At 47.1% G+C, this 51,531-nt stretch overlaps 2 protein-coding genes across 2 annotated transcripts; one reads left to right on the top strand and one right to left on the bottom strand.

Moving 5' to 3' along the window:
* Positions 1 to 2,718: 2,718 nt before the first annotated feature.
* On the bottom strand, positions 2,719 to 38,603 carry LOC311117898 (ubiquitin thioesterase ZRANB1-like; the record flags this gene model as incomplete). Its single annotated transcript, XM_084192800.1, has 5 exons — positions 38,333 to 38,603; positions 36,950 to 37,959; positions 9,473 to 9,660; positions 5,242 to 5,395; positions 2,719 to 2,790 (listed from the first exon to the last, which is right to left on the bottom strand). Coding segments are annotated over exons 2-5 (1,387 nt in total), but the record flags the coding sequence as incomplete, so codon positions are not given.
* A 7,924-nt stretch (positions 38,604 to 46,527) lies between these two features.
* LOC311117899 (4-hydroxyphenylpyruvate dioxygenase-like protein) lies at positions 46,528 to 49,375 on the top strand (the record flags this gene model as incomplete). The annotated part of the gene is made up of 3 exons (XM_084192801.1): positions 46,528 to 47,249; positions 47,679 to 47,845; positions 49,224 to 49,375. Coding segments are annotated over 3 exons (1,041 nt in total), but the record flags the coding sequence as incomplete, so codon positions are not given.
* Positions 49,376 to 51,531: the final 2,156 nt, after the last annotated feature.

The raw sequence follows: 51,531 nt of genomic DNA, 5'->3' as shown, positions 1-51,531 counted from the left end.
AACTAGCTAGCTGGTGAGAGGAGAGGGGGGTGAGGTAACTAGCTAGCTGGTGAGAGGAGAGGAGAGGGCAGTGAGGTAACTAGCTAGCTGGTGAGAGGAGAGGGGGGTGAGGTAACTAACTAGCTGGTGAGAGGAGAGGAGAGGGGGGTGAGGTAACTAGCTAGCTGGTGAGAGGAGAGGGGGGTGAGGTAACTAGCTAACTGGTGAGAGGAGAGGAGAGGGCAGTGAGGTAACTAGCTAGCTGGTGAGAGGAGAGGGGGGTGAGGTAACTAGCTAGCTGGTGAGAGGAGAGGGCAGTGAGGTAACTAGCTAGCTGGTGAGAGGAGAGGGGGGTGAGGTAACTAGCTAGCTGGTGAGAGGAGAGGGCAGTGAGGTAACTAACTAGCTGGTGAGAGGAGAGGGGGGTGAGGTAACTAGCTAGATGGTGAGAGGAGAGGGGGGTGAGGTAACTAGCTAGCTGGTGAGAGGAGAGGGGGGTGAGGTAACTAGCTAGCTGGTGAGAGGAGAGGGGGGTGAGGTAACTAGCTAGCTGGTGAGAGGAGAGGGGGGTGAGGTAACTAGCTAGCTGGTGAGAGGAGAGGGGGGTGAGGTAACTAGCTAGCTGGTGAGGGGGGTGAGGTAACTAGCTAGCTGCTGAGAGGAGAGGGCAGTGAGGTAACTAACTAGCTGGTGAGAGGAGAGGGGGGTGAGGTAACTAGCTAGCTGGTGAGAGGAGAGGGGGGTGAGGTAACTAGCTAGCTGGTGAGAGGAGAGGGGGGTGAGGTAACTAGCTAGCTGGTGAGAGGAGAGGGGGGTGAGGTAACTAGCTAGCTGGTGAGAGGAGAGGGGGTGAGGTAACTAGCTAGCTGGTGAGAGGAGAGGGGGTGAGGTAACTAGCTAGCTGGTGAGAGGAGAGGGGGGTGAGGTAACTAACTAGCTGGTGAGAGGAGAGGGGGGTGGGGTGAGGTAACTAACTAGCTGGTGAGAGGAGAGGGGAGGGGGTGAGGTAACTAGCTAGCTGGTGAGGAGAGGGCAGTGAGGTAACTAGCTAGCTGGTGAGAGGAGAGGAGAGGGGGGTGAGGTAACTAACTAGCTGGTGAGAGGAGAGGGGGTGAGGTAACTAGCTAGCTGGTGAGAGGAGAGGGGGGTGAGGTAACTAACTAGCTGGTGAGAGGAGAGGGGAGGGGGGTGAGGTAACTAACTAGCTGGTGAGAGGAGAGGGGGGTGAGGTAACTAGCTAGCTGCTGAGAGGAGAGGGCAGTGAGGTAACTAGCTAGCTGGTGAGAGGAGAGGGGGGTGAGGTAACTAGCTAGCTGGTGAGAGGAGAGGGGGGTGAGGTAACTAGCTAGCAAGTGAGAGGAGAGGGGGGTGAGGTAACTAACTAGCTGGTGAGAGGAGAGGGGGGTGAGGTAACTAGCTAGCTGGTGAGAGGAGAGGGCAGTGAGGTAACTAACTAGCTGGTGAGAGGAGAGGGGGGTGAGGTAACTAGCTAGCTGGTGAGAGGAGAGGGGGGTGAGGTAACTAACTAGCTGGTGAGAGGAGAGGGGGGTGAGGTAACTAGCTAGCTGGTGAGAGGAGAGGGCAGTGAGGTAACTAACTAGCTGGTGAGAGGAGAGGGGAGGGGGGTGAGGTAACTAACTAGCTGGTGAGAGGAGAGGGGGGTGAGGTAACTAGCTAGCTGGTGAGAGGAGAGGGGGTGAGGTAACTAGCTAGCTGGTGAGAGGAGAGGGGGGTGAGGTAACTAGCTAGCTGGTGAGAGGAGAGGGGGGTGAGGTAACTAACTAGCTGGTGAGAGGAGAGGGGGGTGAGGTAACTAGCTAGCTGGTGAGAGGGGAGGGGGGTGAGGTAACTAGCTAACTGGTGAGAGGAGCAGATTGGGGCTCCTAAAGGAGTGCTCTTCTCTTTTTTACCTGCTCATTTGAAAGACTGACTGATGTAGAATGACCACCCACAACATTCACACCTAACATACACTGAGTGAGCAAAACATTAGGAACACCTGCTCTTTCAATGACAGACTGACCAGGTTATTGATGTCACTTGTTAAATCCACTTCAATCAGTGTAGATGAAGGGGAGGAGACAGGTTAAAGAAGGATTTTTAAGCCCGGACACAATTGAGACATGGATTGTGTATGTGTGCCATTTAGAGGGTGAATGGGCAAGAAAATATTTCTAGTGCCTTTGAACAGGGTATGGTAGTAGGTGCCAGGCGCACCGGTTTGAGTGTGTCAAGAACTGCACCGCTGCTGGGTTTTTCACGCTCAACAGTTTCCCGTGTTTATCAAGAACAGTCCACCACCCAAAGAACATCCAGCCAACTTGACAACTGTGGGAAGCATTGGAGTCAACATGGGCCAGCATCCCTGTGGAACGCTTTCGACACCTTGTAGAATCCATGATCCAATGAATTCAGGCTGTTCTGATGGGGGGGGGAAAAAAGGGGGTGCAACTCAATATTAGGAAGGCGTTCCTAATGTTTTGTCCACTCAGTGTATATATGGCACACAGTTAACTCTCATGGAGCAGATTGTGGCTCCTAAAAGGAGCTCCTCTCCATCACTTTATCTGGTCATCTGAGAGACGGACGCAAAAGGTTCACACACACACACCTCATATCTAACACATATTTGATTCTAATGGTAAATCTACAACATACAGTATGTATCCCGGCATGGGGTTGACGGAGATATTCAGAAATATCCAGGAGATATCAAGAATCCTCTTGAGATCTTTTTACCTTTCTGTACGTCTCGATCTAACACCTCGTCAAACAGCTTCTCCTGGACTGCAGTGGGCAGGTCTTCTATGTCTGCAGGAACACACACGACGAGAGATAGCGAGGAATTACGTGACTTTTTAAAACTGCAAATATATTTAAAAAATCAGCTCGATTTCAAATGCCCCCCTGTTCCCATTTGCCTAGATTGCCTGCCTAACACCACCACCACAAATCAAAACGGTCATGGTGAGAATAGCAGCAGTGAGAAAATACATGCTTGTAATGCCGCTCCATAAAATGGTCTACATTTTACCAACGGTGACTGAACAGTAAAAATGCTCTTCACACACACACCGAAAGTATTCATACCCCTTGACTTATTCCACATTTTGTTGTGTTACAGCCTGAATTCAAAATGGATGAAATAACAAATTAATCACCCATCTACACACACACACAACACCCCATAATGACAAAGTGAAAACGTGTTTTTAGACATTTTTACTAATTTACTGAAAATTAAATACTGAAATATCTCGTTTTCAAAAGTTTTCCCACCACTGAGTCAATACTTTGGTTAAGTACCTTTGGCGGCGATTACAGCTCTGAGTCGTCTTGGGTATGTCAAAATCAGCTTTGCACATCTGGATTTGGGGATTTTCTCCCGTTGTTCCTCGCAGATTTTCTCAAGCTCTGTTAAATTAGCTGGGGAGCGGCGGTGAACAGCAATCTTGAAGTCTTTCCGCAGATTTTCAATGGGATTCAAGTCTGAGCTTTGGCATTCTCGTTCCGAAGTCATTTCAGCGTTGCTTTGGCTGTATGCTTGGGGTCATTGTCCTGTTGGAACGTAAATCTTCGCCCCCCAGTCTAAAGTCATTTGCACTCTGAAGCAGGTTCTCGTCAAGGATTTGCCTGTCTTTGGCTCCATTCATCGTTTCCTCCATCCTTACCAGTCTCCCAGTCCCTGAAAAGCATCCCCATAGCATGATGCTGCCACCACCATGCTTCACGGTAGGGATGGTGTTAGACGGGTGATGAGCTGTGCCTGGTTTTCTCCAGACATAGCGCTTTGCATTCAGGCCAAAAATGTTTCAATTTATCTCATCAGACCACAGAATATTTTGCCTTATGCTCAGAGTCTTTCATGTGCCTTTTTGCAAACTCCAGGCGTGCTGTCATGTGCCTTTTTCTCAGGAGTGGCTTCCGTCTGGCCACTCTCCCATAAAGCCCAGATTGGTGAAGTGCTGTAGAGACTGTTGTCCTTCTGGCAGGTTCTACCATCTCAGCCAAGGAACTCTGTAGTTCTATCAGTGGTCATTGGGTTCTTGGTCACCTCCTTGACCAAGGTCCTTCTTGACCGGTTGCTCAGTTTGGTCGGACTCTAGGCAGAGTCTAGGCAGTTCAATATTCTTTCCATTTCCCAATGATGGAAACTTCCAAGACTCTAGAAATGGTTTTATACCCTTCCCCAGATATATGCCTCATCACAATTCTCAGGGATGTACGGACAGTTCCTTGGACTTCATGGTATAGTTTCTGCTCTGACATGCGCTGTCAACCGTGGGACCTTATATAGACAGGTGTGTTTCTTTCTAAATCATGTCCAAACAATTTAAAATTGGCCACAGTTGGACTCAAAACGAAGTGATGCAGTGACGTCAAGGACGATGAAAGGAAATCGGATGCACCCTGAGCACAATTTGGAGTGTCAGAGAAAAAGGGGTGTGAATACTTATGTAAATGAGATATTTCATTTTCAATCCTTTTGCAAACATTTCTAAAAAACATGTCTTCACTTTGTCATTATGGAGTATTGTGTGTAGACGGTTGAGAGAAAAAAAAAATATTTAATCCATTTTGAATTCAGGCTGGAACAACAAAAATGTGGAATAAATCAAAGGGGGTATGAATACTTTCTGAAAGGACAGTAGCTGCATGGTTAACTGCATACACCGACGAGAACACTGGTGGCCATTATCTGGCTCAATAGTGAATACACCGACTTGACAGAGAGCTCTCACTGTAGTGGCCTGAAGCCAAGCTCCGCCTGCACAGAAATACATTTCAAATCTTCTGCTGAACCCTGCACAATCCTTCATCTCACCCTCGCAGGCTGCTCTGAAACAGAATACCAACCAGGAACTCTACAGTGTGTGTTAGTGTGTGTTTGTGTGTGTGTGTGTGTGTGGTGTGTACAATTAAGTGCACGTCTCTAAAATCTCAATGAAGATATTATGCCGGCGGGAAAAGACTGGATGCAGTCTCTCTCTCCCTCACTACGACGATCTACTGTACCTACAAGGACAGCCTACATTATGTTTATTCATACACTTAAACATACTTCACAAATGTATTTTATATACAGAACAACTAGAAACTGGATCAAACATTTCCGTCCTTTTTGCACATTTTTATCACGATGAACAATCTCCCCTCTGACACTTGGCCTACGGCTTTGTGTTGACCGTCAATTCATCATCGCCGAGGAACGACGGAGGACAAACGGCTCGGTGTGCGGTAGAGACAGGGCAGGTGGGTCACCTGCGGGCAGTGTGAAGGTGACCAGGTCAGAGAGGAAGTAACAGTTGAAGTCTCCTTTGCGTCGGTGCAGAGAGGCAGCGATCTCCCTGCGGATCTGTTCCGTCAGCTCACCACACACCATGGCAGGGATACACTTCGCTGCCTGCTGGGACACCTGCACGGGGGGGACGGAGGGAGGGGAGGAGAGACTCATTATGACAACAAACCGGCCTGCTGGGACACCTGCACGGGGGGGACGGAGGGAGGGGAGGAGAGACTCATTATGACAAGAAACCTTTTTAATTTTCTGGCACACTGCTGCTCCTGGAATAACCTACAGAATTTTGAATTTTGACGGTTTTATCCAGTTAAAGGAATTCAAGTTGAGACTAATAGACTTGCTACAGGAGATACAGTGGGGAGAACAAGTATTTGATACACTGCCGATTTTGCAGGTTTTCCTACTTACAAAGCATGTAGAGGTCTGTCATTTTTTATCATAGGTACAATTCAACTGTGAGAGACGGAATCTATAACAAAAATCCAGAAAATCACATTGAATGATTTTTAAGTAATTAATTAGCATTTTATTGCATGACATAAGTATTTGATGCATCAGAAAAGCAGAACTTAATATTTGGTACAGAAACCTTTGTTTGCAATTACAGAGATCATACGTTTCCTGTAGGTCTTGACCAGGTTTGCACACACTGCAGCAGGGATTTTGGCCCACTCCTCCATACAGACCTTCTCCAGATCCTTCAGGTTTCGGGGCTGTCGCTGGGCAATACGGACTTTCAGCTCCCTCCAAAGATTTTCTATTGGGTTCAGGTCTGGAGACTGGCTAGGCCACTCCAGGACCTTGAGATGCTTCTTACGGAGCCACTCCTTAGTTGCCCTGGCTGTGTGTTTCGGGTCGTTGTCATGCTGGAAGACCCAGCCACGACCCATCTTCAATGCTCTTACTGAGGGAAGGAGGTTGTTGGCCAAGATCTCGCGATACATGGCCCCATCCATCCTCCCCTCAATACGGTGCAGTCGTCCTGTCCCCTTTGCAGAAAAGCATCCCCAAAGAATGATGTTTCCACCTCCATGCTTCACAGTTGGGATGGTGTTCTTGGGGTTGTACTCATCCTTCTTCTTCCTCCAAACACAGCGAGTAGAGTTTAGACCAAAAAGCTATATTTTTGTCTCATCAGACCACATGACCTTCCTCCTCTGGATCATCCAGATGGTCATTGGCAAACTTCAGACGGGCCTGGACATGCGCTGGCTTGAGCAGGGTGACCTTGCGTGCGCTGCAGGATTTTAATCCATGACGGCGTAGTGTGTTACTAATGGTTTTCTTTGAGACTGTGGTCCCAGCTCTCTTCAGGTCATTGACCAGGTCCTGCCGTGTAGTTCTGGGCTGATCCCTCACCTTCCTCATGATCATTGATGCCCCACGAGGTGAGATCTTGCATGGAGCCCCAGACCAAAGGGTGATTGACCGTCATCTTAAACTTCTTTCATTTTCTAATAATTGCGCCAACAGTTGTTGCCTTCTCACCAAGCTGCTTGCCTATTGTCTTGTAGCCCATCCCAGCCTTGTGCAAGTCTACAATTTTATCCCTGATGTCCTTACACAGCTCTCTGGTCTTGGCCATTGTGGAGAGGTTGGAGTCTGTTTGATTGAGTGTGTGGACAGGTGTCTTTTATACAGGTAACGAGTTCAAACAGGTGCAGTTAATACAGGTAATGAGTGGAGAACAGGAGGGCTTCTTAAAAGAAAAACGAATAGGTCTGTGAGAGCCGGAATTCTTACTGGTTGGTAGGTGATCAAATACTTATGTCATGCAATAAAATGCAAATTAATTACTTAAAAATCATACAATGTGATTTTCTGGATTTTTGTTCTAGATTCCGTCTCTCACAGTTGAAGTGTACCTATGATAAAAATGACAGACCTCTACATGCTTTGTAAGTAGGAAAACCTGCAAAATCGGCAGTGTATCAAATACTTGTTCTCCCCACTGTACATTTACATTTTAGTCATTTTAGCAGACGCTCTTATCCAGAGCGACTTACAGTTAGTGAATGCATACAAGTTTTTTTGTTTGTTAGTTTTTTTCTTTAACCAAAGAAAGCCTCATTGTCCAAAAATATTCCACTGCAATTAGATTCATGGTATACACTGTCCTGAACCCGAGATTAAATTCAGTCTGTACATTGTCCTCCAGCACATTAAATAGCCTATGACAGGGGTAATGTGCAGCGTACGTATTATGTTGAGTGTGTAATGACCCGTGTCTATTTTGTATACAGCAGTACTACGTCTAAGACCATTTACCCCTCGGGACATTAAAGTTAATCCTGTCATATCCTATACTTAACCAATAAGGCCCGAGGGGGTGGTGGTATCTGGCCAATGGCTAAGGGCTGTTCTTACACATGACGCAACACGTGTGATGTGAACTGGGCTCCTACAACAGGACAATGACCCAAAGCACAGCTCCAAAACTATGCAATAACTATTTAGGGAAGAAGCAGTCGGGCTGGTATTCTGTCTATAATGGAGTGGCCAGCACAGTCACCGGATCTCAACCCTATTGAGCTGTTGTGGGAGCAGCTTGACCGTATGGTACGTAAGAAGTGCCAATCAAGCCAATCCAACTTGTGCGAGGTGCTTCAGGAAGCATGGAGTGAAATCTCTTCAGATTACCTCAACAAATTGACAACTAGAATGCCAAAAGGTCTGCAAGGCTGTAATTGCTCCAAATGGAGGATTCTTTGACGAAAGCAAAGTTTGAAGGACACAATTATTATTTCAATTAAAAATCCTTATTTCTAACCTTGTCGATGACTACATTTCCTATTCATTTTGCTATATTTCCTACTCAGACTCATTTCATGTATGTTTTCATGGAAAACAAGGACATTTCTAAAGTGACCCCAAACTTTTGAACGGTAGTGTATGTCATTTTATGAAGCATGTCTTACTTTGTTTCAAAGTAGCCTAGTCAAAATACGACCATAGAAATGTTGAGGCAATTATTTAATAAACATTTACATTTACATTTTAGTCATTTAGCAGACGCTCTTATCCAGAGCGACTTACAGGAGCAATTAGGGTTAAGTGCCTTGCTCAAGGGCACAACGACAGATTTTTCACCTAGTCGAATATGCCATTGAAACCAGCATTTCTCATGTTCTATTGGTTTTCAAATCAACGTTGTTTTATGGTCCAGCAGCCAAAGGCATAATCCTAGTCCCATTAGTGACCCATGCTAGTTAACGCACCTTTAGATCTCCCCTTTCTTAACTTCGAACAGATATTTTCATCTCCGTCACGTGAAACCGCTCACGCATTGAGAACAATGTTCCCGCTAATTGCATTTTGGAACATTCGCGCATAGCCTACAGCCATGTGCGTATTGTTGAGCTTATGATTTGAAAAAATAAAAAATAAAACTTTTGCAACATTTTAAGCTAAAACGGTCTGATACGTTGCGTCAGCCTCATTGCTTTAAAAAAATATATGTGCGGTGGTTGTATGAATTTTGGATGTGGTCCCAGAACTGTCCCAGTGTCTGTTTTGAACCGTATATATTTTATGTCGTCCCAGGGACGACAGGCCACCATTAAATTTCGAGCCCTGGAGGGAATTCTTTTATAAAAAGACATAAAAAGTATTTGGTTGTAATTGTAATGTTGCAGTATTTCATAGGCTACCAAATCCTCCAGGTGTATTTTGAGACAGGCTTGATTATGCATCAGAAGCCAATAGGCAGAGTGTAGGCAACATTCTGGTGGTGATAAAGACAGGAACACATTTCCATTTGGTAAAATAGTTCCTTGCATCATTACAATGATGGAAACATGATGTTAAGAGACATTTATCTTCAACAAACTGACTTGAGCATTTGGAGTAAAAGATTCTGTCCTACTTGCAAAATAAAAATGAATGTCAAGCCTTGTTATATGGGCACTGCTGTGCATTTAAGATTTTACACCTTTTAATCTCCTGTCAGTAGCACTGTGGTGAAAACTGAAAGCGTTCCCTTCAACCCTCTTCCTGGAAAACATAAGGATGGATTTCAAGATGTCTGATTTGTGACGAACGAGTACAGTCTGATTTTTTTTGTCTCCCTGACTTGTAATCACATTACGTTTGAGCCATTAGGACAATTGGTACTGTTCTAAATAGCTAGTCGGTCCATGTGGGGAAAATGATCAGGGTCTGGTCTATTATGTATTTAAAACGTAGCTTTACCTCAGTGAGGAGGCCAGCCAGCATGTCCTGTCTTTGGAAGCGGATGGCCAGGTGGACCAGGGTCAAGCCGTCGCCGAAGGCAGAGGGACGGTTCAGGAGACGGACCTCGTCCGACGTCATCTGACGGGCGATGTCACCGCCGGAGGACTTGTAGGCCTCGACCGCAGCCACGTTCCCCTCCACCACACCTGCAGCACAGACGCGCTACATTTAGGCTACATTTGAATCATTAAGCAGACGCCTAGGCTACGTTTAGACAGGCAGCCCAATTGTGATATTTTCAGCTCTGAAAAGAGCCGATGTGATTGGTCAAAAGAAGAAGATGAGAATTGGGCTGCCTGTCTGAACGCAGCCAGAGAGAAAGTCGTTGTTGGTGATGACCGGAACAAGTCATATTACATTCAAACACAGAGAAACTGATTGTACAGCCAGGGGTAGGCTACATAAGACAACAAATAGCACTACAGTATACACATCATCATCTATGAGGGAGCAGAAGCAGGGAGGAATTAAGTCGTAGTGTTGTGTTGGGGGACGTACTGCCACTGAGACTGTCAAGACGTACTGCCACTGAGACCGTCAAGACGTACTGCCACCGAGACCGTCAAGACGTACTACCACTGAGACGTCAAGACGTACTGCCACTGAGACCGTCAAGACGTACTGCCACTGAGACCGTCAAGACGTACTACCACTGAGACCGTCAAGACGTACTGCCACTGAGACCGTCAAGACGTACTGCCACTGAGACTGTCAAGACGTACTGCCACTGAGACCGTCAAGACGTACTACCACTGAGACGTCAAGACGTACTGCCACTGAGACAGTCAAGACGTACTGCCACTGAGACTGTCAAGACGTACTACCACTGAGACGTCAAGACGTACTGCCACTGAGACAGTCAAGACGTACTGCCACTGAGACAGTCAAGACGTACTGCCACTGAGACCGTCAAGACGTACTGCCACTGAGACCGTCAAGACGTATTGCCACCGAGACCGTCAAGACGTACTACCACTGAGACAGGGGACAGTCAGGATGGTCATTGTTAACAGATATAGTGTAGGGCTGTAGAGCTGGCAGGGGACAGTCAGGTTGGTCATTGGTAACAGATATACTGTAAGGCTAGGCCTGTACTCTTGCTTTGTGTAGGCCTTTAGCCTAGATAACGTCCATCAAATGTACTTTTACGTATATCCTACCTGTGAAGCAAGTTTGTATCAACAACATTCATATCATGAATGTAGCCCCGTGTAGCTCAGTTGGTAGAGCATGGCGCTAGCAACGCCAGGGTTCATTTCCCACGGGGGGGCCAGTATGAAAAGAAAATAAATTATGCACTCACTAACTGTAAGTCGCTCTGGATAAGAGCGTCTGCTAAAATGATTAAAAATGTAAAATATCATTGCAGACAGATATAGGAGCTTTCCCATCTGAAATATTATGTCCCCAGGTGCTGCTTCTGCAACAGTATCTGAATGGATTAAAGCTGGGATCGGCTACAGAGAGATGTCCCCATACCGATAGCTGGTTATGAAATGCTAGATGTAATTGACAGGCTGTCGTGCACATTAAAAAGACCAACATCACTAATCCATCACATAGTGAATGGGCTCCATACTGTTCCTAGTCACTGCCAATGAATCCACAGCCCCAATAGGGATGTGGTCAAAAGTAGTGCACTATACAGGGAGCCATTTGTGAGGCATACTTTATCTCATTTGGGTAAGGCAGAGGGACTCAAGAGAAATACACTAAATGGGTAAGGCAGAGGGACTCAAGAGAAATACACTAAATGGGTAAGGCAGAGGGACTCAAGAGAAATACACTAAATGGGTAAGGCAGAGGGACTCAAGAGAAACACACTAAATGTCTTCTGTTGTATATGCTTCTGAAAAGGACTTGGATGAATCCTATAGATACACATGGAGAGGCGTGGCTTAATGTGACCACGCCCCCCGAGTAGGGTACCCTCAGCCCACAGATTTCCATCATCATCATCATTGCGGTGTAAAGCCTGAAAAACCACGCGGTTCGTCTAACCTGGTCCTTGGGCAGTTGATGAAACTTGATTTGGTGGTCTATTTCTCCTACTAATGTTCAAGCAAAAACGGTACGCAACAGCTTTTCGGCATCTTAGCTATAAAAGCAGGGTTAGTTAGCTAACAATAGCTAGCTGAAAAAAGTCCATTGGTATCGACTGACTGATAATCATGACGTACATTCCGTGCGACAGTCTCCGTTCATGCTAACATTTTTACGTTTAGAATCAAAAGTGTTTTTTAGGTATGACGTAGGTTGTTGATTAAGACGACGTGGAAGTATGTTAAAAAACGACCAAACCAAGCAAAATGTTTCTAGAATGATATAAAGAATAACACAGCGGTTGTCTGGTTATGAGTAGAGTAGGCAGTTGAACATGGGAGTAAAGGGAGTCTGGTTATGAGTAGAGTAGGCAGTTTAACGTGGGAGTAAAGGGAGTCTGGTTATGAGTAGAGTAGGCAGTTGAACATGGGAGTAAAGGGAGTCGGGTTATGAGTAGAGTAGGCAGTTGAACATGGGAGTAAAGGGAGTCTGGTTATGAGTAGAGGAGGCAGTTTAACATGGGAGTAAAGGGAGTCTGGTTATGAGTAGAGGAGGCAGTTTAACATGGGAGTAAAGGGAGTCTGGTTATGAGTAGAGTAGGCAGTTGAACATGGGAGTAAAGGGAGTCGGGTTATGAGTAGAGGAGGCAGTTTAACATGGGAGTAAAGGGAGTCTGGTTATGAGTAGAGTAGGCAGTTGAACATGGGAGTAAAGGGAGTCGGGTTATGAGTAGAGTAGGCAGTTTAACATGGGAGTAAAGGGAGTCTGGTTATGAGTAGAGGAGGCAGTTGAACATGGGAGTAAAGGGAGTCCACCACGTCTGTACCCTACTCGGGGGTGTGGTCACGTTAAGCCACGCCTCGCCATGTACAGTGCCTTGCAAAAGTATTCTTCCCCCTTGGCGTTTTGTCCTATTTTGTTGCATTACAACCTGTAATTTAAATGGATTCTTATTTGGATTTCATGTAATGGACATACACAAAATAGTCCAAATTGGTGAAGTGAAAAAAAATAACTTGTTTCAAAAAATTCTAAATAATTAATAACGGAAAAGTGGTGCGTGCATATGTATTCACCCCCTTTGCTATGAAGCCCCTAAATAAGATATGGTGCAACCAATTACCTTCAGAAGTCACATAATTAGTTAAATGAAGTCCACCTGTGTGCAATCTAAGTGTCACATGATCTGTCACATGATCTCAGTATATATACACACACCTGTTCTGAAAGGCCCCAGAGTCTGCAACACCACTAAACAAGGGGCACCACCAAGCAAGCGGCACCATGAAGACCAAGGAGCTCTCCAAACAGGTCAGGGACAAAGTTGTGGAGAAGTACAGATCAGGGTTGGGTTATAAAAAAAATATCAGAAACTTTGAACATCCCACGGAGCACCATTAAATCCATTATTTAAAAAATGGAAAGAATATGGCACCACAACAAACCTGCCAAGAGAGGGCCGCCCACCAAAACTCACGGACCAGGCAAGGAGGGCATTAATCAGAGAGGCAACAAAGAGACCAAAGATAACCCTGAAGGGTCTGCAAAGCTCCACAGCGGAGGCTGGAGTATCTGTCCATAGGACCACTTTAAGCCGCACACTCCACAGAGCTGGGCTTTACGGAAGAGTGGCCAGAAAAAAGCCATTGCTTAAAGAAATAAATAAGCAAACACGTTTGGTATTCGCCAAGTGGGAGATTCCCCAAACATATGGAAGAAGGTACTCTGGTCAGATGAGACTAAAATTGAGCTTTTTGGCCATCAAGGAAAACGCTTTGTCTGGCGCAAACCCAACACCTCTCATCATCCCGAGAACACCATCCCCACAGTGAGGCATGGTGGTGGCAGCATCATGCTGTGGGGATGTTTTTCCATCGGCAGGGACTGGGAAACTGGTCAAAATTGAAGGAATGATGGATGGCGCTAAATACAGGGAAATTCTTGAGGGAAACCTGTTTCAGTCTTCCAGAGATTTGAGACTGGGACAGAGGTTCACCTTCCAGCAGGACAATGATCCTAAGCATACCGCTAAAGCAACACTTGAGTGGTTTAAGGGGAAACATTTAAATGTATTGGAATGGCCTAGTCAAAGCCCAGACCTCAATCCAATTGAGAATCTGTGGTATGACTTAAAGATTGCTGTACACCAGCGGAACCCATCCAACTTGAAGGAGCTGGAGCAGTTTTGCCTTGAAGAATGGGCAGAAATCCCAGTGGCAAGATGTGCCAAGCTTATAGAGACATACCCCAAGAGACTTGCAGCTGTAATTGCTGCAAAAGGTGGCTCTACAAAGTATTGACTTTGGGGGGGTGAATCGTTATGCACGCTCAAGTTCTGTTTATTTTGTCTTATTTCTTGTTTGTTTCACAATAAAAAAATATTTTGCATCTTCAAAGTGGTAGGCATGTTGTGTAAATCAAATGATACAAACCCCCAAAATTCCAGGTTGTAAGGCAACAAAATAGGAAAAATTCCATGGGGGGTGAATACTTCCGCAAGCCAGATTTATTATCTTTCAGTATAATCAATCAATCAATCAATTTTATTTTATATAGCCCTTCGTACATCAGCTAATATCTCGAAGTGCTGTACAGAAACCCAGCCTAAAACCCCAAACAGCTAGTAATGCAGGTGTAGAAGCACGGTGGCTAGGAAAAACTCCCTAGAAAGGCCAAAACCTAGGAAGAAACCTAGAGAGGAACCAGGCTATGAGGGGTGGCCAGTCCTCTTCTGGCTGTGCCGGGTGGAGGTTATAACAGAACCATGCCAAGATGTTCAAAAATGTTCATAAGTGACAAGCATGGTCAAATAATAATCAGGAATAAATCTCAGTTGGCTTTTCATAGCCGATCATTAAGAGTTGAAAACAGCAGGTCTGGGACAGGTAGGGGTTCCATAACCGCAGGCAGAACAGTTGAAACTGGAATAGCAGCAAGGCCAGGCGGACTGGGGACAGCAAGGAGTCACCACGGCCGGTAGTCCCGACGTATGGTCCTAGGGCTCAGGTCTCTCAGTTGGCTTTTCATAGCCGATCATTAAGAGTTGAAAACAGCAGGTCTGGGACAGGTAGGGGTTTCGTAACCGCAGGCAGAACAGTTGAAACTGGAATAGCAGCAAGGCCAGGCGGACTGGGGACAGCAAGGTGTCAGCATGCCCGGTAGTCCTGACGTATGGTCCTAGGGCTCAGGTTCTCAGAGAGAAAGAGAGAACGAGAGAATTAGAGAGAGCATACTTAAATTCACACAGGACACTGGATAAGACAGGAGAAGTACTCCAGGTATAACCAACTAACCCCAGCCCCCCGACACATAAATTACTCTGATCAGACATGGTATTGAATGTATAATAAATCTATACATTCAATACCATGTCGAATCCTATTCCTGCCCTCTCTATTCAATTGAAGAACAGGCTAATAGTATTCTCAGAACACTGCATTGCATAACATTTTCCAACTTCACTCAATCCAACACACCAAAGTGTAAATGTAATGATTTGACACGGACTCATTGTTTTCAACAGGAAGACATGAACATGTAAATGTGCACTGGTGTTGGCTTAATGAAACTGAACAATATTACACAAACACTGTCTGCTTCCTTCTGCTATGGAAAACGAAATGAGATCATCTGATCAGAGTTTCCTTCAGAATAACCAGTACTTAAACTAAAACCAAATGAGATCATCTGATCTGAGTTTCCTTCATAATTTCAACAACCAGTACTGAAACTGTACATCAATGATGTGTGGGAACGGCTGTTGCCAAAGGAGACCAAGGCCTGAGATGTGAGGAAGTGTTCTCAGACTCTGCCTTCTCAGAATGGACTCATATAGATAGATTCATATTAATTTCAGGTTCTGTGTTCTAACATTGGTCAGGAAGTCAGATAATGAACTGTAAGGTGATGTCTGGTGTGTGGTAGGCCTCGTATAGCCTAATCTAATAACCCAGTCAATATCACATTCATTGGTCAACATGCATGTCCCATATGGAGGACTAAAAGTGCCACAATTAAATAAATAAATACACCATTAAATAATTACTTAAATGTGTCATTAATTAATTCAAATTAGAATTAAATACATAAATGTGTAATTAAATGTATCATTAATTAATTCAAATACCGATTCATTTTATGTAAAATACATATATAATTATTTCACTATTTACATTTACATTTCATGATCCTGCATTGCAGTGATTCATGAATTACTTAAAACTGTCAAACTGACCCATCAAAGTCAGTGGGCGGGGCTAACGCGAATCTAGTCTGATCCATTGCTTTGGTCTGAAGTAGAGTAGGCCAACCTGGATAGAGACAATGGAGGATCTCCGTGAACTTTCCAGGGAGTTGGTTAGAGACATTTTAAACTTAGCAGAGGATGTAGAAGCAGGACCTGCTGACATTATCCGGAATTGATTTGTCTTGGCTTGATGCAGAGGGTAACCAATCAGGCGTTAGGTTCCGCCTACCAACTTTTGATGGGTCAGTTTGACAGTTTTAAGTAATTCAGGAAGCACTCCAACGCAGGACCATGAAATGTAAATGTAAATAGTGAAATTATTATATATGTATTTTACATAAAATGAATCGGTATTTGAATTAATTAATGACACATTTAATAACACATTTATGTATTTAATTCTAATTTGAATTAATTAATGACACATTTAAGTAATTATTTAATGGTGTATTTATTTATTTAATTGTGGCACTTTTAGTCCTCCATAGTCCCAAGGCAATGTTATTTGTGTCTCAACAAACTCCCTAGCCAGACTTGTGACATTATTGTATCTCAACAACAAACTCCCTGGCCAGACATTATGTAGGCAATAGGTAGTGAAGTCATGATGTAGGTTAGTAGGCGTTATGACGTCATTATGCAGGTTAGTAGGTGTTATGACGTCATTATGCAAGTTAGTAGGTGTTATGACATCATTATGTAGGTTAGTAGGTGTTATGACGTCATTATGCAAGTTAGTAGGCGTTATGACGTCATTATGCAGGTTAGTAGGTGTTATGACATCATTATGTAGGTTAGTAGGTGTTATGACGTCATTATGCAAGTTAGTAGGTGTTATGACGTCATTATGCAGGTTAGTAGGTGTTATGACGTCATTATGCAGGTTAGTAGGTGTTATGACATCATTATGTAGGTTAGTAGGTGTTATGACGTCATTATGCAAGTTAGTAGGTGTTATGACGTCATTTTGCAAGTTAGTAGGTGTTATGACGTCATTATGCAGGTTAGTAGGCGTTATGACGTCATTATGCAGGTTAGTAGGCGTTATGACATCATTATGCAAGTTAGTAGGTGTTATGACGTCATTATGCAGGTTAGTAGGTGTTATGACGTCATTATGCAGGTTAGTAGGCGTTATGACATCATTATGCAGGTTAGTAGGCGTTATGACGTCATTATGCAGGTTAGTAGGCGTTATGACATCATTATGCAGGTTAGTAGGTGTTATGACGTCATTATGCAGGTTAGTATGAACTCCTGAGTGGCGCAGTGGTCTAAGGCACTGCATCGCAGTGCTAACTGTGTCACTAGAGATCCTGGTTCGAATCCAGGCTCTGTCGCAGCCGGCCGCGACCGGGAGACTCAGGGGCGGCGCACAATTGGCCCGGCGTCGTCCAGGGTAGGGGAGGGAATGGCCGGCCGGGATGTAGCTCAGTTGATAGAGCATGGCGTTTGCAACGCCAGGGTTGTGGGTTCGATTCCCACGGGGGGCCAGTATAAAAAAATATGTATTCACTAACTGTAAGTCGCTCTGGATAAGAGCGTCTGCTAAATGACTAAAATGTAAAATGTAATGACGTCATTATGTAGGTTAGTAGGTGTTATGACGTCATTATGCAGGTTAGTAGGCGTTATGACATCATTATGTATGTTAGTAGGCGTTATGACGTCATTATGTATGTTAGTAGGTGTTATGACATCATTATGTAAATTAGGTGTTATGACATCATTATGTAAGTTAGTAGGCATTATGACATCATTATGTAAATTAGGTGTTATGACATCATTATGTAAGTTAGTAGGCATTATGACATCATTATGTAAATTAGGTGTTATGACATCATTATGTAGGTTAGTAGATGTTATGACGTCATTATGTATGTTAGTAGGTGTTATGACATCATTATGTAAATTAGGTGTTATGACATCATTATGTAAGTTAGTAGGCATTATGACATCATTATGTAAATTAGGTGTTATGACATCATTATGTAGGTTAGTAGATGTTATGACGTCATTATGCAGGTTAGTAGGCGTTATGACATCATTATGTAGGTTAGTAGGCGTTATGACGTCATTATGTAGGTTAGTAGGCGTTATGACATCATTATGCAAGTTAGTAGGTGTTATGACGTCATTATGCAGGTTAGTAGGTGTTATGACGTCATTATGCAGGTTAGTAGGTGTTATGACGTCATTATGCAGGTTAGTAGGTGTTATGACGTCATTATGCAGGTTAGTAGGCGTTATGACGTCATTATGTATGTTAGTAGGCATTATGACGTCATTATGCAGGTTAGTAGGCGTTATGACATCATTATGTAGGTTAGTAGATGTTATGACGTCATTATGCAGGTTAGTAGGTGTTATGACGTCATTATGCAGGTTAGTAGGCGTTATGACATCATTATGTATGTTAGTAGGCGTTATGACGTCATTATGTATGTTAGTAGGCATTATGACGTCATTATGTAAGTTAGTAGGCATTATGACATCATTATGTAAGTTAGGTGTTATGACATCATTATGTAGGTTAGTAGGTGTTATGACATCATTATGTAGGTTAGTAGGTGTTATGACATCATTATGTAGGTTAGTAGGCATTATGACATCATTATGTAAGTTAGGTGTTATGACATCATTATGTAGGTTAGTAGGTGTTATGATAGGGCAGCCAAATGACCGCGGTGACCGTAGTAGCTGTTCGAATAGCAAAAAAAAATGTTTTTGTTTTCTTTGAAGCACATTTTCTCCAATCCTCCGCTCCTGACTGCCTGTGCTGCCATAGAAATATAATGAATAGAACGGGCATCCTCATTCAGGAGCAAAGCAGGACGTAAAATGTGCCATGTGCTGTGATTTGTTGATTCAACTCAACTGACAATACTAAAAAATACATTCCATTGCATGAGCAACATCACTTAACATCATTTGAATGAACTTTCTACATTACCACGTAGTGTTTTTTTGTAGGCTTACCCTGGCGTGATGTTTCGATAAACCATGTAAATCTCTCTCGGACAAGGTGACTTTTATCAATATATTCGGCTCCATTAACTCTCAATCAAAAATACTAATTAGCATTAAAGTCATGCACATCATGCAGGTTCACAGAATTTGCCCATTTAAATACCAGGCAGTCATTGCGAGTGTACCCACGAGTTTAGCAGTCAAATTACCACGGTTACGAGGTTCCCAAGCCTGTTCTATTCTTTCTATTTGTGTGTGCTGCTCCTGCATTGTGGAGGGCATAGAACCCCACGGTGGAGGTGTCATAATGCCCAGAAAACCTAGCGGTCAAACAGGGAAATGGTGCCAATCGTTTTTCCACATTCACTAAAACCAAATGAGATCATCAGATCTGAGTTTCCTTCATAATTTCAACAACCAGTACTGAAACTGTACATCAAAAGATGTGTGCGAACGGCTGTTGCCAAAGGAGACCAAGGCCTGAGATGTGAGGAAGTGTTCTCAGACTCTGCCTACTCAGAATGGACCGCTTGGCTGGGTCACTTCCTACACTTCCCCGTTGGGGATTTTTAGAAACACTTAAAATAAAGGGCTGTTTTTCGTGTAGGTTTACCCTGGAGTGACGTTTTGCTAACCATGTAAAACTCTCTCAGACACGGTGACATGGCTCTACTTACGCTCATATTCAAAAAAATGCTAATTAGCATCAAAGTAGACATTATGCAAGACTACAAATCCCTGCAAATCATCTCTAGCTGAAACCTTTCCTAAAAACAGGTTGTGTCAATTTAAAACTTGCACAGGACAGTTTAAAAGAAATGCAGCCAATTTATTCATTATAACATTTAGCTAACATTAGATAGCTAATCCAGAGATTCTTACCTTCGCCTCATCCAGATCACCATGCTATTTGTAGTTCTTTATGAAATAATCCAAGCTTGATGATTAGTTGGTTATTTGAAATCAGCCGTGTTGCTAGGGCAAAATCTAAATGTGCACCGAGGGGGGGGGGGGGGGCCAGGACCTAGTTTGGGAAACCCTGGTATAGGCAACCGAAGACTTGTTTGCTTGTTTCAGCAAGGAGCCACAAAGTTTCATCCTATTGTTAAGAGTCCATGTTACGGCCGAAACGCAACTGACTGGACATCCCATCTGCAGTCAGCTGTTCCTTACACCATTTATATATATATACACTAACAGTCAAAATATTGGACACACCTACTTATTCAAGGGTTTTTCTTTAATTTATTTTCTACATAGTTGAATAATAGCGAAGACATCAAAACCATGAAATAACACATATGGAATCATGTAGTAACCAAAAAAAAAAGTGTTAAACAAATCAAAATATATTTTATATTTGAGATTCTTCAAATAGCCACCCTTTTACCTTGATGACAGCTTTGCACTCTTGGCAGTCTCTCAACCAGCTTCATGAAGTAGTCACCAGGAATGCATTTCAGTTAACAGGTGTGCCTTGTTAAAAGTTAATTTGTGGAATTTATTTCCTTCTTAATGCGTTTGAGCCAATCAGCTGTATTGTGACTAGGTAGGGGGGGTATTCAGAAGATAGCCCTATTTGGTAAAAGACCAAGTCCCTATTATGGCAAGAACAGCTCAAATAAGCAAAGCGAAACGACAGTCCATCTATACTTTAAAGACATGAAGGTCAGTCAATACGGAAAATCTCACGAACTTTTAAAGTTTCTTAAAGTGTGGTCACAAAAACCATCAAGCGCTATGATGAAACTGGCTCTCATGAGGACCGCCACAGGAATGGAAGACCCAGAGTTACCTCTGCTGCAGAGGATAAGTTAATTAGAGTTGTTCAGAGGGGACTGTGTGAATCAGGCCTTCATGGTCGAATTGCCGCAAAGAAACCACTACTAAAGGACACCAATAAGACTCACTTGGGCCAAGAAACACGAGCAATGGACATTAGACCGGTGGAAATGTGTCCTTTGGCCTGGAGTCCAAATGTGAGACTTTTGGTTCCAACCGCCGTGTCTTTGTGAGACGCAGTGTGGGTGAATGGATGATCTCCGCATGTGTAGTTCCCACCGTATAGCATGGAGGAGGTGGTGTGATGGTGTGGGGGTGCTTTGCTGGTGACACTGTCTGTGATTTATTTAGAATTCAAGGCACACTTAACCGGCATAACTACCACAGCATTCTGCAGCGAAACGCCATCCCATCTGGTTTGGACTTAGTGGGACTATCATTTGTTTTCCAACACACCTCCAGGCTGTGTAAGGGCTATTTGACAGAGAAGGAGAGTGATGGAGTGCTGCATCAGATGACCTGGCCTCCACAATCCCCCGACCTCAACCATATTAAGATGGTTTGGGATGAGTTGGACTGCAGAGTAAAGGATAAACAGCCAACAAGAGCTCAGCATATGTGGGAACTCCTTCAAGACTGTTGGAAAAGCATTCCAGGTGAAGCTGGTTGAGAGAATGCCAAGAGCGTGATTTGTTTAACACTTTTTTGGTTACTACATGATTCCATGTGTGTTATTTCATAGTTTTGATTCAACAATGTAGAAAATAGTAAAAATAAAGAAAAACCCTTGAATGAGTAGGTGTTATAAAACTTTTGACCGGTAGAGAGCAAGAGCATGCATATATATATATACACATACAGTGGGGAGAACAAGTATTTGATACACTGTCGATTTTGCAGGTTTTCCTACTTACAAAGCATGTAGAGGTCTGTAATTTTTATCATAGGTACACTTCAACTGTGAGAGAAGGAATCTAAAACAAAAATCCAGAAAATCACATTGTATGATTTTTAAGTAATTAATTTGCATTTTATTGCATGACATAAGTATTTGATACATCAGAAAAGCAGAACTTAATATTTGGTACAGAAACCTTTGTTTGCAATTACAGAGATCATACGTTTCCTGTAGGTCTTGACCAGGTTTGCACACACTGCAGCAGGGATTTTGGCCCACTCCTTCATACAGACCTTCTCCAGATCCTTCAGGTTTCGGGGCTGTCGCTGGGCAATACGGACTTTCAGCTCCCTCCAAAGATTTTCTATTGGGTTCAGGTCTGGAGACTGGCTAGGCCACTCCAGGACCTTGAGATGCTTCTTACGGAGCCACTCCTTAGTTGCCCTGGCTGTGTGTTTCGGGTCGTTGTCATGCTGGAAGACCCAGCCACAACCCATCTTCAATGCTCTTACTGAGGGAAGGAGGTTGTTGGCCAAGATCTCGCGATACATGGCCCCATCCATCCTCCCCTCAATACGGTGCAGTCGTCCTGTCCCCTTTGCAGAAAAGCATCCCCAAAGAATGATGTTTCCACCTCCATGCTTCATGGTTGGGATGGTGTTCTTGGGGTTGTACTCATCCTTCTTCTTCCTCCAAACACAGCGAGTGGAGTTTAGACCAAAAAGCTCTATTTTTGTCTCATCAGACCACATGACCTTCTCCCATTCCTCCTCTGGATCATCCATATGGTCATTGGCAAACTTCAGACGAGCCTGGACATGCGCTGGCTTGAGCAGGGGGACCTTGCGTGCACTGCAGGATTTTAATCCATGACGGCATAGTGTGTTACTAATGGTTTTCTTTGAGAGACTGTGGTCCCAGCTCTCTGACCAGGTCCTGCCGTGTAGTTCTGGGCTGATCCCTCACCTTCCTCATGATCATTGATGCCCCACGAGGTGAGATCTTGCATGGAGCCCCAGACCCAGGGTGATTGACCGTCATCTTGAACTTCTTCCATTTTCTAATAATTGCACCAACAGTTGTTGCCTTCTCACCAAGCTGCTTGCCTATTGTCCTGTAGCCCATCCCAGCCTTGTGCAGGTCTACAATTTTATCCCTGATGTCCTTACACAGCTCTCTGGTCTTGGCCATTGTGGAGAGGTTGGAGTCTGTTTGATTGAGTGTGTGGACAGGTGTCTTTTATACAGGTAACGAGTTCAAACAGGTGCAGTTAATACAGGTAATGAGTGGAGAACAGGAGGGCTTCTTAAAGAAAAACTAACAGGTCTGTGAGAGCCGGAATTCTTACTGGTTGGTAGGTGATCAAATACTTATGTCATGCAATAAAATGCAAATTAATTACTTAAATGTGATTTTCTGGATTTTTGTTTTAGATTCCGTCTCTCACAGTTGAAGTGTACCTATGAGAACAATTACTGACCTCTACATGCTTTGTAAGTAGGAAAACCTGAAAAATTGTGTGTGTGTGTGTGTGTATATATATATATACACACACACACACACAGCCTTCGGAAAGTATTCAAACCCCTTGACATTTTTCACATTTTGTTACGTTATAGCCTTATTCTAAAATGGATCAAATAAAATAAAAATCCTCATCAAGCTACACCCAATACCCCATAATGACAAAGCAAAAACAGGTTTAGAAACGTTAGCAAATGTATTAAAAATAAAGAACAAAAATACCTTTACATAAGTATTCAGACCCTTTGCTATGAGACTCAAAATTGAGATCAGAATGCATCCTGTTTCCATTGATCATCCTTGAGATGTTTCTACAACTTGATTGGTGTCCACCTGTGATAAATTCAAATTGATTGGACATGATTTGGTCCCACAGTTGAAAGTGCAGATTGTGTCGAGGCACAGATCTGGGGAAGGGTACCAAAAAATGTCTGCAGCATTGAAGGTCCCAAAGAACACAGTGGCCTCCATGATTCTTAAATGGAAGAAGTTTGGAACCACAAAGACTCTTCCTAGAGCTGGCCGCCCGGCCAAACTGAGCAATTGGGCAGAAGGGCCTTGGTCAGGGAGGTGACCAAGAACCCAATGGTCAATTTGACAGAGCTCAAGAGTTCCTCTGTGGAGATGGGAGAACCTTCCAGAAGGACAACCATCTCTACAGCACTCCACCAATCAGGCCTTGATGGTAGAGTTGCCAGACGGAAGCCACTCTTCAGTAAAAAGGCACATGACAGCCCGCTTGGAGTTTGCCAAAAGGCACCTAAAGACTCTCAGACCATGAGAAACAAGATTGTCCGGTCTGATGAAACCAAAATTGAACTCTTAGGACTGAATGCCAAGCGTCACGTCTGGAGGAACCCTGGCACCATCCCTACGGTGAAGCATGCTGGTGGCAGCATCATGCTGTGGGGATGTTTTTCAGCGGCAGGGACTGCGAGACTAGTCAGGATCGAGGCAAAGATGAATGGAGCAAAGTACAGAGAGATCCTTGATGAAAACCTGCTCCAGAGTGCTCAGGACCTGACTAGGGGCGAAGGTTCACCTTCCAACAGGACAACGACCCTAAGCACACAGCCAAGACAACACAGGAGTGGATTCAGGACAAGTCTCTGAATGTCCTTGAGTGGCCCAGCCAGAGCCCGGACTTGAACCCGATCGAACATCTCTGGAGAGACCTGAAAATAGCTGTGCAGTGACACTCCCCATCCAACCTGACAGAGCTTGAGAGGATCTGCAGAGAAGAATGGGAGAAACTCCCCAAATACAGGTGTGCCAAGCTTGTAGTCATACCCAAGATGACTCAAGGTTGTAATCGCTGCGAAAGGTGCTTCAACAAAGTACTGAGTAAAGGGTCTGAATACTTATATAAATTTGATATTTCAGTTTTTTATTTTTAATACATTTGCAAAAAAAATCTAAAAACCTGTTTTTGCTCTGTCATTATGGGGTATTGTGTGTAGATTGATGAGGGAAAAAATATTTCATCAATTTTAGAATAAGGCTGTAACGCAACAAAATGTGGAAAAAGTCAAGGGGTCTGAATACTTTGTTTGTATATATATATATATATATATATATATATATATATATATATATATATATATATATATATATATATATAGAGAGAGAGTCAAAGGTTTGGACACACCTACTCATTCCAGGGTTTTTTTATTGTAGAATAATAGTGAAGACATCCAAACTATGAAATAACACATATGGTTGGTTGAGAGAATGCCAAGAGTGTGCAAAGCTGTCAAAGGCAAAGGGTTATTTTTTTTTTCGTTGATGACGGTTATTTTATTTCATGACGGTCTTCACCCATAACCTCCAGTTACACGGTTATACGGCAATTATGCCCTGGTCATGAAATCATTATGTAGGTTAGTAGCTACCCTTCAAGGAGTTAGACAACTTTATGTCTCAACTCCCTAGCCAGACCTATGACATTAATGTATCTGAACAACAACAAACTCCCTAGACAGACAGACAGACATCTGACCATGGAGAGGAGAGGTTAGCCTACCTAATGTTCATCAGCAAGGTCAAATAATGAACTGTGATCTGATGTCACAGAGGAGAGATGTTAGCCTGCCTAATGTTCATCAGCAAGGTCAAATAATGAACTGTGATCTGATGTCACAGAGGAGAGATGTTAACCTACCTAATGTTCATCAGCAAGGTTAAATAATCAACTGTGACCTGATGTCACAGACCTGATAAATAATATTTTCTATTGATACATATTGACTATGTCTCAATAACAAAGCTCCATAAGCGGACAGAGACATCTTCCGTGGAGAGAGAGAGAGAGGGCAGTAAATGTATTGATCAGTAAAGTCATCTTCCGTGGAGAGAGAGAGGGCAATAAATGTATTGATCAGTAAAGTCATCTTCCGTGGAGAGAGAGAGGGCAATAAATGTATTGATCAGTAAAGTCATCTTCCGTGGAGAGAGAGAGAGGGCAATAAATGTATTGATCAGTAAAGTCATCTTCCGTGGAGAGAGAGAGAGGGCAATAAATGTATTGATCAGTAAAGTCATCTTCCGTGGAGAGAGAGAGAGGGCAATAAATGTATTGATCAGTAAAGTCATCTTCCGTGGAGAGAGAGAGGGCAGTAAATGTATTGATCAGTAAAGTCATCTTCCGTGGAGAGAGAGGGGGCAGTAAATGTATTGATCAGTAAAGTCATCTTCCGTGGAGAGAGAGAGGGCAGTAAATGTATTGATCAGTAAAGTCATCTTCCGTGGAGAGAGAGGGGGCAGTAAATGTATTGATCAGTAAAGTCATCTTCCGTGGAGAGAGAGAGGGCAATAAATGTATTGATCAGTAAAGTCATCTTCCGTGGAGAGAGAGAGAGGGCAATAAATGTATTGATCAGTAAAGTCATCTTCCGTGGAGAGAGAGAGGGCAGTAAATGTATTGATCAGTAAAGTCATCTTCCGTGGAGAGAGAGGGGGCAGTAAATGTATTGATCAGTAAAGTCATCTTCCGTGGAGAGAGAGAGGGCAGTAAATGTATTGATCAGTAAAGTCATCTTCCGTGGAGAGAGAGGGGGCAGTAAATGTATTGATCAGTAAAGTCATCTTCCGTGGAGAGAAAGAGAGGGCAGTAAATGTATTGATCAGTAAAGTAATCTTCCGTGGAGAGAGAGAGGGTAGTAAATGTATTGATCAGTAAAGTCATCTTCCGTGGAGAGAGAGAGGGCAGTAAATGTATTGATCAGTAAAGTCATCTTCCGTGGAGAGAGAGAGAGGGCAGTAAATGTATTGATCAGTAAAGTCATCTTCCGTGGAGAGAAAGAGAGAGGGCAGTAAATGTATTGATCAGTAAAGTCATCTTCCGTGGAGAGAGAGAGAGGGCAGTAAATGTATTGATCAGTAAAGTCATCTTCCGTGGAGAGAGAGAGAGGGCAGTAAATGTATTGATCAGTAAAGTCATCTTCCGTGGAGAGAGAGAGGGCAGTAAATGTATTGATCAGTAAAGTCATCTTCCGTGGAGAGAGAGAGAGGGCAGTAAATGTATTGATCAGTAAAGTCATCTTCCGTGGAGAGAGAGAGGGTAGTAAATGTATTGATCAGTAAAGTCATCTTCCGTGGAGAGAGAGAGGGCAGTAAATGTATTGATCAGTAAAGTCCGATAATGAACTGTGGTGGTGAGAGTATGACAGTCCTAGCCCTCACACAGCCCTAACCCAGTCAACGTCACAGTCATTGGTCAATATGCATGTCCCAAGACAATATTATTTGTGTCTCAACAACAGACCATAGCCAGACAGACCGTCTGACCGTGGAGAGAGGGGAGTAATCAGAGCCAAGGTCAGACTGTCAGTGTTGTCATGTGTTGTGTTCATGTTTCTGGATGTACTGCCTGCCTGGACGTGCTCATGTTACGTCAAGGCTATTTTTACTGCCTGCTAGGACGGCTGGGTGACTGGGTGACTGGGTGACTGGCTGGGTGGTTGGCTCGGTGGCTGACTGGGTGGTTGGCTCGGTGGCTGACTGGGTGGGTGACTGGGTGGTTGGCTCGGTGGCTGACTGGGTGGGTGACTGGGTGGCTGACTGGGTGGGTGACTGGGTGGCTGACTGGGTGGGTGGCTGGCTGGCTGACTGGGTGGGTGGCTGGGTGGCTGACTGGGTGGGTGGCTGGGTGACTGGGTGGCTGACTGGGTGGGTGGCTGGGTGACTGGGTGGCTGACTGGGTGGGTGGCTGGGTGGCTGACTGGGTGGGTGACTCGTGGCTGACTGGGTGGGTGACTGACTGGGTGGGTGACTGGGTGGGTGGCTGGGTGGGTGGCTGGGTGGGTGACTCGTGGCTGACTGGGTGGCTGACTCGGTGGCTGACTGGGTGGGTGACTGGGTGGGTGGCTGGGTGGCTGACTGGGTGGCTGACTGGGTGGGTGACTGGCTGGGTGGCTGACTGGGTGGGTGGCTGACTGGGTGGGTGGCTGACTGGGTGGGTGACTGGGTGGGTGACTGGGTGGGTGGCTGGGTGGGTGACTCGTGGCTGACTGGGTGGCTGACTGGGTGGGTGGCTGACTGGGTGGGTGACTGGCTGGGTGGCTGACTGGGTGGGTGGCTGACTGGGTGGGTGGCTGGGTGGCTGACTGGGTGGGTGGCTGACTGGGTGGGTGGCTGACTGGGTGGCTGGGTGGCTGACTGGGTGGGTGGCTGACTGGGTGGGTGGCTGACTGGGTGGGTGGCTGACTGGGTGGCTGACTGGGTGGCTGACTGGGTGGCTGACTGGGTGGCTGACTGGGTGGCTGACTGGGTGGGTGGCTGACTGGGTGGGTGGCTGACTGGGTGGCTGACTGGGTGGCTGACTGGGTGGCTGACTGGGTGGCTGACTGGGTGGGTGGCTGACTGGGTGGCTGACTGGGTGGCTGACTGGGTGGGTGGCTGGGTGGGTGACTGGGTGGGTGGCTGACTGGGTGGGTGGCTGACTGGGTGGGTGGCTGACTGGGTGGGTGACTGGGTGGGTGGCTGACTGGGTGGGTGACTGGGTGGGTGGCTGACTGGGTGACTGGCTGACTGGGTGGGTGACTGGGTGGGTGGCTGACTGGGTGGGTGGCTGACTGGGTGGCTGACTGGGTGGGTGACTGGGTGGGTGGCTGACTGGGTGGGTGACTGGGTGGGTGGCTGACTGGGTGGGTGGCTGACTGGGTGGGTGACTGGCTGGGTGGCTGACTGGGTGGGTGGCTGACTGGGTGGGTGGCTGGGTGGCTGACTGGGTGGGTGGCTGACTGGGTGGGTGGCTGACTGGGTGGCTGGGTGGCTGACTGGGTGGGTGGCTGACTGGGTGGGTGGCTGACTGGGTGGGTGGCTGACTGGGTGGGTGGCTGACTGGGTGGCTGACTGGGTGGCTGACTGGGTGGCTGACTGGGTGGCTGACTGGGTGGGTGGCTGACTGGGTGGGTGGCTGACTGGGTGGCTGACTGGGTGGCTGACTGGGTGGCTGACTGGGTGGCTGACTGGGTGGGTGGCTGACTGGGTGGCTGACTGGGTGGCTGACTGGGTGGGTGGCTGGGTGGGTGACTGGGTGGGTGGCTGACTGGGTGGGTGGCTGACTGGGTGGGTGGCTGGGTGGGTGGCTGACTGGGTGGGTGGCTGACTGGGTGGGTGACTGGGTGGGTGGCTGACTGGGTGACTGGCTGACTGGGTGGGTGACTGGGTGGGTGGCTGACTGGGTGGGTGGCTGACTGGGTGGCTGACTGGGTGGGTGACTGGGTGGGTGGCTGACTGGGTGGGTGACTGGGTGGGTGGCTGACTGGGTGGGTGGCTGACTGGGTGGCTGACTGGGTGGCTGACTGGGTGGGTGGCTGACTGGGTGGGTGGCTGGGTGGCTGACTGGGTGGCTGACTGGGTGGCTGACTGGGTGGCTGACTGGGTGGCTCGGTGGCTGACTGGGTGGGTGACTGGGTGGCTCGGTGGCTGACTGGGTGGGTGGCTGACTGGGTGGGTGGCTGGCTGGGTGGGTGACTGGGTGGGTGGCTGGCTGGGTGGGTGACTCGGTGGCTGACTGGGTGGGTGGCCGACTGCTTGGCCCAGCAGAGCAGTCAGCACTAAGCAGGTTAAGAAGCATCAGTGAGTACGTTTACATGCACACTAATAAATTCAATATTAAACTGATTATGGCAGTAGGCAGATTATGCATTAGTCATGTAAACACCTTCCTCTGCTTATCTTTAGTCTGCTAAGGTCATAATGGAAGTAAGCATACATCGATTAAAACACCTGGTTTTCTGAGCAATCTTTAGAATTATTAGGACGTGTAAACACCTTAATGGGCGTTCCAGAGGTGTGTTTGATCTGGGCACGTGCTAGCGCCAGCCCAGCGAGCCTCCCTCTTTAGCACCAGCCCAGCGAGCCTCCCTCTTTAGCACCAGCCCAGCGAGCCTCCCTCTTTAGCACCAGCCCAGCGAGCCTCCCTCTTTAGCGCCAGCCCAGCGAGCCTCCCTCTTTAGCGCCAGCCCAGCGAGCCTCCCTCTTTAGCACCAGCCCAGCGAGCCTCCCTCTTTAGCACCAGCCCAGCGAGCCTCCCTCTTTAGCACCAGCCCAGCGAGCCTCCCTCTTTAGCGCCAGCCCAGCGAGCCTCCCTCTTTAGCGCCAGCCCAGCGAGCCTCCCTCTTTAGCACCAGCCCAGCGAGCCTCCCTCTTTAGCGCCAGCCCAGCGAGCCTCCCTCTTTAGCGCCAGCCCAGCGAGCCTCCCTCTTTAGCGCCAGCCCAGCGAGCCTCCCTCTTTAGCGCCAGCCCAGCGAGCCTCCCTCTTTAGCACCAGCCCAGCGAGCCTCCCTCTTTAGCGCCAGCGAAGTGTTTTTGGAACAAATTCGAAGTAGTTATCACATACAAGCTTTATATGCCGGAACTCAGAATCAAATATGCTTTCCAAAAATACCATGTTGCCTGTGGTAGAACGTTCATTTTGATTGGTGATTTTCACTCCGTGTTTATAAGCCATGATGACAAGAAGCCAGCTAAAGGAGCCTGTCCCTCTGGATCACACTCTGTCCCCCAGGAGAGCCAGCTAGAGGAGACTGTCCTCTGGATCACACTCTGTCCCCCAGGAGAGCCAGCTAGAGGAGACGTCCTCTGGATCACACTCTGTCCCCCAGGAGAGCCAGCTAAAGGAGACTGTCCTCTGGATCACACTCTGTCCCCCAGGAGAGCCAGCTAGAGGAGACGGTCCTCTGGATCACACTCTGTCCCCCAGGCGAGCCAGCTAGAGGAGACTGTCCTCTGGATCACACTCTGTCCCCCAGGAGAGCCAGCTAGAGGAGACTGTCCTCTGGATCACACTCTGTCCCCCAGGAGAGCCAGCTAGAGGAGACGGTCCTCTGGATCACACTCTGTCCCCCAGGCGAGCCAGCTAGAGGAGACGGTCCTCTGGATCACACTCTGTCCCCCCAGGAGAGCCAGCTGAGGAGACTGTCCTCTGGATCACACTCTGTCCCCCAGGTGAGCCAGCTAGAGGAGACTGTCCTCTGGATCACACTCTGTCCCCCAGGCGAGCCAGCTGAGGAGACTGTCCTCTGGATCACACTCTGTCCCCCAGGAGAGCCAGCTAGAGGAGACTGTCCTCTGGATCACACTCTGTCCCCCAGGAGAGCCAGCTAAAGGAGACTGTCCTCTGGATCACACTCTGTCCCCCAGGAGAGCCAGCTAGAGGAGACGGTCCTCTGGATCACACTCTGTCCCCCAGGCGAGCCAGCTAGAGGAGACTGTCCTCTGGATCACACTCTGTCCCCCAGGAGAGCCAGCTAGAGGAGACTGTCCTCTGGATCACACTCTGTCCCCCAGGAGAGCCAGCTAGAGGAGACGGTCCTCTGGATCACACTCTGTCCCCCAGGCGAGCCAGCTAGAGGAGACGGTCCTCTGGATCACACTCTGTCCCCCCAGGAGAGCCAGCTGAGGAGACTGTCCTCTGGATCACACTCTGTCCCCCAGGTGAGCCAGCTAGAGGAGACTGTCCTCTGGATCACACTCTGTCCCCCAGGCGAGCCAGCTGAGGAGACTGTCCTCTGGATCACACTCTGTCCCCCAGGAGAGCCAGCTAGAGGAGACTGTCCTCTGGATCACACTCTGTCCCCCAGGCGAGCCAGCTGAGGAGACGGTCCTCTGGATCACACTCTGTCCCCCAGGCGAGCCAGCTGAGGAGACGGTCCTCTGGATCACACTCTGTCCCCCAGGCGAGCCAGCTAGAGGAGACTGTCCTCTGGATCACACTCTGTCCCCCAGGAGAGCCAGCTAGAGGAGATGGTCCTCTGGATCACACTCTGTCCCCCAGGAGAGCCAGCTAAAGGAGACTGTCCTCTGGATCACACTCTGTCCCCCAGGAGAGCCAGCTAGAGGAGACGGTCCTCTGGATCACACTCTGTCCCCCAGGAGAGCCAGCTAAAGGAGACTGTCCTCTGGATCACACTCTGTCCCCCAGGCGAGCCAGCTGAGGAGACTGTCCTCTGGATCACACTCTGTCCCCCAGGAGAGCCAGCTAGAGGAGACGGTCCTCTGGATCACACTCTGTCCCCCAGGCGAGCCAGCTGAGGAGACGGTCCTCTGGATCACACTCTGTCCCCCAGGCGAGCCAGCTGAGGAGACGGTCCTCTGGATCACACTCTGTCCCCCAGGCGAGCCAGCTAGAGGAGACTGTCCTCTGGATCACACTCTGTCCCCCAGGAGAGCCAGCTAGAGGAGACGGTCCTCTGGATCACACTCTGTCCCCCAGGAGAGCCAGCTAAAGGAGACTGTCCTCTGGATCACACTCTGTCCCCCAGGAGAGCCAGCTAGAGGAGACGGTCCTCTGGATCACACTCTGTCCCCCAGGAGAGCCAGCTAAAGGAGACTGTCCTCTGGATCACACTCTGTCCCCCAGGAGAGCCAGCTAAAGGAGACTGTCCTCTGGATCACACTCTGTACCCCCAGGAGAGCCAGCTAAAGGAGACTGTCCTCTGGATCACACTCTGTCCCCCAGGAGAGCCAGCTAGAGGAGACTGTCCTCTGGATCACACTCTGTCCCCCAGGAGAAACAGGAGTTTCTGGACACACAGCCAGGGGAGGGAGGGAGAGAGAGTTAGCGATCTCTCCCTCTCCCTATAAAATCTGCGTTGCGGACAGAACCACGGAATCCAGACATTAAAACGGAATTCAATAATATTCTGAAATGTATTGAACGTAGTAGGAAATCAACTAAATGTATTGAACTTATTAGAAGATTCTGTTAAATCATAAGAAATTAACTAAATGCATCAGTGATTTGTATTTTCCTGCAACGGCACAGGAAAACCTGTGTGTGGGGTGCGCGTGTAGGTTTACACGTTGTGTAGCCGTTAGCGTCACCTTCTTCTGGTAGAGATGGAAAGGGCTTTCCCAAAAACCTTCTTAATGAAACGTTAACTACAAAAGTAGCCTATGCCTACCTGGCAGAATGATATCATGGTTATTTGTACCGATCCAGTGGCCATTTGTTTTGCAAACTTTGCCATCACATGAGCGCTACAGAAACATCTCCAACCAAACAACAGCTCAGGCTGGGGCACGCTTAAAGGAAAGGATAACTACACCCAAAAACCGACATTTCTTAGATTTTTCCCAGACCTCAAAAGTGGTCATGATTTTTTTTGTTTTTCTATTTACTTTATTTTTTTACGTGTTTTTCATTAGCAAAAACCTGAAAGAAAATTGTACAAACGGAAACCTGGAACCTTGCTTCTGTGGACAGGTGTCTTTTATACAGGTAACAAACTGAGATTAGGAGCACTCCCTTTAAGAGTGTGCTCCTAATCTCAGCTCGTTATCTGTATAAAAGACACCTGGGAGCCAGAAATCTTTCTGATTGAGAGGGGGTCAAATACTTATTTCCCTCATTAAAATGCAAATCAATTTATAACATTTTTGACATGCGTTTTTCTGGATTTTTGTTGTTGTTATTCTGTCTCTCACTGTTCAAATAAACCTACCATTAAAATGATAGACTGATCATGTCTTTGTCAGTGGGCAAACGTACAAAATCAGCACTCACTGTATGTTCATTATGTTACAACACAGCTGCTGTGCCACTGACTGACTGTAGCAAGTCTATTGTCCTTCTAGATGGTCATTCCTCCAACAAACACCTTGTGTATCAACAAAACCCATCTCTACTCAAGTGCATTCCTTATAGCCTAATCTGACTCAGAGAGAAAGCTCACAGTTTCAGCTTTATAGTTTAATATTGTACGCTAAACAAATGGCAACAATGATCCCAGAAAACGCTGAGAACAGAAAGATGGCTTTCAGTCCTGAAACACGCTCTACGCAAACCTCTGCCTTTACAGAGTGAGGTCACCAGCCCTGTAACCATGGTAGTGAGGTCACCAGCCCTGTAACCATGGTAGTGAGGTCACCAGCCAGGGTGAACTACTGCAGCTTGGTCAGTTAGTGACAACCAGGGTAACTACTACAGCTTGGCCAGTTAATGACAACCAGGGTAACTACTACAGCTTGGCCAGTTAGTGACAACCAGGGTAACTACTGCAGCTTGGCCAGTTAGTGACAACCAGGGTAACTACTACAGCTTGGCCAGTTAGTGACAACCAGGGTAACTACTACAGCTTGGCCAGTTAGTGACAACCAGGGTAACTACTACAGCTTGGCCAGTTAGTGACAACCAGGGTAACTACTGCAGCTTGGCCAGTTAGTGACAACCAGGGTAACTACTGCAGCTTGGCCAGTTAGTGACAACCAGGGTAACTACTACAGCTTGGCCTGTTAGTGACAACCAGGGTAACTACTACAGCTTGGCCAGTTAGTGACAACCAGGGTAACTACTACAGCTTGGCCAGTTAGTGACAACCAGGGTAACTACTACAGCTTGGCCAGTTAGTGACAACCAGGGTAACTACTGCAGCTTGGCCAGTTAGTGACAACCAGGGTAACTACTGCAGCTTGGCCAGTTAGTGACAACCAGGGTAACTACTACAGCTTGGCCTGTTAGTGACAACCAGGGTAACTACTACAGCTTGGCCTGTTAGTGACAACCAGGGTAACTACTACAGCTAGGCCAGTTAGTGACAACCAGGGTAACTACTGCAGCTTGGTTATTTAGTGACAACCAGGGTAACTACTACAGCTTGGCCTGTTAGTGACAACCAGGGTAACTACTACAGCTTGGCCAGTTAGTGACAACCAGGGTAACTACTACAGCTTGGCCTGTTAGTGACAACCAGGGTAACTACTACAGCTTGGCCTGTTAGTGACAACCAGGGTAACTACTACAGCTTGGTTATTTAGTGACAACCAGGGTAACTACTACAGCTTGGCCAGTTAATGACAACCAGGGTAACTACTACAGCTTGGCCAGTTAGTGACAACCAGGGTAACTACTACAGCTTGGCCAGTTAGTGACAACCAGGGTAACTACTACAGCTTGGCCTGTTAGTGACAACCAGGGTAACTACTACAGCTTGGCCAGTTAGTGACAACCAGGGTAACTACTACAGCTTGGCCAGTTAGTGACAACCAGGGTAACTACTGCAGCTTGGTTATTTAGTGACAACCAGGGTAACTACTACAGCTTGGCCTGTTAGTGACAACCAGGGTAACTACTGCAGCTTGGCCAGTTAGTCACAACCAGGGTAACTACTACAGCTTGGCCAGTTAGTGACAACCAGGGTAACTACTACAGCTTGGCCTGTTAGTGACAACCAGGGTAACTACTGCAGCTTGGCCAGTTAGTGACAACCAGGGTAACTACTACAGCTTGGCCAGTTAGTGACAACCAGGGTAACTACTGCAGCTTGGCCAGTTAGTGACAACCAGGGTAACTACTGCAGCTTGGCCAGTTAGTGACAACCAGGGTAACTACTACAGCTTGGCCTGTTAGTGACAACCAGGGTAACTACTACAGCTTGGCCTGTTAGTGACAACCAGGGTAACTACTACAGCTTGGCCAGTTAGTGACAACCAGGGTAACTACTACAGCTTGGCCAGTTAGTGACAACCAGGGTAACTACTACAGCTTGGCCTGTTAGTGACAACCAGGGTAACTACTGCAGCTTGGCCAGTTAGTGACAACCAGGGTAACTACTACAGCTTGGCCTGTTAGTGACAACCAGGGTAACTACTACAGCTTGGCCTGTTAGTGACAACCAGGGTAACTACTACAGCTTGGCCAGTTAGTGACAACCAGGGTAACTACTACAGCTTGGCCAGTTAGTGACAACCAGGGTAACTACTGCAGCTTGGCCAGTTAGTGACAACCAGGGTAACTACTGCAGCTTGGCCAGTTAGTGACAACCAGGGTAACTACTACAGCTTGGCCTGTTAGTGACAACCAGGGTAACTACTACAGCTTGGCCTGTTAGTGACAACCAGGGTAACTACTACAGCTAGGCCAGTTAGTGACAACCAGGGTAACTACTGCAGCTTGGTTATTTAGTGACAACCAGGGTAACTACTACAGCTTGGCCTGTTAGTGACAACCAGGGTAACTACTACAGCTTGGCCAGTTAGTGACAACCAGGGTAACTACTACAGCTTGGCCTGTTAGTGACAACCAGGGTAACTACTGCAGCTTGGCCAGTTAGTCACAACCAGGGTAACTACTACAGCTTGGCCAGTTAGTGACAACCAGGGTAACTACTACAGCTTGGCCTGTTAGTGACAACCAGGGTAACTACTGCAGCTTGGCCAGTTAGTGACAACCAGGGTAACTACTACAGCTTGGCCAGTTAGTGACAACCAGGGTAACTACTGCAGCTTGGCCAGTTAGTGACAACCAGGGTAACTACTGCAGCTTGGCCAGTTAGTGACAACCAGGGTAACTACTACAGCTTGGCCTGTTAGTGACAACCAGGGTAACTACTACAGCTTGGCCAGTTAGTGACAACCAGGGTAACTACTACAGCTTGGCCAGTTAGTGACAACCAGGGTAACTACTACAGCTTGGCCTGTTAGTGACAACCAGGGTAACTACTACAGCTTGGCCTGTTAGTGACAACCAGGGTAACTACTACAGCTTGGCCAGTTAGTGACAACCAGGGTAACTACTACAGCTTGGCCAGTTAGTGACAACCAGGGTAACTACTACAGCTTGGCCTGTTAGTGACAACCAGGGTAACTACTGCAGCTTGGCCAGTTAGTCACAACCAGGGTAACTACTACAGCTTGGCCAGTTAGTGACAACCAGGGTAACTACTACAGCTTGGCCAGTTAGTGACAACCAGGGTAACTACTGCAGCTTGGCCAGTTAGTGACAACCAGGGTAACTACTACAGCTTGGCCAGTTAGTGACAACCAGGGTAACTACTGCAGCTTGGCCAGTTAGTGACAACCAGGGTAACTACTACAGCTTGGCCAGTTAGTGACAACCAGGGTAACTACTACAGCTTGGCCAGTTAGTGACAACCAGGGTAACTACTACAGCTTGGCCTGTTAGTGACAACCAGGGTAACTACTACAGCTTGGCCAGTTAGTGACAACCAGGGTAACTACTACAGCTTGGCCAGTTAGTGACAACCAGGGTAACTACTACAGCTTGGCCAGTTAGTGACAACCAGGGTAACTACTACAGCTTGGCCTGTTAGTGACAACCAGGGTAACTACTACAGCTTGGCCTGTTAGTGACAACCAGGGTAACTACTACAGCTTGGCCAGTTAGTGACAACCAGGGTAACTACTACAGCTTGGCCAGTTAGTGACAACCAGGGTAACTACTACAGCTTGGCCTGTTAGTGACAACCAGGGTAACTACTACAGCTTGGCCAGTTAGTGACAACCAGGGTAACTACTGCAGCTTGGCCAGTTAGTGACAACCAGGGTAACTACTACAGCTTGGCCAGTTAGTGACAACCAGGGTAACTACTGCAGCTTGGCCAGGAACGAGAGTGTTCCATACATTTTTCTCCCGATCTTGTTTCTGTGTAATGTCCATTCACAGACAGTGTTACTGTACATAAAGGCCTCCTAACTAACTCCTATCCTATAATAACCAGTCACTCACCTGCACAAGCATTGAGGAACAGCCAGTCACTTTTCCTCATCCTGTTCTTAATCTGCTTCATCTTCTTGAAGTCGATCTTCTCCGGATGGTGACGCTGCTCCGGTCTGCTGCTCATCGCCCCGGCCGCCAGCTCAATCCTCTGGAAGTCCATCTTTACCTCCGCCTCCCTCTTCGAGGTGGGTGGAGAGGTCATCCTCTGTCCCAGCACCCCATTCTGTCCCCTGCTCAGCCCCCCACTGCAGCTCCCCCCACTCCCTCTCCATCTGGCCCTGTCTCTTTCCTGTTCGTTGACGATTGAGGATACGGAGGAGGGAGCCTCCTCGGACTGCCCAGCCAGCTCTATAGGAATAGCCTCCTGGTTGTTAGGTTGAGGCTGGGGGTGGTCGCAGACGACGCACTTCCTGGTCTTGGGACAGTTCTGGTAAGTACAGGCCGTGCAAGTCCAGTGCTGCCCGGTGCTACTGCTGCCGCCACAGCCTCCGCCACCTCGGGTGTTGAGTCTGTTCCGGTCGTTGTACTCCTCTGTACAGGGGTCCATGGGGGGAGGAGATGGGGCCGGGGCCGGGCGGTAGCCCACGTTGGAGCCCGATGTCTGGGGGGCCTCTGTGGGGCTGCAGGGGGTCCTCTGCAGGCACTGGCACAGACACTGGGTGCAGCGGACGGCGCGGGGCCAGTTCAGGTAGGTGCACATCTGACAGGGCCACTTGGAGCTAGTGTCAGCCATGTTGAGGGGCTTGACACGGGGCCTGGCACTGGAGTCTGGGCAGATCAGGAGGCTACCACAGTTTGCCTCGGTGCTTGGAGGGTCCTGCCACCCACAGTCAGGCTCCAGACTAAGGCTGCTATGGTAGGGCTCCTCTGTGATGATGGGGCTGATGGGACGCTGCGCACGGCACATGGTGCACTTAACAGCGGACGGCCAGTTCTCATAGGTGCAGTAGTCGCAGGACCACTTCACTCCCACCTCCGTCATCGTGGATCAGGTAGAAAGGAAAGAAATGTAAGGGCTCCTTTAGGGAAAAAAATTGATACATTAAAAATGGGTTAGGGTAAACCCTTAGCTGAACAGACAATGAGAGAATAGAAGTGTTTGGAAAGACGACACTTTTATCCGCATTTCATTCCGTGTTTTTTTTTTTAAGCTTAATGAGAACAATTTAATGTTTCGTACACTCACAACTCAGGAAATGCTAGCTAGCTACGGGGCCCACCACAGAGTTGAGTTCCTTGAGTAAACATTGTACATTGGCAAGCATCTCAAACCCCCCCCAAGCCAGCTAGCCAGCGTTCATCGACGTTAGCTAGATCGAAATGCTAACTAGTTCGCTTTTGTTATGGAGGCACCACCTGTTGGGGTTTGAAACGGACAGCCATGTTTTTTACCGTCTGTGTCGGGGTGAAATATTGAAATATCCCCAACGTCCAGTTTTTAAAAGGATATTATTCGAAGTTAGCTACTCTTGCTAGTTAGCTAACGGCTAGCCTGCTAGCTAGCTTTGCCTATTTGCCAATCTATCAACTCTTAATATTAGCTAACGTTAGCTACTAGCTAGGTAATCCTATTGTACTCAATAATGAAGAACATTGTCTTTATCATCTATCAATCGGTCATTAGCTAGCTAGCTAACTAACTAATTGATTAATCTTATCTTTCCCTGTGTACTTTTCCTCCCTGGTCCAGAACCACAACAAACCTGAGTCGGTCGAGCTGCCCAGTCCCGACTCCTCTTCGGTCTATCGAACCCTTCCTAGTCGGTTCTTCCAGTGGATTTCAAACCCTTTTCTCTCACATTGTTTTTCTTTGCCCCACGGTACACTCTGGAAAATGAAAAATAAATGTACAAAAAAGGGACCGTTATAGTGTAAAGCCCCCTTCCGCTTCGCTCTTTATATCATGTTGTCAATCCGCCGGACTCCATGGTTAGTGGTGATGAATAGTTCGCCAACGATCGGTTCTTTTTTTGAACGGATCTTTTTGGTGAACGTCGGGAACTGACTCGCATCTGTGAAAGAGCCGTTCATATGGCTCCTTGATTTGCATACTGTTACTGCTGTTTATTTAGCTCCAGTTTTGCAGTGCGTTTAATTTCTTCCTTCATTTTTTTGCAGGACATCTAATAATTTGGTCAGATAAAATGTATTTGAAGTCATATCTCACGATCCGACATGATGTCAGGAAACTTTTTTTGGCTTTACATTAGAGATTTGCTTTTTTTTTTCTCCACTGTTTTCGGTAGCTAAATTTTTTTAAAGCACTAGGCCTTATGAACAAAGAGCCGTTTATGAGCCAAATGAACGACTCTTTTAGCTGAACGGCTCTCCGAAAAGACTCGATGGAGAATCTCATTTGCTGACTCCTCGTGTCCTCTCTCCACGCCTCCTACTCAAAACCCCATTGGAGGAGAAGGTCAGAGGGGCGGGACTTCTAGTTTTGTCATCCAATGGGTTTCGAGACGGGGGTGAGAAGAGAAGGTTCCTCCTCAAAACCCATTGGATGAGAAGCTCAGAAGGGTCTCTCCTCTCCGAACGCCTATCCATAAAAAACATCGCCTGTGATTTTATTGGCGGCGACGGAGATCGAGGGGAAATATATTTTAATCTGACTGAAGGAGTAGTACATAGATATTATGAGTATGTTTTTCACCTTTCCCCCAGTCCTCATTTTATTATGCGTTAAAGTGTTTCAGTTTTCACCCCCACCCAGTAGGTGGCGGCATTACACCTTTTTTGGTTGTAGTCAGACAGAGATGAAGAAGAAGATTGATCTGTAATTGTGTACAGTGTATCTGTAATTTACTTTACTATTTATATTTTTTTACAACTTTTACTTTTACCCCACTACATTCCTAAAGAAAATATGTACTTTCTACTCCCATACATTTTCCCTGACACACAAAAGTACTTGTTACATTTCGAATGCTCAGGCAGGACAGCAATATGGTCCAATTCACACACCTATCAATATAACGTTGTCATCCCTACTGCCTCTGATCTGGCGGACTCACTAAATACAAATACTGCGTTAGTAAATTATGTGTTGGAGTGTGCCCCTGTCTGTCTGTAAAAAAAAACAAGAAAATAGTGCAGTCTACTTTGCTTAATATCAGGAATTAGATGTGTACCATTTACTTTTACTTTTTACTTTTACTCAAGTATGACAATAGAGTACTTTGTCCCCCACTGTACTTAAGTACATTTAAAACCAGATACTTTTAGACTTTTACTCAAGTAGTATTTTACTGGGTGACTTTTCACTTTTACTTGAGTCATGTGCTATTAAGGTATCTTTACTTATACTCTAGCATGACAATTGGGTACTTTTCCCATCACTGGATACGCGTGTGAACAACAGGCTCAACTACGGCCTTTTATCAATTCGATTTGCTCACCCCCTGCTGGTTACACGTGAGTATCCTCGATGAAAGGTGGCTATCAAGGACGGGAGGACACTCTTCCATTTGTCTACTATCGAGCTGACACACTCCTTGACCACTCAACCACTTATCGGTTCCCGGGTCACAGAGGAGAGAGGACAGAGGAGAGAGGACGGTGGACGGCCTTTTTTCTCAAATGAGAGAAAACCCCCTATGTTTTTCTCAAAGTTGCCAGAATGTCACGTGCAGCCTAAACCTTACAAAACGAATATTAGATCAAATAAGCCTCAGGTAATTCGACACTCTTTTTTAGACCTCCATACAAAAAAGGGCTTAACTCACACGGGCAGATAAATCCTCTCACTTTGCCTCTTCCTCTTCCTCTCTGGGAAATGTCAATATTGTTGCAAGTAAACGTTTTTCTAAAAGAGTCACTGTGCCTCTTCAAAATGCACATCTGCCCAAGTGGCGACCCGTCATTCAGGGCAGGTGGGGTTAGCTAATAAATAATATATACAGTACCAGTTAAACGTTTGGACACACCTACTCATTCAAGGGTTTTTCGTTATTTGTACTATTTTCTACATTGTAGAATAATAGCGAAGACATCAAAACTATGAAATAACACATATGGAATCATGTAGTAACCAAAAAAAGTGTTAAACAAATCAAAATATATTTTATATTTGAGATTCTTCAAATAGCCACCCTTTGGCCTTGACGACAGCTTTGAACACTCTTGACATTCTCTCAACCAGTTTCACGAGGTAGTCACCTGGAATGCATTTCAATTAACAGGTGTGCCTTGTTAAAAGGGTCGTCCTGACCAGGAGCTGGGCTGTCTATCTGGGATAGCTCACAAGGGGTCGTCCTGACCAGGAGCTGGACTGTCTATCTGGGATAGCTCACAGGGGTCGTCCTGACCAGGAGCTGGACTGTCTATCTGGGATAGCTCACAGGGGTCGTCCTGACCAGGAGCTGGACTGTCTATCTGGGATAGCTCACAGGGGTCGTCCTGACCAGGAGCTGGACTGTCTATCTGGGATAGCTCACAGGGGTCGTCCTGACCAGGAGCTGGACTGTCTATCTGGGATAGCTCACAGGGGTCGTCCTGACCAGGAGCTGGACTGTCTATCTGGGATAGCTCACAAGGGGTCGTCCTGACCAGGAGCTGGACTGTCTATCTGGGATAGCTCACAGGGGTCGTCCTGACCAGGAGCTGGGCTGTATATCTGGGATAGCTCACAGGGGTCGTCCTGACCAGGACCAGGACCGTCTATCTGGGAGAGCTCACAGGGGTCGTCCTGGGTCGTCCTGACCAGGAGATGGGCTGTCTATCTGGGATAGCTCACAGGGGTCGTCCTGACCAGGAGCAGGGCTGTCTATCTGGGATAGCTCACAGGGGTCGTCCTGACCAGGAGCTGGGCTGTCTATCTGGGATAGCTCACAGGGGTCGTCCTGACCAGGAGCTGGACTGTCTATCTGGGATAGCTCACAGGGGTCGTCCTGACCAGGAGCTGGACTGTCTATCTGGGATAGCTCACAGGGGTCGTCCTGACCAGGAGCTGGACTGTCTATCTGGGATAGCTCACAGGGGTCGTCCTGACCAGGAGCTGGGCTGTCTATCTGGGATAGCTCACAGGGGTCGTCCTGACCAGGAGCTGGGCTGTCTATCTGGGATAGCTCACAGGGGTCGTCCTGACCAGGAGCTGGACTGTCCATCTGGGATAGCTCACAGGGGGTCGTCCTGACCAGGAGCTGGACTGTCCATCTGGGATAGCTCACAGGGGGTCTCTATGCAAAATAGGGTCCACCTGGCTAGACTAGGGACCTGCATGCTCCAAGAATGGTGCAGAGCTCTGATTGGCTGGTTTAGAAGGAAGTGGTGGTCGAGTTCCTGCCCAAATAGATGTGCAGGCGTTGCATTGCATCAACCAATGGTTGTGTGCCACGTCATCGACTGTGCAGTCGGGCATCAGATTGCTGTATTACAGTATTTGATCTGGTCCCTAACCAGCTGATATTTGGCATATCTATCCAGGCGCTGTAAGATCTGGTCCCTAACCAGCTGATATTTGACATATCTATCCAGGCGCTGTAAGATCTGGTCCCTAACCAGCTGATATTTGGCATATCTATCCAGGCGCTGTAAGATCTGGTCCCTAACCAGCTGATATTTGGCATATCTATCCAGGCGCTGTAAGATCTGGTCCCTAACCAGCTGATATTTGACATATCTATCCAGGCGCTGTAAGATCTGGTCCCTAACCAGCTGATATTTGGCATATCTATCCAGGCGCTGTAAGATCTGATCCCTAATCAGCTGATATTTGGCATATCTATCCAGGCGCTGTAAGATCTGGTCCCTAACCAGCTGATATTTGACATATCTATCCAGGCGCTGTAAGATCTGGTCCCTAACCAGCTGATATTTGGCATATCTATCCAGGCGCTGTAAGATCTGGTCCCTAACCAGCTGATATTTGACATATCTATCCAGGCGCTGTAAGATCTGGTCAGCGGATATTTTACAAACCTATCCAGGCGTTGTAAGATCTGGAAAGCGTCTGCAATGTAGTTGGATAGGAATTTGACCATTGACTATAGATTGTTCCTATTGGACAGTACCTACCTACAACAGGACTGGGGTCCAAGGGGTGTATTTATTAGTCACACTGTAGCAAAACGTTTTGCAACAGAAGCCGTTCACTCCAAACGGTAAATGTTTTGCAATGAAAACGAGAGTTTCTATTCAGGTAGGTCAAATTCTGGTAGGTCCCTCCCGGTTTCATTCCGTTTGGTTCGGTTTGATCTCTAGTGAATACACCCCAGGACATTGCTGCCGTTGTGTCAGATTCCTTTTTCTTTTACACAGACTTTGAACTTAAGATCCAGATCTGATGTTTTGTAAAGACTGTTTTTGTACTTCTGTCATTCTTTTAGTCCCATTTGATGTGTGCAGCTGAACGTTGGAGTGGTGTGATTGAGTTGATGTGTGCAGCTGAACGTTGGAGTGGTGTGATTGAGTTGATGTGTGCAGCTGAACGTTGGAGTGGTGTGATTGAGTTGATGTGTGCAGCTGAACGTTGGAGTGGTGTGATTGAGTTGATGTGTGCAGCTGAACGTTGGAGTGGTGTGATTGAGTTGATGTGTGCAGCTGAACGTTGGAGTGGTTGGATCAGTTTATTGACCACACATTAGGGGTGTACCTCAATAGTCTGACGTTTCGCGTACTTTCCCTTCACCTGTTTTGATCAAGAAAAGGAGATGAGGGGAGGAAGCCACTAATAGACTATTGAGACACAGGGCTTCATTACTGACAGCATTATGGTTCAGTTGGTAGAGCGTGGCCCTGCAACACAAAGGGTGTGTTCTTCTGCCCAGGCGTTGCTGAACGCATGCCAGATCTTACAGCACCTGGATAGGTATTTTAGCTATCAGCTTAAACCTGTTATAGCAATCTGGTGCCCAACACACAGTCGGTGACGTGGCACGCAACCGTTGGTTGATGCAGTGCAACGTCTGAGCAAGGGGAACACGACCCAGGATTGTGAGTTCAATTCCCAGGACCATCCTATCGTAAAATGGATGCATGCATGAAACGCCTCGAACACACCTACAGCTTCTGCTAAATGGCATATATTATTACATATTCTAAAGGGTCAGACCTCTTGACAAGGCCGTTCTGCTCTCCTTTGCTTCATTTTCATTAGAGAAAATAATTTTCATTTGCATCCCTCAGGGTCTCTATACCCAATATGGTCCAGCTGAGACATCATCTCTCAGAGCAGTCATCCCTCAGGGTCTCTATACCCAATAGGGTCCAGCTGAGACATCATCCCTCAGAGCAGTCATCCCTCAGGGTCTCTATACCCAATAGGGTCCAGCTGAGACATCATCCCTCAGAGCAGTCATCCCTCAGGGTCTCTATACCCAATAGGGTCCAGCTGAGACATCATCTCTCAGAGGAGTCATCCCTCAGGGTCTCTATGCCCAATAGGGTCCAGCTGAGACATCATCCCTCAGAGCAGTCATCCCTCAGGGTCTCTATGCCCAATACGGTCCAGCTGAGACATCATCTCTCAGAGCAGTCATCCCTCAGGGTCTCTATACCCAATAGGGTCCAGCTGAGACATCATCCCTCAGAGCAGTCATCCCTCAGGGTCTCTATGCCCAATAGGGTCCAGCTGAGACATCATCCCTCAGAGCAGTCATCCCTCAGGGTCTCTATGCCCAATACGGTCCAGCTGAGACATCATCCCTCAGAGCAGTCATCCCTCAGGGTCTCTATACCCAATATGGTCCAGCTGAGACATCATCCCTCAGAGCAGTCATCCCTCAGGGTCTCTATGCCCAATATGGTCCAGCTGAGACATCATCTCTCAGAGCAGTCATCCCTCAGCTGGACCCTATTGGGTATAGAGACCCTGAGGGATGACTGCTCTGAGGGATGATGTCTCAGCTGGACCCTATTGGGCATAGAGACCCTGAGGGATGACTGCTCTGAGAGATGATGTCTCAGCTGGACCCTATTGGGCATAGAGACCCTGAGGGATGACTGCTCTGAGGGATGATGTCTCAGCTGGACCCTATTGGGCATAGAGACCCTGAGGGATGACTGCTCTGAGGGATGATGTCTCAGCTGGACCATATTGGGTATAGAGACCCTGGGGATGATGTCTCAGCTGGACCCTATTGGGCATAGAGACCCTGAGGGATGACTGCTCTGAGGGATGATGTCTCAGTTGGACCATATTGGGTATAGAGACCCTGAGGGATGACTGCTCTGAGGGATGATGTCTCAGCTGGACCCTATTGGGCATAGAGACCCTGAGGGATGACTGCTCTGAGAGATGATGTCTCAGCTGGACCATATTGGGCATAGAGACCCTGAGGGATGACTCCTCTGAGAGATGATGTCTCAGCTGGACCCTATTGGGTATAGAGACCCTGAGGGATGACTGCTCTGAGGGATGATGTCTCAGCTGGACCCTATTGGGCATAGAGACCCTGAGGGATGACTGCTCTGAGAGATGATGTCTCAGCTGGACCCTATTGGGCATAGAGACCCTGAGGGATGACTGCTCTGAGGGATGATGTCTCAGCTGGACCCTATTGGGCATAGAGACCCTGAGGGATGACTGCTCTGAGGGATGATGTCTCAGCTGGACCATATTGGGTATAGAGACCCTGGGGATGATGTCTCAGCTGGACCCTATTGGGCATAGAGACCCTGAGGGATGACTGCTCTGAGGGATGATGTCTCAGTTGGACCATATTGGGTATAGAGACCCTGAGGGATGACTGCTCTGAGGGATGATGTCTCAGCTGGACCCTATTGGGCATAGAGACCCTGAGGGATGACTGCTCTGAGAGATGATGTCTCAGCTGGACCATATTGGGCATAGAGACCCTGAGGGATGACTGCTCTGAGGGATGATGTCTCAGCTGGACCCTATTGGGCATAGAGACCCTGAGGGATGACTGCTCTGAGGGATGATGTCTCAGCTGGACCCTATTGGGCATAGAGACCCTGAGGGATGACTGCTCTGAGGGATGATGTCTCAGCTGGACCCTATTGGGTATAGAGACCCTGAGGGATGACTGCTCTGAGGGATGATGTCTCAGCTGGACCCTATTGGGCATAGAGACCCTGAGGGATGACTGCTCTGAGGGATGATGTCTCAGCTGGACCCTATTGGGCATAGAGACCCTGAGGGATGACTGCTCTGAGGGATGATGTCTCAGCTGGACCCTATTGGGCATAGAGACCCTGAGGGATGACTGCTCTGAGAGATGATGTCTCAGCTGGACCATATTGGGTATAGAGACCCTGAGGGATGACTGCTCTGAGAGATGATGTCTCAGCTGGACCATATCGGGTATAGAGACCCTGAGGGATGACTGCTCTGAGGGATGATGTCTCAGCTGGACCCTATTGGGCATAGAGACCCTGAGGGATGACTCTGAGAGATGATGTCTCAGCTGGACCACATTATGGTCCTCTGTAGCTCAATTGGTAAAGCATGGCGCTTGTAACTCCAGGGTAGTGGGTTCGATCCCCGGTGCCACCCATACGTAAAAATGTATGCACACGTGACTGTAAATCGCTCTGGATAAAAGCGTCTGCTAAATGACATATTATTATATTGAAAGTATTTTTCTTTTCGGTGACACCCCCCTCCGATTTGACGTCATATCAAAATGGCAGCCCACTTGAGCCGGTTGCATCACATTTCACTCCACGTTACAAACGTGGATAAAATAGCGTATGAACTTGTTTCTAAATTTAAGTTTAATTTATTTGTTGCGAGGCTGAAGGAGAAGTCAAAACAGTTGGCTTTCAGGAAAGGAGCGGCAGTTTTCGTCGTCAATGAAAGACCAAACCAGTCCCCTCTTCAAATGAATGGAGAAACGCTGTCGAGCAAGAGAGGGGATTCTCCTTCAGAATCGGAACCGGGATGGACTGACAACATTCAAACCGGGGAAAAGAACGACAAGGATTCGACATGTCTCTACGATGTCCACCCACACTATTCCGTTGATACCGCGTCTAACGTCTGTTTCGAAGTAGAGGATGTGGAGAGGTCATTCAAGTCCCTTCGCAACCTTGGCTGCGATTTCCTGGTGCCCCCTACAGAGGTGTGTGACGAGAAGGGGCTTGTCACCTACTCTGTCGTCAAGTCAATCATGGGAAATGTGAACCACACGCTCATTGACACGAGTAAATACAAGGGGGACTTCTTACCCGGCTTTCAGGAGGTTGAAAACGTGACGGACAATTGCACACCATTGGCTAAGAGTACAGACTCTTGTCCAATCACTCACTTTGATCACATCACCTACGCTTGCCCAAGACGGTGCACATCTCAAGTGATGAGGTGGTATGAGAGGCACTTTGGCTTTCAGAGGTTCTTCATTGACAGGTTAAGTGGGCCTTTTTTTTTTTATTGTTCTACAATTGAAAATGATGAATTGTTAGATGATTATTGATCGCGCATCTCAATACAATCTGATGCAGTGAATGTGCTCAGAATGTACTGTAAGTTATTGTGAGTAGCCTGGGCTTGTTTGGGTTGGGCACCAGACCTGTTAGTTCTGCGATGGCACTCCGTGTGTCATAAAGCCAATGACAAGGAGTGGAATGATGGCACAAACCGGTTTGGTGCCCAGGCTATGCTATAAAGATAACCCATAGAATTAGGCATTTTAATACTAATTTAATAGGATTTCTATGGGATCAACAATGAAGAAAAATAGATGCTCTTTCTGTAAGGGTTGTTGTTTTGTCTGTTTACAAATGTCCCACCTGGGACAATAAAGAAATTGATTACCTAATCTGTTTCCCTGAGCAGGAATGAGGATGTGGACGAGGGCTATGTTCTGAACCAGGAGGGCATTGGACTGCGTCTCACAGCCATGGAGTACTGGAAATGCAGTGAAACGGGGTTCAAGCTTCCCTTCACAGATAAGAAAGAACCGGACTGCAAGTTTGTCATTGCAGAGTCTCTACCTGATCAAGGTCATTACCTTCAAAGGGTTATACTGCTCATGGCTATTATTTGTCTTTCCACGGTTCCTCAAATCCTCTCTTTGCCTTCACTAACCTGTTTTGAAAGAGAAGGTCAAAGGTCCCTCCCCTCTTCTTTAACAGGGTTTGAGGAGGTTAGGAGTAGAGGTTGACATGGGAGTGAACATTCATTCCTGTCCTGTCACTGTTCCCCGGGCGCCAATGACCTATAGTTCGATAACACCTGAGCGGCAGTACAGCGCAAGTCAATCTATTTTTATTTCACTCTTCACCTCAGACGGCGCGGGTTTAGTTAAATACGCGAACAATTGGGCTTGATGGTAAAGTTGTTGGGAGTAGAGCAGCTGTGCCGATTTCAAGCCGCTTGTCCCGGTCTCCGTGTAACAGTGTTGCTTCCGTCCCTCTCCTCGCCCCTACCTGGGCTTGAACCAGGGACCCTCTGCACACATCGACAACAGTCACCCTCGAAGCACCGTTACCCGTCGCTCCACAAAAGCCGCGGCCCCCCTTGCAGAGCAAAGGGAAACAACTACTTCCAAGGTCTCAGAGCGAGTGACGTCACCGATTTGAAACGCTACTAGTGCGCACCGCTAACTAGCTAGCCGTTTCACACCGGTTACATTCGGTTGGTAGCCTATTTGATTAAAGCGGTTTCTTCGTTGTCAAAGACAACTCCATCAAATTGAGCTTAAACATCGCTCTTTTCCTTGGATTTAATGTTAGTGATGGGTCTTTTGGCTGCAACAAGACGTTGCAATTCCTCTATTGAAGGCTTCATCTTTTAGCCTACTAATGTAGGTTGGCATCTGAGGTAGCCCAGAGACTGGCTACAACTGGTGCGAGAGTGAGACGATGGGGGAGGGGGGAAATTACCATTCATTCTTAAAAAAAAGAAAAGTTTTTATTAAGGAGGCTACACGGTTGTTGTTTTGATTAAATGCTCCACACGTGACATATTTCTGCCCCCCCCCCAAAAAAAACAAAGTTCATAACTATTCCTGTACTGCCGGTTCCTGTAGACTGTTGATCCTGTCCCAAACATCAATCTAGAACATCACTCCCATTCCTGCCAGAATCCCGCGGGACCCGCAACACCCCCGCTGGAGTCCTGGACCCGCAACACCCCCCGCTGGAGTCCTGGACCCGCAACACCCCCGCTGGAGTCCTGGACCCGCAACACCCCCGCTGGAGTCCTGTTCTCATGTCAACCTCTAGTTAGGAGAGATGCTGTGAGGAATCGATGGATGGACAGAAAGAGCCTATGCATTTACCCATCACCCATTTATTATTTTATTCTAATGAATTACCACCTGCCAAGACCTGAATCTTGTCTATCTCTGTCTGTGTGCCTGAATGGTGTCTGTTTCAGGCAGGAACCAGGTGGATACCTTCCTGGAGCAGCACAGAGGACCAGGGATCCAGCACATTGGGTTGTACACACAGGACATAGTGTCCACAGCACAGACCCTGGGTCAGGCGGGAGTCCACTTCTTCTCTCCTCCGCCTGCCTACTACACGGAGGTTTGTCTCACTCGGTCACCATAGCGCTCACTCACTCAATGGCTCATCCCAAATGGACCCCTATGCACTTGTGAAGATCTGAGAGGATTCGATTGGTAGAAGCAATATGGTGAAAACTTCCACCTAGCCTATCAAGAGGGCAAGGTGGAGCTATTACCATATTGATTGCACCTAATAATTATAAATAATTTATTAAACTTTTATAGCGCTTTTCATAATAGAAATCTCCCTCACTCACTCATGTCACTTTCTCACTCATGTCACACTGTCAATCATGTCACACTGTCAATCATGTCACTTTCTCACTCATGTCACACTGTCAATCATGTCACTCTGTCAATCATGTCACTCTGTCAATCATGTCACTCTGTCAATCATGTCACTCTGTCAATCATGTCACTCTGTCAATCATGTCACTCTGTCACTCTGTCACTTGTGACTGAAACGCCTGTGTGAGATGACCCATGCAGTACATTTTTATCATTCAAATGCATGAACCCAAACAGCCATCTGTAGCCCTACCGTGTATCTACTGTTAGTTGTTTTGTGTACATTTTTACATTTACATTTTAGTCATTTAGCAGACGCTCTTAACCAGAGCGACTTACAGGAGCAATTAGGGTTAAGTGCCTTGCTCAAGGGCACATTAACGTCATTTAGCAGACGCTCTTAGCCAGAGCGACTCACAAATTGGTGCGTTCACCCTATAGCCAGTGGGATAACCACTTTACAATTTGGGGGGGGGGGGGGGTTAGAAGGAATACTTTATCCTATCCCAGGTATTCCTTAAAGAGGTGGGGTTTCAAATGTCTCCGGAAGGTGGTGAGTGACTCCGCTGTCCTGGCGTCGTGAGGGAGCTTGTTCCACCATTGGGGTGCCAGAGCAGCGAACAGTTTTGACTGGGCTGAGCGGGAGCTATGCTTCCGCAGAGGAAGGGGAGCCAGCAGGCCAGAGGTGGATGAACGCAATGTCCTCGTTTGGGTGTAGGGACTGATCAGAGCCTGAAGGTACAGAGGTGCCGTTCCCCTCACTGCTCCATAGGCAAGCACCATGGTCTTGTAGCGGATGCGAGCTTCAACTGGAAGCCAGTGGAGTGTGCGGAGGAGGGGGGTGACGTGAGAGAACTTGGGAAGGTTGAACACCAGACGGGCTGCGGCATTCTGGATGAGTTGTAGGGGTTTAATGGCACAGGCAGGGAGCCCAGCCAACAGCGAGTTGCAGTAGTGTAAGTAGGAAGTTGTAGCACGTTTCAACACTATTAGTATGTTGTTGTTGTTGTTGTTGTTGTTGTTGTTGTTGTTGTTGTTGGAGTTCCTCCTGATTACATTGCAGACGCATGCCAGTAAGGGTCAGCGTGAGGTGTGACCCAGGTGCAGTGCAGGACAGACAGTAGGCAGAGATGGTGAAACAAGGATCTTTACTGGTGGTCCCAAAGCCAGGGTACAAAATAATGGACTTGTCACCATAAAATAAAGGAGGAGCAAATTGGTCTGCAAAAACAGGCCGACGGCAAACGTACGAAATACTAACTACGACTGACAACGACAATGAAAACAGGGAGAACACTTCTCAAGCACCTGTACATACGTCTCGCGATCAGACACTGATTAGTGCTGTTTTGGCATCGAGAAACTAGCAGAGAAAACTGAGCAAGGGAACACAGGGAAGTGAGGGCATAAATACACAGGTGAACAGGTAGACACAGGTGAACAGGTAGACACAGGTGAACAGGTAGACACAGGTGAACAGGTAGACACAGGTGAACAGGGAGACACAGGTGAACAGGTAGACACAGGTGAACAGGTAGACACAGGTGAACAGGGAGACACAGGTGAACAGGGAGACACAGGTGAACAGGTAGACACAGGTGAACAGGGAGACACAGGTGAACAGGTAGACACAGGTGAACAGGTAGACACAGGTGAACAGGGAGACACAGGTGAACAGGGAGACACAGGTGAACAGGGAGACACAGGTGAACAGGTAGACACAGGTGACACCAATAGGATACTGATTAGTCCAGGCTGTGAGTGAGGAGGTGCCTAAAGGTTGTCGGAGGATGACACCTAGTGGCTCGCTCCGGAACTGCGCCCCCCCCCCCCTCCTGTAACACATGCCAGATCTTACAGCACCTTGATAGGTATTTAACATATCAG

This window comes from Coregonus lavaretus, assembly GCF_964263955.1.
Source record: "Coregonus lavaretus genome assembly, contig: HAP1_SCAFFOLD_4326, whole genome shotgun sequence".
Lineage (NCBI taxonomy): Eukaryota > Metazoa > Chordata > Actinopteri > Salmoniformes > Salmonidae > Coregonus > Coregonus lavaretus.
This window is presented reverse-complemented; position numbering and strand designations above follow the sequence as displayed.